At 40.5% G+C, this 72,089-nt stretch overlaps 1 non-coding gene across 1 annotated transcript; it reads left to right on the plus strand.

Moving 5' to 3' along the window:
- Nucleotides 1-45,058: 45,058 nt before the first annotated feature.
- Nucleotides 45,059-45,138, plus strand: Trnaa-agc. The gene has a single exon. It is a non-coding gene; the product is annotated as a tRNA-Ala (tRNA).
- The last annotated feature ends 26,951 nt before the right edge of the window (nucleotides 45,139-72,089 follow it).

Raw genomic sequence — 72,089 nt, forward strand, 5'->3', positions numbered from 1 at the left:
GGTATTTAAGAATGACACAACACAAATACACCATTCTGATTGGATACAACAATTTGCTTTTGAATTTTCGCCGGCATTGCCTGTAACGCAGAAACTAAAATTTATTTGCAGCGCGTATGTGACGTCAGGGGATTCATTACACTTCGATGAATATGTGCTGTAGTGTGCACAGGGCCCCGAGCCATAGTAGTGCCATTTCTTCTTTAGTTTTCTGCACTGCTGCGTATTCCTTTACTATCCTTTATACCTATCAAAACAGATCTTCAACTATCGATCTATCTAGGATTAAGAATGAGTAAAGAATACCTGATATGACAAGTTTTACCGAAAGTGACAATTTTCATTAGACACTCCCGAAATGACAAGAACTACCAGCATCGTTTTAATAAGTGACAAAATTTTAATCATCAGTATCGTCAAATTTTCAGCAATAGCATTTTGGTAACAATAGAGGCATTTCCCTACAACAGCAACAAAACTAGCCGGTTAGCATACCTAACTAACAATGTAATGTATAAGGTCAACCAAGCTATAATGTTTCGCCGCCTACACATATAGCGTCGGCCCCACAAAATAGTAACGCACGGCAAACAAGGAAATCACTACGTACTGAAAACACATCATTTCAACTGCTATCGCAATGCGCCATATAGTAATGACTATCATGACAGAAATAAAACTAATGAGCACGTGAAGAAACCTTCAACGAATGTAACAAAGAGAATATTTATCCTACGTTACCATTAGGCAAAACTGAAGTAGAAGGAGCAGTATCTAGTGAAGGAGTAGATGTAAAATTGCAGACACACTTATCATTTTGTATTGCAGGTCATACGTTCCACTCAAATTTTTGGATCGTTCCCTTATTTAAAACAGACGTTATTTTAGGTACGAATTTTTTGGTACAACACGACGCAGTTATTGACTTTCAAAATTCCTGTTTAATGTTAAAGGATGAAAATGTACAACTGGCATTAGAATTTCAGCACTCTTTATCTGGAGAAGAACAAACAATTAATCGGACAGAGGTCATTTCTGCATCACGTAACATAGACTGTCATTCCACATTATTCGCAGATAGTTATGTTCACAACTACAGTACACCAGACGAAGCCGACTATGACGTTATGCAAATGATTTCTGAGAAGGTAAAACAGAACAGTGCAAATACTGATGACGAACGTACTCAACTACGCAAAAGTCTTTTACAGCAAGCACCGGTTTTTGACAACGTCCCTGGTACTATGCCCGGTTTTATGTATGAATTTGAAGTTAAACAGCATGACAAATTTAAAGCTAAACATTATCCTATTCGCTATATCCGCACACAAGATATTGAAGCAGACGCACTATCCCGTTCTCTCAGCAACAATCAGCAAGATATCACAACCAACTTTGCCAAGCAAATTTTAGCGTCATGTATATTCAACAAGTTACATTCGAAAATTTCATTTCGTCGTCATTACGAGACATAGCACAAGAGCAGAGCAAAGAAAACGTATGGGAAGAAATTAAACACCTTTGGCAAGATAGGAATAACATTACCATTAGAAACCATTACACTGTACGCAATAATATTCTGTTTCGCCGCTCTCACCCTGACAGCAACAACTGGTTATTACGTATACCTGACGAACTTGTTAACAAGTTAATTTGGTATACTCATTTAATTTACGCACATTATGGAGCCAGAAAATGTTTTCTTATACTGAGACAGAACTGTTATTTTGCCAACATGGAGAAACGAATTCGATGAGTTTTAGCGTCATGTAAAATCTGCCAGAAAGATAAATCAGACACGACTTCACATATTCCTCCGTTACATCCTATTGTACCGATTAAATTGAGACATATGGCCGCTGTAGATATTTTTCGTCCGATTCCCAGATCTAGTTGAGGTTTTTGTTACATCTTCGTCGCTGTTGAACTCACTTCGAAATTTGTTACCTTCACTCCGTTACGCAAAGCTACTGCTAACTCTATTTCTAATGCATTTGTAAAAGATTTTTTATTTCATGTAGGGCATGTATTGAAAGTAATTTCCGACAATGGACCACAATTTCGATCTGCTATATAGACACGTATGATACGAGCAAGAAACATCTGTCCGATCTATATATCCAGGTACCACGCTTCTTCGAATCCTTCTGAACGACTAATGAAAGAAATTGGTAAACTGTGTAGAATATAGTGGCATAAAAGACATATTGATTGGGATACACACATACTCTCATTCCAGGATGTAATTAACTTCATACCAAGTGAATCTACTATGCTATCTCCGACTGTTTTATTGAAAAATGCTGAACCACCTAACAAAATTAAAGAATTAGTATCCTTTCCTACATTTCGTCGACTACGCCACCATGAAATAATTGACATTGCACTCAACAACATCAAACGTGCCGCAGAGCGCCGGAGAAGACAGCAAAAACAGGTTTGTCCAAGCCGTGAATTTCACATAGGACAGAAGATATTAGTGCGCACACACTATTTATCCAACAAAGGAAAGAGTAGATGCAGTAAATTTGAGCTTCTATACGCAGGTCCATATAGAAATTGCAGCATTCCTCACCCTAGGCCGGCCGAAGTGGCCGAGCGGTTCTAGGCGCTACAGTCTGGAACCGCGCGACCGCTACCGTCGCAGGTTCGAATCCTGCCTCGAACATGGATGTGTGTGATGTCCTTAGGTTAGTTAGGTTTAAGTAGTTCTAAGTTCTAGGGGACTGATGACCTCAGAAGTTAAGTCCCATAGTGCTCAGAGACATTTGAACCATTTTTTGAATCTCACCCTAATATAGTGCACGTCGAAACTTTGAGAACCAGAAAACGCAAGGGCAATCACCATATTTCCAATATTACACCCCTTATTGAATGAACATACTTTATGATTTGTCGCACTGTAATGCCATTTGCAGATATTTATATAAACACTTACTGATGATTATCATATTTTTTCCTGGCAAGTGCCCGGCAAGGTAAGGTTAGCATGTCGCTTTTCTTGTCGTCATATATTAGACCGTGCACAATTTCCATTTTTTGTGTATCTACGATTGTTTTCCTTTCGAAAGTAGAATTTTTCTCTGTATGCACTACGAAATCTTTAAGTTGTAACAAACACCAGTTCACTTTGACATTTTTCCTTATGATATCTCAATATCTTGACTATTCTACATATTTTGCTACTACATTATGATACTGTGTGTACATTTTTTGCAGTTGAAAGCGACATAATGCGTTTTCTGTCATGCTATGCTGTATGCTTAGTTATACCACTAGAAACAAGTTTTTATTTAATGGGTATATGAATTAAATGCACGATATTAATCCATATTCATCATTTTCAGAAAGCAGTAACGTGTAAAAGAAATAAGTTAAACAAACCACAGTGGTTTACTATGAAATGGAAATTTCACCATCGGAATGAACGAAAGAAAATGCAAGACTGTGTCATGAAGAGTAAATGGATCAGAATTAACAAGCATTAACAGGAATATACTATACACACTGTATAATAGCAGTCTTAACTAATTATTTTTCTTTCAGAATACGAGGCGATTGATGCAAGCTGTCAGACAGAACTAAACGTGTTAATTTTAGTGATGAAATATGCTAGAAGTAAGAAACACTATACTATATGAAGCAATGAACGATAGTGAATAGTTGTATGAAGTAAATGGTAATATGAATATGAATAATGAAGTGTCTATTTTTTTGCAGATGATAATAAATGGTGATGAATACTTATATGATGTATATGGTAATATGAATAATGAAGTTTTTCTTTGCAGACGATGATAATGATGAAGTTATGGTAATATGAATAATGAAGCTTTTCTTTGCAGATAATGATAATGATGAAGTTTATATATTTTCTCTTAGTTAAGAAATGATATGTAGCTATTTAAGTATTTGTTGCATTTCCTTTTGACAGTATGTCTTATGTCGCATAGTATAATGAGTGAATGTTTTTCGAAAGACAACTAGAGTACATACATATTAAGTACACGTTTCATTATCTGTTAATTCGAAGTTTATTACTTTTCAGCATAATATGAATACATTTCTTCTTTCAGCTCAATAATCCATTTTGTATTTTTTCCAGGAGAAGCTTTTCATGTTATTAATATGCTATAAGCAGTTAGTTATTAAACCCTTTCTAGTTCTTGCATTTTTTTACCCAGTTGTGTCTATCATTTATGATTGTGATCACATATCCTGTACTTGTTTCATAACCTCGCTACAGCTGACTCATGACGAATGGCGTTATTAATCCTTATTTCCAGCAATAAGTCAAAAACAAATATTTTCATCCCCCAGCTATTTATTAATTATCGATCCCAGCGCAATGCATTGCTAGCACAAAATTTTTTTATTACCAGTCCCAACTGTTACCAGTATACAACTAAATAATGCTACCAGTTTAAGATATATTTCTAGTCCTAAATAAAATGCAAATTTTTCTGATATATTGATTCCCTTATGTCTATGTGTTGTTTGGCTACAGACCTTGAGTAATAGTTACAATGTGTTACATTTTAAATATGTCTTATGTCACTTGAATGATATCATATATAAACACTAACAATTTGATGCTACACGCAATAACTCTTGTTTTGAATGATGACTTCTAAGTAATACTGATGATGTTTTGTAATAATGCATAAATGCTATGCCAATAATTATTGTAATGAGATATGAATGATGTTTTGCTATACTCTATAAATGTTATGCCAATGATTACTGTAACAAGGTGTCTTATGCATAAATGCTATGCCAATAATTACTGTAATGAGATGACTTATGATGCCAATGATTACTGTAATATGATGACTTATGCATAAATGCTATGCCAATAATTTCTGTACACAATATTTTGTTATACTCTATAAATGCTATGCCAATAATTATTGTAATTAAATGATTTGTGCATAAATGCTATGCTGATGATTACTGTAATGAGATGACTTATGAATAGTGTTCTGTAATACTCTATATATATACTACTTAAATGCTGTGTAAATAGCTAATGAATGCCAATAATTATTCAGATCGGTTGATACACTAGTGTAATTCTGAATGATGACTAGCATAAGACTTAATGTATCCTTCACCTTCCGACCCAATTACCAGCAATTACTGCAATATCTATATGTCCTGTCCACCTCCTCATGATCATGGAGCACTATATTTGGTTTTTGAACTAATTCTACATTGATGTAAGAGTATGGATTCTACAAGAATGTGGTGCTGACATACCAAGCTGCCCACCACCTTGAACGATGGAGATTTTGTTATGGTCCTACTGTTTGGTGTAATTAATGTACTACCAAAATGATAACATACAATATTAATACAACATTTCAGTGTCCTGGCTACACTGATAAATACTTCAGGGACGAGAACTTCAGATTGTCTCACTTGGTGTTGTGCTTCTGTAGAAAGATATGGACTTTCAGTGCAGCTGCATGCAACCCACTGTGCTACAACCATGATGCTATCCTTTCCATTGCTTTCCTAGTTCTTGTAAAAATGCTAAAGACTTTTACAGTGTGTGTGCACTTTATTTCATTTCTTAATGTATTCAGTCCTTGTAAAAAATGCTAAAAACGTTTGTAGTGTGGGTGCACTTATTTCATTTGTTAATATGATCAGTTCTCCTAAATATGCTAAACACTTACACAGTGCGTGTGCACTTTATTTCACTCCTTCATATGTCTAATTCATGTAAAAATGCTAAAGAGTTTTACAGTGCGTGTGCACTTTACGTCATTTGTTAATATATTCTGTACTCATTGCGTATGCATTTTGTTATTTCTTAATATGTTCTGAAGTCAGTGCATGTGCACTCTAATTAATTTATTAGTATGTTCTGCACTTATCAATAATGTATATACTCTGTGACTGTAGACTTAGTAACTAAATAGATTATAAAAAAATTTGTTGCCCATGGCAAGTCCAATTGACTCACCACTGCTGTCAAATTTTTGCACCCCCCAGTGGAGGGTTATGTAAGAGGTCCATGATTAAGCAATTTGTTGCTAGCGCACTCAACCAGATGTAATTTCGATAGATTGCTCACGCGCTGCCTGCGATATGTATGCTATAAGAGAATCTCAGACCAGAGAGCAGTGTTGTATGCAGTAAGAGCAGTGTCAGTAGCAGTAGGAGTTAGTTGCTAGCTAGCAGTCTGGTATATGGAGTTGGCTGGGCCGGTCATGTGGAGCGATGGAGGAGCCTGAGCACTGTAGTATAAGGTAAAAGCAGCCTTGCACTTATGTAGTATTGTTATATCAAGTCCCATGTAAATGTTAAAAAAAATCTCTCAATAATAATCTTTCTTATAAAAAAAACTTTTGACAATCATTCATCTCAATTTAAAGAATTTACTTATTTCTCCAATCCATGGTCATCCTGATTATTGTAAAGAAAAATCAGTTGTTTCCTTTTGTACACGATAAATCTATCGACCAGCATTGCACTGGGCTGTGCCAGAAAAATTTATTATAAGAGCAGATATATATGCGTCAACCGGCGACTTCATTGAGGTAAGAATTTTCAATTTATTCAGTATATTCTTTCAGGGCCATGAGGCAGCACTGCTGATGTCCAAAATTTACCAGTTTAAATTCACAGTCAATTACTGAAAGGTTTTCTATAAGTCACATTTTTTTTGTTAGGAGATTAGTCACATTTTATTGTTCCGAGGTTATGGAATTTATCTGTTGGGAGGTTACAATATGTATGAGGTGATCGATTCCAACTGCGTCTCACTGATGTTGTAGAAGTAGGATTTTGCTTCATGAAGTGGAAAACGTTATATTTAGGAACAACCGAAGTAAGTTAATAGTCTCTGAATTTTAGATTTGACTCAGTATTTGGCTGCATTTTTAAAACTATACTTCGATGTATGTAACTATACAACCTGCGGGAAGCCTGTATCTATTCATAATACCGTCTCCAAGGTCATTGGTATACAACGTGAACAACATAGGTCCCAAAGCACTTTCCTGAGGCGGACAGTAAGTTAATTCCACATTTGTCACTGATTCTGAATCCAATGTAACGTTTGGCGTCCTCCCTACAAAGAAAGCCTCAGCCCAGTCAAAAACTTCGCTTGACGCCCCTACAATGGTACTTTTGATACTAAATAAGTGGAAGCGAGTTAAATGCTTTTCGAAAATCGAGAAGTACTGTTCCTACCTCAAAGCGTTGATCTATGGCTTTCAGGACTCATGTGAGAAAAGCTCGTATTGGGTTTCACATGATCGATGATTTCGGAATCGGTATTGGCTGGCATGGATGAGGTCGTTCTGTTTCAGACGTCTTAATAGAGTTCAGCTCAGAATAAGATCTTAAGATTCAGAAACAAATGGATGTAAAAGATTTTTCTGTTAGTTTATGAAAATATGTTTTTAACTGATGCAATAGTTAGTTACTTTGGACTATAGATTACCTCACAGGATGTAACAAAAATATACGGCAGAAATTGCAGGACACATACCTCACACGTAGCCGAAGAAACTATGTTATGTGAATATGGGTCTGAAAACTCTGTGCTTCCCTGTTGCAACTCATTTCTTCAACTCATTAATCAGGGGAAACAGACACAAACCGAACGTCCCAGCATCCGACATGCAACTTTTTCTCACAGCAGGTGTTCAATACGCCCTCCGTGGCCATTGATACGTGCATCAACCGACCGTCGGAATGAATCTCTGATGAGCTGATGTATCCCTTGAGTATAGCACAGCCTTCCATAACACGGGCACGGAAACTTTCAACGGTTTGACTGGAGTTCCATACACAAGAGTTCATGTTAAAATGGCTCTGAGCGCTATGGGACTTAACATTTGAGGTCATCAGTCCCCTAGAACTTACAACTACTTAAACCTAACTAACCTAACTAACATCACACACATCCATGCCCTAGGCAAGATTCGAACCTGCGACCGTAGCAGTCGCGCGATTCCTGACTGAAGCGCCTAGAATCGCTCGGCCACATAGCCCGTCAAGATTTTATGTCAGGAGAGAGTGGCGGCCAGGCAATTTTGCCCATCCCTGCCTATCCCTCTGTCACCGAACCTGTCATTTACAAGTCGACGGATATTAACAATATAATGAGGAGATACTCCATGGTGCATGAAGTACATGTTTTCTCGCAAACCTGAAGGCAGATCTGCTAACAAATACGGTAGAACTATCTCCACTAATTATGATGGCTTTGTCCATTGAGCTAAGGCGGAAGAAAGTGAGGCCCTACCGAACAGCCACCAACAATGCTGGCCCAAACATTGACAGAAAATGTTTGTTGACGACTTGCTTCGACAGTTCCGTTAAGACTGACGTTTTCCTATATATGTCGAGTGTGAAAATTTAAAATCTGATCTCGTTGAAACGACGCCTCATCCGTGAACAGCATCGTTGCACTAAAATTGTAGTTAACACTTTGTTGAATAAACTATTCGTAGAAAAGTATCTGTGCAGGAAAATCAGCCTGCACACGCTGTAACTGGTATGGATACAGCTAGCCCTCCTGTACCACTCACTGGACAGTGTTACAGCTACAGGTATTGTACTGACACTAGAGTAGGCATCAACTGCATGAAGAAAAGCCGCCTCCCGCTGCGGTGTACTCGTCCTGCTAGGCCTCGCCCGGTCGCGAGTATCATGCTCGAATGCTCCATGTTTCGTAAGTCGACGATCAGTGGCTTAAAAAGTTTTCCTGTCGCGGCACCTTCCTCCTGGAAATATCTTCCGCCACAAACTTTGAACCTGAATGTCAATGCTAATCCATACATGAAATGTGCATCTGCCATCTCTGCAATTGTGAACACTGCCGTTGCGTGAGCCAAGTCTGTGATTAAGTCTACGTGGTAACTCATGTGCTTGCAGTGATCGTACTGATGGCTGGAACAGACGATGTTACCAGTAAACAAGCAACGGCATACGTCGCATGATGACAGGGACATGTAAAACAAAATGCTGGCGGTGCACAACGTAACCAGATGTCACCAAGAGAGCATGTTCCCCCATGATTATTAAGTTCTGTTCTTGTGTGTTTCCCATGATTAATGAGTTAGAGGAAGTGATTTGTAATATGTAAACAAAGCGTTTCCAGTCCCATGTCCATATAACATAATTTCTTCGTTTACTTACGAGGAATGTGTCCTGCAATATGTGCAGTTCATTTGTGTTACACCGTGAATAAAGATATTTTCAGTTGTTGGAATAGGCGCGCTTCGAATGGTATAACTCTGTACTCTGCACTCGTCTGATCATCAGGGCTTGTCTGTCGACTAGTGTGCTGCAATATCTACTATAATAGCTAACCAGTAAGGTAAGATGCTGCTATAACATATAAGTTATTTATGTCAGTCACTGATTGTTTTTGTTTCAAACCATTAATTCATAATAAACTGAAGCAGGATGAAAAGCTATAAAAAATGAATTTCAAAACTCTGTACAGAAATTGTTCGATGACAGACTATTTCAAAAAGCAGGAATGACACATCAGTTATTCTTCTTCACATTAAAGGCGACAGAACAGTCAAACACTAGAGACTTGTCAACGTTCTGTCCGTGATGTATAAGATATTCTCCAAAATTATCACCAGCTGCCTAGAGAAAGCATTACATCTAATCTTAATTAGGCAAAGTAACCAGGATTTAGCATTTTAATTCGCCCAAAGACAAATTTGTTACGTTTTGGAAGTAGTTCAGGGCGGAAAAATAAATACAAGCTTCTCTTTGAGAGCGATATAAAGATTTTTAAAAAGATATGGACTGAGTTTATACAGAATGTGGACTGTCAGCCCTTGAATGGCAAGATGTAACTCAGTCCATGTTATTATACTGAAGAATTTCTACGTTTTTGCCACAGCGTTGACTAGACTTAATCAGGACTTAGAGCAATTCAGAAAAGAGAGAAGAGCTAGGCAAGGACCAGATCAACAAAACTATTCTCAGCAGCTAGAATGAAATTTTCACTTTGTAGCGGACTGTGCGTTGATATGAAACATCTAGGCAGATGAAAACAATGTGCCGCACCCAGACTCGAGGCTTTCGCCTTTCGTGGGCAAGCACTCTACCGACTGAACTATTACTAAAATGTAGACTTTCACGGCCGGAAATATCATGTCCATTATAATTATCCGGGCTGTTATGCCGTGGTAGGTTGATGAATTCTGCGGTGATTCCCAACGTTTCGTCTCCGACTGCGGGAGACATCTTCAAAGGGGTCCGTAGCTCGATGGAACGTCCAACACACACACTGGCTCGCTACTGACCTTCCATCGAGCTACGGACCCCCTTGAATATGTCTCCCGCAGTCGGAGACGAAACGTTGGGAATCACCACAGAATTCATCAACCGACCACGGCATAACAGCCCGGATAATTATAATGGACACTACTGAACTATCCAAACACGACTCAGAACCCATCCTGACAGCTTTACTTCTGCGAGTACATTTTCTACCTTCCAAACTTCACAATTCTCGCACGGAACTTGCAGTATTAGCATTCCTGGAAGAATGGATATTGCGGAGATATCTCTTAGCCACAGCCTGGGGATGTTTTATTGTCAGCAGTCCTTTAGAAAGACTTGAGGTCTTTAAGCTGGCAAAAGGTAGAATAAATACATACCGGAGCTACTTTTGCATCCTGCTGACACTTTACTCTTTACCCTTACTGCTAACACAGAACAGAACATTAGGTCAAGTCTGAAAGTTGGTCCGAAAATTAATAACGCTGCGAATGAAGTAATGTATGATAAATAAATTGAAAATAGAATGGAGACATTACCAATCAGACCACGGACCCAGTGTTTATGTTTATGTATTTAAGACAGTTGAATACAATAATTGGATGATCAGGAAAACAAAAACAGAGTAAAAATGTCCTGAAGTACTTTAGAGAATCTAAATTGAGTTTTCAAAACTATGTTGGATGTGCCAGAAGATGAAAATGTTTTGGCTTACGATAGTGAAACATGGAGCTTGCTAGTGCCCATGTGTTTTGAAATTCAGAGTATTTAAAGAATGTCTACAGCAAATCGCCATAGTTAGAACGAACTCTTATAATCTGTGACTCAAGAAAAACTTGATTTAACGATCTCTGACTTTATTTTAAAAACAAATTAACACTGGCATTGCTTAGTTTGTGCAACGGTTAATCTGTGGGTTTAAATGAATATTTAAATACACCTTCACGATCTAGTTTCTTATCAACGAATTCTTGCAAATGTATTGATGTATTGTGATGATGCATAAACGAAGCATCTGATATCGAGCAAGCTTGGCTCACAATTGTGACTCAAACACGTTTTTACACAAGGAACGAATAGCGTATTTTCTGCTGCGAAGATCTCGATGCTGACTTAGCTTCGACAGCCTAACAGAACCATACGAAAACTGTGCTTGTAATCTTATGCTGAATAATTGTGTGCCGACTATACAAGCAACTATTAGCGTATAAATAAGTTTGTTAGAGAAATACAAGATCATTTCCCCAGCGAAGGCGCGGCACTTAATTTGAAGACACTACACACGCCCGTACTGAAGGCAAATAATTGTGGTGGAATAAAAACTACCATATAATTTATGAAGTTGAGACGCACATGGCCTATTTAACAGAATTTTTGAATGAATGCTATCAATTTGATAACGGGTTCGGAGAGGTTGTATATGAACTACTATTTCAACTCACAACGCAGCTCATAATATGTGGGAGTGCGAAGTGGCATTACACAACACTGCAGAACTAAAAATGTGCTCACGAAGTATCTAAGAAGCCAATGAAAATACCAAGAAACATTAGATGAATTATGAACGGATTTGTATATCGCCTACGACTCAGATGAGCAAGTAGAGATAACGAACCCTTGACCCTGTGAGTCGACACTTTTGACTTACAGGACAAAACATGTTGAATAGTATCATTCGTAATGGTTCAGTTTCTTTGTTTTGTTTGTCTGAGACATCAGTCTTCTTCTGACTGGTTTGATACGACCAGCCACGAATTTTTCTCCTGTGATGACCTCTTCATCTCAGAGTAGCACCTCCAACCTACATAATCAATTATATGGTCGACGTATTGCAATCTCTGTCTTCCTCTACAGTTTTTGCCCTCTGCAGCTCTCTCAAGTACCATGGAAGTTATTCCTGATGTCGTAACAGATGTTCTATAAAATGTCCCTTCTCCTTGTCAGTGTTTTTCACATCTTCCTTTCGTCTCCGATTCTGCGCAGAACCTCCTCATACCTTACTTTATCAGTCTCCACCTAATTTTCAACATTCTTCTGTAACACCACACCTCATATGCTTCGATTCCCTTCTTTTCTGGTATTTCCACAGTGTGTGTGTTTCACTACCATACAATGACGTGCTTCAAACGTGCATACACAGAAATTTCTTCCTCAAATTAAGATCTATGTTTGATATAGCAGACTTTTCTTGGCCATGAATGCCTTCTTTGCCGGTGCTAGTCTGCTTTTTACGTCCTCCTTGTCTAGGTCATCTTGTATCAACATAAAGTCACTTATCTCCAACATATTCCTGTACACCACAGCATCACCAGCTGCCAGATCATTTATGTACATAAAAAATAGCAACGGTTGTATCACACTTCCCTGGGACACACCTGATGTAACCACTGTCTCTGATAAACACTCGCCGTCGAGGTCAGCAAACTGGGTTCTATTACTTAAGAAGATTTCGGGGCATTCATATATCTGGAGCCTATTTCTTACGCACGTGATTTCGTTAACACTGTACAGTGGGGTGATGTGTCGAAGACTTTTCGGAAATCTAGAAATATGGAATCTGCCTGTTGTTCTTCATCCGTAGTTCATAGCATATCATGCGAGGAAAGATGAAGCTTGGTTTTACAAGAGAGATTCTTTCTAAAGCCGTGCTGATTCGTTTGTAATTTTTGCGGGTCCTTCTTTTACTATTATTATATACAGGAGTCACCTGCGTTTTATTCCAATCGCTTGGCTCTTTGCGCTGGTCGAGAGATTCATGATAAATGCAAACCAAGTAAGTTCCCAATAAGGTAGAGAACTCTTCGTAATGCCGAATTGGAACTCCATCCGGATCTGGCGACTTTTTGTTTTCGACTGCTTCAATTGTTTCTCCTTGCCAGAAATGCTTATTACTATGTCATCCATGTCCGATGGTCAAACGACGGTAAGTTTTTACGATTGACCTGCATGAACTATTGCTTAAATGTGGAATGTAAAACTTCGGCCTTCCTTTTGCTGTCTTCTACTGACAAACGAGTAACTCGATGGAAGCCTTAGACCCGTTTGAGATTTTTCGCAGGACCAAACTTTTTCGGGTTCTCCGCCAGATCTTTTGCAAAGGTGTGACGGTGGTGGCTGCTGTATGCTTCGCGCATAGATTTTCACAAACGCACGAATCTCTACTAATCTTTGCCTGTCGTCAAGTGAGATGCTAATAACTGGTTATCTGCTCTTCCTAGCAGACACACACTCCTCATTTATTAACTTACGTAACCATAATCGCTATGGTGACATCATGATCACTAATCCCCGTCTCTACTCTGATGCCTTCGATAAGGTCCGGTGTGTTTGTAGCTGCACCTTCCACGAGTGTTCCTGCTGGTCAAGACAGTTTTCGGAAAACGTGTTCAAAAGTGTTTCACAAGACAGCCTGTCCATATCCCTTGCAGTGATTACATACACGTCCCAGGCGATCTGGGTAGTTATGCACAACTGACCATAGGCTTCCTGGAATGACTCTAGAACCGCCACAGTGAAGTCGGGTGGTAGATCTGTTATGCGTAAACAGATAACTTCACTATCAGACTCAATTTCAACTTCAGTAGAGACAATACTTCTGTCAACTGCAATGAACAGTACCCCTCCTCCGACGTATAATCTGTCTTTCCGATAAACATTCCAAGACTTGCTAAATTTCCTGGAAGACTGTAAATTCGGGAACTTCGTTACGAATACTCCGACAGTTTACGGGTAGGATTTTTACAGTCGTACTGTCTTTATTCTGAATTGGGATTCTATCCGGATCTGGCGAATTTTTGTTTTCGGTTCCTTCAATTGTTTCTCCTTGCGAGAAATGCTTATTATTATGTCATCTATACTGGACTCTGTGCGATGGTCAAACAACAATACGTTTATACGATTCTTCTGCGTGAACTATCGCTTAAATGTGAGATGTAAAACTTCGGCCTTCCTTTTGCTGTCTTCTACTTCCAAACGAGTAACTGGATGGTTCAAATGGTTCAAATGGCTCTGAGCACTATGGGATTCAACTGCTGTGGTCATAAGTCCCCTAGAACTTAGAACTACTTAAACCTAACTAACCTAAGGACAGCACACAACACCCAGCCATCACGAGGCAGAGAAAATCCCTGACCCCGCCGGGAATCGAACCCGGGAACCCGGGCGTGGGAAGCGAGAACGCTACCGCACGACCACGAGATGCGGGCAGTAACTGGATGGAAGCCTTAATTTCCCTATATGCGCATCGAATGGCGAGTGTTCATGAGACTACCCCAAACTACCGCCTAGCTTCAGAAACCCACATTTCGCTCGGCAAGTATTCTGTTACCCGAATATCTGCTTCCTTTATGTAGTGCAGCCCTGAACGATCAAGAGGAGTCGTACAAATCCCGAACCGATAACGCAGGTCCAGAAATTTATAGCCAAGACCGTCACAGTGAAGACGAAACCTTTGGTTGGGATCTTACACTCGGCTCCAAATCAAAGGACCCCGATCAATTCTGGGAGTGATGCTGTAAATTGCAAGCTCTGCTTGCAGGATGCCTGCGAGGCCATCAGTCTTCACCACCTCCGCCAGCAACCTGTACGAACTGAGGGTGGTCTCAGAACCCACAAAACAGGCGTCGTTGGTGCCGACTGGAGCCACAATTTGTAGACGACTGTACCCTGCACGCTCGATAGCCACGGGCAAGGCCGCTTCCACATCTGGGATGAGGCGCCCTGGCAGGCATACTGAATGCACATTGGCCCTCTTTCCAGCCCTGCGTGTATTCTTCCTAAGGGGCTCCATCAATCGCCTAACATTGTAGCTCCGAAAACAAGCATTCTGCCCAGCTGTTCCTGTTCAGACCAAGCTGAAGAAACAGCCACCTGTTCACTCACAGGGTGAAGAGGAGAGTCCATACGGCTAGGCTCTACACTGGCCCTCTGTCTCGAGCGATGCGAACACTTTGCCATCCGTCATTCACCCTGCCGGTCCACCGTGCGGGTACACTAGAAGGTACCGCAGCAATACAGCCCTTGGGCAAAGCAAAGCGCCACATGAGGTGTCCCATGCGGCGCTCCAGAATCTTTGTCACCGCTACGTCGCGAGGCGGTAGCCTGAAGGCGTCCGACCGCAGCCAAAACTACATTGAACTGCTCGCAAAATGCAGCCAACCGCTCCAGCAGTCTCACACAGCAGGCAGATATCCTACCCATCCTAGCAAGATAAACTGAAGACCAAACAGTAAAAGCTGGCAGAAACCTAAGCAAGCAATTTGTTACCCTCCTAACGTGTAACCAAGGGACACTGATCCCTCAGTGAACTACATAGCTACCTATTCAGAAGAAATAACAAGTGAGCTACAGACTGCCTCAGTTTACGGTAGCAGCTAACAAAAAGGAAGCGAGACTACACTTCCTAAACAGCAAAACATGCAGCAATGCCCTGGAGATGTCTCACAGGCGATAGCCGACACAGAACTGAGCGGCTAATTACGCTGATTACAACCGTCACTAGTCTAAAAATAAACATCTGAGTAACTAGTGCGCTATCGACTAACTGAATATACACGTACAAAACACGAAATTAATCGCTGAGATTCTGAGGCTGGAGATCTACTAAATATTTACTGTTCGCAAGAGTCGTAGAAATAAGTGAATAAAGTGGCACTAGCGGCATCTACGGCGGAAAACGAAACCAGAAAGTACATTCACTCAAGACAAAAGATCGAAAAATATATAGCACTACTGAAAACAGTTACATAATCAGCTACTGTTCACTTCTGCTCAGAAGTTAGAGTAGAGCTAAAATAAAAGACACAAACAAACTGCGTAAAACCGACAAGCTGCTGCTGACCTTCGCTCTTCTCTGAAGCTAGAGGTTTGTCAGAGACCGCAAAGGACTTGGAAGACCAGTTGAAAGGAGTACCTTGAAAAGTATTATAATACACATACTAATAAAAGCATAACGTAGACAATGGAATTTGGTCAAATTGATTTAGGCAATGCTGAAGAAATTAGATCAAAATGAGACACTAAAAGTGGGAGATGAGTGATACTATTTTGGCTGCGTAATAAGTGACATTGGTAGAAGTGGAGTGCATATAAAATACAGACTGAGAGTAATAAGAAAAGCATTCCTAGATAACAGATATTAACTAGCAGCGATAATTAATGAATATGTTAGAAACTCTTTTCTGCTGTTATATGGAGTGTATCCTGGTACAGAAATGAGATGTGGACAGTAAGCAGTTTATACAAAAGGAGATTAGAATATTTTCAAACGTGGTGCTGTAGAATGCTTAAGATTAGATGAATACTTGGAATAAGAGGTAATGAAATGAACTGGGGGAGAAAACAGGAATTGTATTGGAACCGACTGACATGACATGCTGAGGTGTCAGTGGTTAGTCGATATGGTAATGGAGTGACGGGACCGGAAGGAGGGGGGGGGGGGGGTTGCACGGGTTGGGGTGGACTAAAAACAAGTCTGCGCGGCCGTACGGCCGTAAACAGGCTGAAATCAATGCATTCTGCAATAGTTAATAGTTACCCGGCGACGAAGAAGCTGCCACAGGGTACATACATTGTAGCAGCAACACCACAAGACGTTTGATGCACTGGGTGACTCTTATTTATGTTTAAAATCCCAAGAAGCGACATAGAAGCCGCTGAAACCATTAACTTAAATATAATACTCACGGGGTCTCAAATGCCGGAAATACTCCAAAAATTGAGAGATGTTGTACATGTGACGTCACAAGATGATGTACCTCGCTGCAAGAGGGAAGGTATGATTGACCGACGTAATACTGACGTTCGAACAAAGGCTGCAAACTTTTATGTGATTTGTTGTAAACGAAGGACTTACAAAGTTATTCTCCTCACAGTAACCATGTAGAAGCTATTGTTATAACAAACTTTGGCTGTGCAGGCTTTTATGTGATTAGTTGTAAACGAAGAACTTACAAAGTTATTCTCCTCACTGTAACCATGTAAAAGCTGTTGTTATACTAAGTGTCTTTCCTTTTCCCTGTTCTTTTGTTGTTTAGTAAAGAAAACATAAGTAATTTACTGGTAAAGAAGCAGTTCGGAAGCTTACACTAATTTACTGGTCACGCAATACGGTACGCTTTTGTTGCACTTTAACTTGCAATAAACCAGGGGAAGACCGGTAAATAAAACAGTAAATCTTACCTCAATGTAAAGACACAACTGTTTAACGCAATGAAAAGTATTCTGTCAGTTACACGCAAGACTCGAACCCTAAGCCCCACGTGTTAATTTCGCGCCCGTGGGCCCAGAGGCACACCGACAGGTATATTTGACTTCAATTGGGATGATCAAGTGCGACAGGCCGGTAGGTTCACCCGCTGTATGTATGACATGTGGTGACGTCACTTGTTCAACATACATTTTTGTTTGTTTGTCTATTTGTACCATGCGCAATTATAGCTTTCTGTAATACTACAGCCGGTAGTTGTGACCGAGCGGTTCTAGGCGCTTCAGTCCGGAACCACGCGGCTTCGAATTCTGCCTCGTGCATGGATGTGTGTGATGTCTTTAGGTTAGTTAGGTTTCCTTAGTTCTAAGTCTAGGGGACTGATGACGTCAGATGTTAAGTCCCAAGGTGCTTAGAGCCATTTGAACCATTTTATAATACTACAAGTATGATTTGTGTATCCGTGTGGAATGTAGTGTAATGTTTGTGTTACATGACGATGATGAGAGAAGCGATGGCGTGAAACGCCATACCGGCACATAGCCTATTCCTTGGCAACATCACCGAGGAGCCCGCCAAGCTCAACTTTCTCATCCGACGTACGGATCACCATCAGCAGAGTCACATGCCCTCACTTCATGAGACACTACGGACAGGTTTGGTATTTAAACCAGGTCATTGGCTCCAAGTCTTGTGCTTACGCCACCACCTCGGCCAAATACTGGCAGTGAAAATTTTTTTCCACCACCAGGAATGTACAACATTCGTCATCTGTTTTTGAGATTTTACTAAGACTTGCGACCCCATGTGTCTTACAATAAATTAACTGTCCCGGCGTCGCTTAGGGTTTTTTTGAACATTAATAAAAATCAGCCTCTACAGGGCGGTCCATTGATCGTGACCGGGCTAAATATGTCACGAAATAAGCGTGAGACGAAAAAACTATAAAGAACGAAACTTTTCTAGCTAGAAGGGGGAAACCAGATGGCGCTATGGTTGGCCAGCTAGATGGCGCTGCCATAGGTGAAACGGATATCGACTGCGTTTTTTCTAAATACGAAATTTTTTATTACATATTGGTGTAGTACGTAAAGAAATATGAATGTTTTAGTTGGACCACTTTTTTCGCTTTGTGATAGATGGAGCTGCAATAGTCACAAACATATGGCTCACAATTTTAGACCAACAGTTGGTAACAAGTATTTTTTTGTAAATGAAAATACAGAACGTAGATACGTTTGAACATTTTAGTTCGGTTGTTCCAATTTGATTCACGTACTTTTGTGAACATATCATTTCTGAGACAGCATGCTGTTACAGCGTGATTACCTGTAAATACCACAATAATGCAATAAATGGTTAAAATGATGTCCGTCAACCTCGATGCATGTGGCAATACGTGTAACGACATTCATCTCAACAGCGTGTGGTTCGGCTTCCGTAATGTCCGCGCATGCATTGAGAATCCGCTGACGCATGTTGTCAGGCGTTGTCGGTGGATCACGCTGGAAAATATCCGTCAACTTTCCCCACAGAAAGAAATCCGGGGACGTCAGATCCGGTGGTATGGTGCTTCGACGACCAATCCACCTGTCATGACATATGCTATTCAGTACCGCTTCAACCGCACGCGAGCTATGTGCCGGACATCCATCATGTTGGAAGTACATTGCCATTCTGTCATGCAGTGAAACATCTTGTAGTAACATCGGTAGAACATTACGTAGGAAATCAGCATACACTGCACCATTTAGATTGCCATCGATATAATGGGGCTGGGTGTTGTGTGATGTCCTTAGGTTAGTTAGGTTTAAGTAGTTCTGAGTTCTAGGGGACTGATGACCATAGCTGTTAAGTCCCATAGTGCTCAGAGCCATTTGAACCATTTGATAAAATGGGGGCCAATTATCCTTCCTCCCATAATGCCTCACCATACATTAACCCGACAAGGTCGCTGATGTTCCACTTGTCGCAGCCACCGTGGATTTTCCGTTGCCCAATAGTGCATATTATGCCGGTTTACGTTAGGCGCTCTTGGTGAATGACGCTTCGTCGTTAAATAGAACACGTGCAAAAAATCTGTCGTCGTCCCGTAATTTCTCTTGTGCCCAGTGGCAGAACTGCACACGAGGTTCAGAGTCGTCGTCATTCAATTCCCGGTGCATAGAAATATGGTACAAGTGCAGTCGATGTTGATGTAGCACTCTCAACACCGACGTTTTTGAGATTCCCGATTCTCGCGAATTTGTCTGCTACTGCTGTGCAGGATTAGCCGCGACAGCAGGTAAAACACCAACTTGTGCATCATCATTTGTTGCAGGTCGTGGTTGACGTTTCACATGTGGCTGAACACTTCCTGTTTCCTTAAATAACCGTAACTATCCGGCGAACGGTCCGGACACTTGGATGATGTGGTCGAGGATACCGAGCAGCATACATAGCACACGCCTGTTGGGCATTTTGATCACAATAGCCATCCATCAACACGATATAGACCTTTTCCGCAATTGCTAGACGGTCCTTTTTAACACGGGTAATGTATCCCGGAGCAAATACTGTCTGCACTGGCGGAATGTTACGTTATACCATGTACTTATACGTTTGTGACTATTATAGCGCCATCAATCACAAAGCGAAAAAAGTGATCCAACTAAGGCATTCATATTTCTTTACGTACTACACGAACATGTAATAAAAATATGGGTTCCTATTTAAAGAAAACGCTGTTGATTTCCGTTTGACCTATGGAAGCGCCATCTAGCGGGCCAACCGTAGCGCCATCTGGTTTCCTCCTTCAAGCTAGACAAGTTTCGTTCTTTGTAGTTTTTTCGCTTGATGCTTATTTCGTGAGATATTTGGCCCGGTCACTATTAGAGGACCACCATGTATACAGGGTGGAAAGTATTTAAACCGACAAACTCTGGGAGGTTTTAGGGGACATAAAAAAAATATTTTTACCTGATGTCATTTTTCCCTATGAGGATTATTTAAACCTGTGGTGGCTGTATTACGCTCTTCTGTTGTTAGAGGCCGTACTACGATCTAGTTGTTAGATGGCATATTACGCTCTTCAGCTGTAGGCAACTGCTGTCCACCAGTGTAGTAGTCCATTGTCTGTTTACTAATGGAGCGATACACCTGGAGTGAGTACACTGATGCGGTTGGTGCGTACTACGTAGCGTACCACAACGGACGAGCCGCACAGCGGATTGATCAACAACAAGTGCGGTTCTTTGTTAATGTGTGAGTCGGTGTTGTTGGGGACTGTCGAATTGGGCCGTATCTGCTACCTGGACCATTAAATGGCAGGCACTATTACAATTTTCTCGCCAGAGCATTTCCAGTCTTGCTGGAAGGCGTCCCGCTCCCTACAAGACAACGCATGTGGTTCCAACATGACGGGGCGCCAGCACATTTCAGTCGTCGTGTGCGTCGATTCTTGGACCGACGGTTCCAAAAAACGTGGATTGGCAGAGGTGGTCCTGTACCGTGGCCTGCTCGATCCCCAGATATGTCCCCTCTGGACTTTTTGTGTGGGGAGAGATGCGCAACCTTATTTACACAACTCTTGTTGCATCAGAAGAGGATCTGGTAGCCCGGATAGTAGCAGCAGCAGGAACAATTCAAGATACTCGTGAGGTTATTGCCCGTGTCAGACAGAACATGATCCGACGGCGTAAACTTTTTTACACGTCAATGGAGGCATTTTTGAAAATCTACTGTAATTCAAATTTAGGTTGTGTTAATGTGTTGTCTCTTGGTCATAAAAAAAAATGGAAAAGTACTTGTTGGTTTAATTAATTTGCCGCCAGAGAAATCTTCCTCTACCGGTTTAAATACTCCTCATAAGAAAAAATGACATTAGGGAAAAATATTTGCTTCGATGTCCCCAACAACCTCCCAGAGTTTGTCGGTTTAAATACTTTTCACCCTGTATAGGAGCAAAGTGTGTGCTTGTTGCTGGAGACAGTGAAGCGCAGAAAAGATTAGAGGAGGACTTTCTACAGAAGTAGGTGTGAAATGATTTGAGGATGGTGATGATTCAGTTTATGATCTCGTACGAGCAGTACCACTGTTACCCTTAAGCTTTAAATCGGCATGTATATCGGAGAGTCTGCAGAACGGCAAATATTTGCCACCAGCCTTTACAGGCGTCGCCCGGCCTTTTCCGAAGCGGCACCGTAGCACGCACCGGGCTGTGTACGCCCAAAGCTGCTAATGGTGTGTGAGGGCACGTACGCGCTTCACGCACGGCCGCGCCGCGCCGCCTGCGCTAACAAGCGGACACCGGCTCGGTCGCTGATCCTTCAGGGTCGCCGCAAGAAGCGGACGAGGCGGTGGCTGCCGCTGCCGGCTGCCGGCTGTTCGCTCCCGCTGCCGCGGCTGGCCTTGTGGGGAAACGCCTCTTCGTCGCCGTAACTCAGCCCGATACGGATCTCTGCCGCCCGGTACCGTTCGACACCAGTGCACTTCGGAAATAACGCAATCATTCTACTTTCAAACGAGCAATTTATTTATTTATTTTTTGTACGTTTTCCTCCTTCCCTTTCACATACCAAGGCGTGCGTGTCAGAAAGCTACCCTGACAAGGAGACATTTTTACAAAGCCATCTGCACTCCAGCCGCGTGTACGAGAATGGTCTCCCCATTCTACGTCACAAACATATATAAATTTATTGATATTTCAGGGAACCAATAACCAGCCAGGATAGCAGAGAGCGCTAATGCGCTGCTTCCTGGACACGGGTAGGCGCGCCGGCCCCGGATCGAATCCGCCCGGCAGATTACCGACGACGACCGGTGTGGCTGCCAGCCTGGATGTGGTTTTAGGCGGTTTTCCACATCCTACTAGGTGAATACCGGGCTGTTCCCGCATCAGTTACACGACTCGCAGAGATCTGAAACTCATTCACACTATTTCCGGATTTACACTAGACGCAGACAGTTGGGGTTCACTAATTCCGTCCCAGGGGGTATGTGGCGGCGGCAGGAAGGGCATCCGGCCACCCCTTACAATTAATCATGCCAACTTCGTACTTAACCCTGCTGACCCTGCGCACAATGCGGAATAAAGGCAGTAGCAAATGAAAGAAAGAGAGAAAGAAAGATTTCAGGGAACCAATAATCTTTCATAGAAGAACAGAATCAACGGCCTCAAGTCAAGGTATGTAAACAATGGGCGCCGATAATAATCCTGATTTGGTCCATCACTCTTCATCCGAACTGGTTACAAGTGGTGTCCCGTAGTGCCCCATAATTTTATTTTATTTTATTTATTTATTTATTTTTTTTTTTTTTTTCGTCATCAGTCTACTGACTGGTTTGATGCGGCCCGCCACGAATTCCTTTCCTGTGCTAACCTCTTCATCTCAGAGTAGCAGTTGCAACCTACGTCCTCAATTATTTGCTTGACGTATTCCAATCTCTGTCTTCCTCTACAGTTTTTGCCCTCTACAGCTCCCTCTAGTACCATGGAAGTCATTACCTCACGTCTTAGCAGATGTTCTATCATCCTGTCCCTTCTCCTTATCAGTGTTTTCCACATATTCCTTTCCTCTCCGATTCTGCGTAGAACCTCCTCATTCCTTACCTTATCAGTCCACCTAATTTTCAACATTCGTCTATAGCACCACATCTCAAATGCTTCGATTCTCTTCTGTTCCGGTTTTCCCACAGTCCATGTTTCACTACCATACAATGCTGTACTCCAGACGTACATACTCAGAAATTTCTTCCTCAAATTAAGGCCGGTATTTGATGTTAGTAGACTTCTCTTGGCCAGAAATGCCTTTTTTGCCATAGCGAGTCTGCTTTTGATGCCCTCCTTGCTCTGTCCGTCATTGGTTATTTTACTGCCTAGGTAGCAGAATTCCTTAACTTCATTGACTTCCTGGCCATCAATCCTGATGTTAAGTTTCTCGCTGTTCTCATTTCTACTACTTCTCATTACCTTCATCTTTCTCCGACTTACTCTCAAACCATACTGTGTACTCATTAGACTATTCATTCCGTTCAGCAGATCATTTAATTCTTCTTCACTTTCACTCAGGATAGCAATGTCATCAGCGAATCGTATCATTGATATGCTTTCACCTTGTATTTTAATTCCATTCCTGAACTCTTTTATTTCCATCATTGCTTCCTCGATGTACAGATTGAAGAGTAGGGGCGAAAATCTACAGCCTTGTCTTACACCCTTCTTAATACGAGCACTTCGTTCTTGATCGTCCACTCTTATTATTCCCCCTTGGTTGTTGTACATATTATGTATGACCCGTCTCTCCCTATAGTTTACCCCTACTTTTTTCAGAATCTCGAACAGTTTGCACCATTTTATATTGTCGAACGCTTTTTCCAGGTCGACAAATCCTATGAAAGTGTTTTGATTATAAATCAAAGACGCTACCCCTAGACCACAGGTACCTCATAGCCCCATCATAGAGCCCTTATATTTGTGCGTGTATTCATTACCTATCAATCATAAGTTTATCAGTTGCTATGATGATGTTGTCTGCTGATGATAGAAACATTACGATAAATAGTAAATCAAGTACAGTTTTAAAAATAACTGAATTTTTAGTATACATTAACAAACTGTTTGCACCGAATTCATTGTCAATTAAAAAAACGTACTGTGTCCATTTCACATTCAGCAAGCGGTTTTCATCCTACACACGAAACAAATATGACGAAATGCAGACATAAGAATCTGACAGTGCTTGGTTATTGGAATGTTCAGGGTGTTTGCTTTAACTTCAGACAAGTAAATATCTCGGAAACGACGCATCATTCGAAAAACAAAAGTTCTAGGTGAAACGTTAGCCTTAGTGACGGAGATATCTACCCGTGTTGCAACTGGCCACCACCCAACCACCTCTCCTGCGTGGGCGGGGTCAACAACGCGTTTTAAAATCGGAACCGCACATTCGTTTTTGTGTAGTCGGATTCTGCGTAAAAAATGTATACGAGTTACTCAAACCATTGTTTTCAATTCGTAAAAGATGACACTGTTATCGAAAAATATCAAGTGTGCCTGTTTATGTAATTAACAACTGACACATTTGATTCGACATTTAATTTACGATGTAAAGGTAAACTTTTGTATTTTAATTTTTATGTTCGAATTTCATTGTGGAGTACAATATGGTTAGCTGTTTCAGGTTTTATTTAATCGTATGGCAAGGGCCCCCCGTCGGGCAGACCGTTCGCCGGGTACCTGTCTTTCAATTTGACGCCACTTCAGCGACCTTCAGTTGATGAGAATGATGATGAGGACAGCACAACACCCATTCCCTGGGCAGAGAAAATACCCCGACCTAGCTGGGAATCGAACCCGGGCCCAGAAGATTGACAATCCTTCACGCTGACCATTTTTTTTTTAATACCGTAGCGGTCTCCCGGTTCCAGACTGCAGCGCCTTTAACCGCACGGCCACTTTTTTTTTTTACATTCGGTGGAACAATAACAAACATAAACTGCTTCTAGCACTTTTTCTTTAAATATATAAGACGATGACTTTATAAAATAAAATATTTCTGGGAAACGTAAATAAGTGGACTTTTTTTTACGTAATAGTGAAAAAAATAAAATAAAATATCTTGCTTCTGTCAGTACAAAACAATAACGTTCAACGTTCCACTTTTAGGCGCGTACCTCGCTAATCCCGTCATACCTCACGTTGGTGTCGGGTACGTCTTCACGTGTGTTTGTGGATCCTCTCCACTGTCCTGGTCCTTTCCTGTTCTGATACTTATAGACAATAATTACATTCTCCTACCCGGGACACCCCAACTGGGTGGGGGATCAAGCAAGGCACTCCCTAAAAAATTTGCGTAATATGTTCGATATCTCGGATGTCTCATAAGCTGTGAGTGATGTTCCTGTAGTAAGGCCCAAAAGTCAAGCACATTCTTACTGCCGTCTCGGAAAAGATAACGCACAGTCAAACCTCGAATCCAAGTCACTGCGTTTGTCTTCGTTCGGGGATAATATGTCCTATCTGGGAGAAGTAGTGTGCGTGGTTCTATTGTTTGCGGCCCCACCCGAAGGAGGAAGGCGATCATTTTTTTGACCAAACACCATACGTCCGCCGAAGGACCGCATATCAGGCGATGCTCCTCAGTGTCTATAACATTGCACTGCGGACACAGTGGCTCGTCCGCCATATGAATTGTATGCAACCTGGAACGAGTCACGTATTTCCCATTTACCACCAGATACCACAGTGCGCGCGTTCCCGTATCAAGGTGTGGGTGGTGCACTGTACGCCATACCACTGACCACGTAACCGTTGGTTGGCGGCGCTCTACGGCATTAATCGGCCGTCGTCGAGTAAAGATGTGATATATATCACGTGCCGCTGCCATCCTGGTAGTCGGTAGTTCCATATGTACACAACTGTGTTCCACAAAGAAGGTTCGCATATGGGCAAGCGATGGTGAGATGTGAGACACCGCTACCGGAGCCGAACGAGAAGGTGGAGCGAGTTCGTCTATCAAGCTGCCTGTCAGACTTGTCTGTTGTCGTGTCCACATCTTTATCATCGTGGTTACATAAATAGCCACTGCTCGGTCGCGTACGTGGACTAGTCCAAGACCTCCACGACTACGAGGAAGGGTGAGGGTTTCGTATCCTTCCTTAAAAAGCAGACCTGTGCTCACAAAATATCCTATTGCCGCCAGGATTCGGCGGGCCAACACCACCGGCATAGGAAGAACTTGTACCAGGTGGGGGATGCGAGAGGCTAGATAAGTGTTGGCAAAGGTGACCCGTTGTATCATATCCAGTGCCCTTAACCTGTGACTTCGGACACTCGCACGAACTGTTTGCAGCAGATGTCTGTAACTCAGTGCCGTCGTGCGTCGAACGTCTGTAGTGAAGATAATTCCTAGGCATTTCATCTTGGTGATCGGCTGTAATGGTGCTACACTTCCTGTCGGGAGTCCTCTCCCGATGTTCATCGCTCCCGACTTTGCCATGTTCAGGCTACTTCCCGTAGCCATACAATACAAATTAATCCAATGCAGGGCCGCTCTTTCCTCGTCGCCTGACCGTGCTAAAAACACTAGGTCATCTGCGTATGTTCGGCATATAAACTTGTTGTGCTTTATCGTCATTCCTTGGAGTCGATTCCGGAGCCCGCAAAGCAGCGGCTCGACAGCGATGGCATACAATATCGTTGACAGCGGGCACCCTTGTCTGACCGATCGTGAGATGTTGATGGGCCCCACCAAGCGTCCATTGATGAGCACTTTGGATGCGGCTCCGTGGAGTAGTCTCATGACGACGGTGACAAAACTTTCCGGAAACTTCATTTTCGTCATCACGTCCGTGAGATAAGCATGACTCAGCCTGTCAAATGCGCGATCGAAGTCTATCGATACGAATACACCCCGGAGATGACATGTTGAAGCCAGTGCGATAACATCGCGGTAGTCGCTGAGTGCCGTTTGTATATTGCTAGCTCCTCCTAGCTGGGTTTGGTCGAGTGAAATCACTTGGCGTATCACGCGTTTAAAGCGTGCTGCAAGTATTCTGGCGTAGATCTTGTAGTCGCAATTAAGAAGGGTCAGCGGCCGGTAGGCCTGTATCCCTGTGCCGCCAGATGGTTTGTGGATGGGGATGATCATTCCTTCCACGAAGGTGGGTGGAAGAGGCACGTTGGGAGACATCAATTCACAGTACATGGCAGTCCATCGTGGAATCATGAGATCTTTAAATGTACGATAGAACTCTAACGGAAACCCGTCGGGCCCCGGCGATTTGTGCGACGCTCCCTTATCAATCGCTTCCATTACGTCGTCAACTGTGATTTCACTTGTTAACTCCAGGTTGGCCGACTCGTCGAGACACGCGGAGAGCGTTCGTCGGACCTCATGAAAGGCGGCCTGATCGTGTTCCGCTTCTTCATAGAGATGACCGTAGTGTTCCACGAAAGCGTTGGCAATGTCTTTTTGATTTGTCATGCGGCGACCATCTGGCAGTACGACCGTCTGTATTAGGGTTCTGCGGCTACGTTGTTTTTCTCTGATAACGTGATACATCGACGGGGATTCTCCACGGACTCGTTCAAAGGCCCTTGCACGGACTGCGACACCCTCCAGTCGGCTGCGCGTTATGGAAATTATTTGGGCCTGTGCTCGTTTTATACCGGCACGACGCTCCTGTGAAGGTGCTTGTACAGAAAGTTCGCGGAGCATCGTGAAATAAAATTCCGTCGTGTATCGGCTCCACATCATCTGCTCCCTTCCGTATGCAATTAACGCTCGGCGCAATGCAGGCTTAACGCATTCCAGCCACCACTGCAGCGTCGTCGGATATGTCGGGAGGCGTCGTTCACACACATTCAAAGTGTCTTCGACTAAGCGTTTGCACTCAGGTTCCCTAAGGTGTGCTGTATTCAGTTTACAAACACTGCGACTCCTCCACACTTGTTGACGACTCAAGGAGACCGTGCATATATATGCTATGTGATCTGAAAGGGCGACAGGCCACAATTCCGCATCGAGGATCGCAGGTTCGAGACGACGTGTTACGTAAATGCGATCGAGACGACTTGCAGAGTGACTCGTGACGTAGGTGTATCCACGTCTGTCGCCATGTATCTTCTCCCATGTATCAATGAGATTCATGTCCTGTATGAGTTGCCGCAGCTCCAGGCACGAAGTATAACGTGGGTGTTGATCTTTTGGTGCGAGCACGCAGTTGAAGTCGCCTCCAAATAAGACATGTTCATACCGACCTAAGAATAGTGTTGCAATCTCCTCTGCGTAAAATCGGGATCGGTCGCGCCGTCTGTCTGACCCCGACGGTGCGTAAATGTTAACTACCCGTACTCCCAGCACCGTGAGCGCCAGTCCTTGCGCTGACGGCAGGTACACCACGTCCTCGGCTACTATGCCGCTACGTAGAAGTATCGCTGTTCCGCTGCCGCCGTCGGTAGTAGGTGTAATGTACGTATCGTACTCATAGAGGTCGGGGAAGCTCTCAACACATACTTCCTGCAGCAGAACGATGTCGACGTCTGACGCATGCAACATGTCTCGTAATAATTGCAATTTGACAGACGTTCTGATCGTATTAATATTAATAGAGGCTGTTCGATATGCCTGCCACTGTTCCTCAGTGTGTAAAGCGCACATGAACGCTTATGTTAATATTTGTGCTTCTGCCCGGTGACATGCTGTCTGTGCGTCAGTCTGCATCTTCTGCGTGGTTAACATCCGGTGGACACAGCACTCGCCATGGCGGGGGCGTCGTCGGTGTGGGGGTCAGTATCGGATTCGTCGGCCCAGTTCCTGTGCTGGAGGTCCAGCTCCCGTCGTGTCTCTCCTGCCGGGCTGACCGAAGGCGGTGGCTGGCGATGCTGCGGTGGGTGGAGGGACTCCTTCCGTCGGCTTTCCGTCCGGTGTGTCTGTATTCAACCCCTGTGTAGCATGATTCGTGTCGTACTACTGTGTGAGAGGTATAACCTCCCGTTGCGCATAAGGATGCACTGTATCGGCGTCACACCCAGTTCCGTCTGACGTGGACTCCAGTAAGCAGGTATCCGACGGCGCTAGTAGTCGTTTCTTGTGGCGCTTCGGCGATCGTTGTTTGCGCGTGTGCGCCTCCGTATCCGAGTGCCGAAGTGACTCCCGGTGCTCAGGGACGAAAGCAGCTGTCGGCAAAACAGCAGGATCAATTTCCATTTCTCCTACCGATCCTGTCCGCTCGGTTAAGTGCGTCGTCGGCGCCGGAGCGGCAGAGGTGTGCGTCGTTTCGTCACTGGAGGCGGTCTCCGCCGCATTCGGTTGCCGTAAACTGTCAGGATTCTGTAGCTGGTCATTTTTCGGGATGGGATCCGTTCGAAATGCGTCCGCATACGTTAGTGGCAGCGGCGTTAACGTGGATGCAGGTACGGGTTCGCCGTTTGGAACTTGCACTATCCTCCGCTGCATACATTCGGAACGGACGTGGCCCTCTTTCCCGCAGCCTGGGCATGTTTTGGGCTGTCCATCATATATGACTATAGCTCTGCATCCGCCGATGAACAAGTATGAGGGTACATGTTGTGTCAGTTCTATTCTGATTTGACGCACCCCATTGAGAACGGGGTAAGTCGTGAAGTTGGACCATTTTTCCTCAACGTGGCTAAGCACTCTTCCATATGGGTGTAAGGTGTCAACGACCAAGTCAGACGGAACCTCGAAGGGAAGTTCGAAAATACGTAGGTTTCGTAAGCCCAGTCCTGCATGATCAATAGTTACTTCACCAACATGTCCATCAGAATGACGAAATTTGAGTCCATGTTTAGTATCTCGGATGATTCTGTCACATACTGCATCGTTAATCAGCTTGACGTAAACAACACTGCTCACTATGGAGAGGTGGATGCCGATAAGTTCGTTGTAGTCAAGTTTAACTTCGTCTCGCAGGAAAAATGGCGCTGAGCACTATGGGACTTAACTGCTGTGGTCATCAGTCCCCTAGAACGTAGAACTACTTAAACCTAACTAACCTAAGGACATCACACACATCCATGCCCGAGGCAGGATTCGAACCTGCGACCGTAGCGGTCGCGCGGTTCCAGACTGTAGCGCCTAGAACCGCTCGGCCACTCCTGCCGGCTATCTCGCAGGAACCTTTCTATTTCGTAGGCTTTCGGTCTCGCATATTCATTCGAAAAACTAATCTTGAGAGGCGACTTTCGGTATGCATGTGCCATTCTATATCGAGTCGTCTAAACGTACGAGTACGCCGAAGAGGTAAACAACTGCGCGAGCGCGAACTTCTCCGGCAGGGACGTAAACAGACGTCCGTGCCGTAGCACCGCCGAAGGCAGACTGGCCATTCAGCTACTGGGGGCGTCTGGCTAGAAACCCCTTCAGTCCTTCCACCGACTGTATCCAACAGATAAGGTCGTTCGGAATACCTGGGACACCCTCCTCCAAGACACTTGGGTACTGCGGGGAACGAAATGGCGGGTATAGCAACCTAGGAGGCCTGTCTTCGTGATCCTCATTTCGATGTGCCATTCTCCAACATTCTATGGCCTCGCTCTTGAGGTACAAAGGCACTCGCCAAAAAGAGAATGAGTGGCTGGAGTGAAAGGCAATACGCTCCGTCTAGTAAAGAAAACTGAGAATGTGTGATCAATATGCCATTAGGAATGGTAAAGGCACCAGAAATGCAATTATGACGCTACGGTTGGTAAAGGAAGCTAAAACTAAAGAGAAATCAAGACAAGTTCATAGAATTTGTCGACCTGGGAAAAGCGTTCGACGATGTAAAGCGGTGGAAGACGTTCGAAATTATTAGAAAAATAGGGGTAAGTTATAGGGAGAGACGGGTAATAACCAGTACGTACAAGAACCAACAGGGAACAATAAGAGTGGACGACAAAGAAAGAAATGCTCGGATTAAAAAGGGTGTAAGACAGGGATGTACCCTTTCGCCCCTACTGTTCAATCTGTACATCGAAGTAGCAATGATGGAAATAAAAGAAACGTTTCGGAGTGTAATTAAAATTCAAGGTGAAAGGATATCAATGACACGATGACATTGCTATCATGACTGAAAGTGAAGAAGAATTACGTGGCCTTCTGAATGGAGTGAACAGTCTAAGAGTACAGAATATGAATGGAGAGTAAATCGAAGAAAAACGAAAGTAATAATAAGCAGCACAAATGAGAACAGATAGGAAGTTAATTGTTTGTCACGAAGTAGATTTTTAGGGAATTATACTACTTGGGCAGCACAATAAGCAGTGGCGGACGGCGGCAAGGAGGACATCAAGAACAGTCTAGCGCTGGAAAAAAGATATTCCTGGCCAAGAGAAGTCTACTAGCATTAAACATAGACCTTAATTTGAGGAAGAAATTCCTGAGAATGCACGTTCGGAGCACAGCTTGGTAGTGAAACATGGGCTAGAAAAACCGGAACAGAAGATACTGGAAGCATTTGAGATGTGGTGCTACAGACGAATGTTGAGAATTAGGTGGACTGGTCGGTAAGGAATGTCGAGGTTCTAAGAGGAATCGAAGAGGAGGGGAGTATTTGGAAAACACTGACAAGGAGATGGGTCAGGATGATAGGACTTCTGTTGAAACATCAGGGAATGAGATCCATAATGCTAGACGGAGAGTAGAGGGCAAAAACTGTAAAGGAAGACAGAGACTGGAATACACGCAGCAAATGATTGAGGTCGTAGGTTGCAAGTGCGACTCTCAGATGAAGAGATTATCACAGGCGAGGAATTTGAGGCGGTCCGCATCAAAACAGTCAGAAGACTAAGAAAAAAAGGCTCACAACGTGGCTGTGGCGTATTTCTTTCCAGCCACGGAACAAGGCGTACAGATCACTTTGCGCCACATTTCATTAGACTGCGTTTTATTTTCAGATCAGAGGGCAGCGGTAGATTTGCCAACAGATCTGCCCTCCATTTAAATTTTAAGTGACTTTTAAACTAACGTGGCTACAGTTTTGAAGTGTTGTGAATTTTCCAAGAAGTTTCCTGATATTTTAGGGAGATGGTCTTAATGTGTTAATAGGGTGACTCGCTAACCCATATTTTTGTAAGTGGTCAGACGGTCATATTCCCCTGGGCCGTTGTTTTAGCTCCTCTGTAGTTTTACTTAGGTTTTAATACCAGGTATTGCACCTTTCACCCTTTCTCCGCTGTCTTAACGAGTTGAGATAGAGTGATCGTATGGATCAAAGCGAGTGAGTGGTACAGGATGCATGAGTGTGTGTGAATTCCTAAGGAACCAAACTGCTGAGATCATAGGTCCTTAGACTGTACTTAAACTAACTTACGCTAAGAACAACAAACACACCCATGCCCGAGGGAGGACTCGAACCTTCGGCGGGAGGGACCGCGCTATTCGTGACATGGCGTTTCTAACCGTGTGTCCCCTGCGCGCGGCGAGTGCATGAGTTTCGTTTTGTAAGTTTCATCCTCACTGTGTGCGAGGTAGCTGATAACTTTGCCGTTGAGCGCCCGTATACTCGAAAAACACACACACATACACACACCAACTTGTTCCGGCGGTAGCCGAGTAGCGACCGGAGAGAAATACGGTGGTTGGACGGAAACACACATTAAAATCTGTCACCCTGATTGTGTGTGGGACTCAAGGGTGGCCACCGAAATTAAGTATTCTTATGGGTTGGGGACTCACCACGATCAACCGTATAGAGAACAGAAACCTACCTTACCAAGCAAGTTGCTTATTTACCAGAAATGTCAATGTCTAGCCATATTATTAGTACTGTACGTACAATCAGACTTGCAACACTCGAGCAGCGCTTGAACATTAGTATCAACCTTTAGAACGCAAACGTTTACATTTACAAGTAAATGAAATATTGTAGGAAATGCGTAGGTTTTTAATTGCAAAAACACACACTTGATATTTGGCGATGACAGCCTCATCTACAATTATGGGAAACACTGAATGTCCGTAGTTTTGAGGAGAATCTGAATAATCAGTAAAAATATGGAGTTCCCATTTGAAAAAACAAAATTGATCCCTCCTACGCAGGATAGATAATTTTCCAGTTGCAGCACTTCGCACGATGCGTCGTTTTCGAGATATTTAGTAGTCTCTTGTTAAAACAGACACCCTGTATACACTGATGAGCCAAACGTTATGACCACCTGCTTAATGGCTTGTTTGCCCATCTATGGAATAAAATACGTCAGTGATCCTGCGTATCTGGGATCCGACAGGTTATTGGTAGGTATGTGGAGGTATGTCACATTAGGTGTCTACGCACAGGTCATGTAATTTGTATAAATAATGGGCCGCTGATTTGCGTACGCTGTGATAGCATACAATAGGGACCCAGATGGGTTCCATAGCATTTACATAAATTTGGTAGTTGAGGTGTCAACGTGAGTTCACTATAATGCTCCTCGAACCACTGTAGTGCGGTTCTGGCTCCGAGACACAGACAGTTCTACTACTGAAAGATGACATCCGCGTCGTAGTAGATAACAAGCATGTAGGGATGTAGGTCGTTCGCAGTTGTCAGTGTGTTTTCGATTACTACCTCAGGTCCCATGCAAGCACAGGAGCATATCTCCCATAGCATAATACTGCTCCTTCCAGCCTGTGTCCGTGGTGCTCTGTATGTTTCGAGCCGCCGTTCACTTCGATGACGGTCTTCGTTGAGACGACCAGCGACCTAGTGTAGTGAAAACGTGATTCACCCGAAGAGGCGACACGTTTCCATTCATCGATGGTCGGATCCCGATGGTGCCGTCCCCACTGCAGTCGTAACTGCCGATGTCATTGAAATGTGCAACACGTAGGGGTGGTCCGCTGCGGCGCTCCATGTTTAACAACGTACGATGAACAGTGTGCTCCGAAACACTTGTGCGTGCACCAGAATTGTGGTCTTTCGGCAGAGATGTCACAGATCGCCATCTATCCTACTTTACAGAGCAGACAAGCCTCCGAACCCCATTTTCTGTGAAGAGTCGTGGACGTCCAACCATTCAGCGCCTAATGGTAGTTGCAAAGTCCTCACTCTTTCCGTAGGTGCCCACGGCAGTAGCACGTAAATATTCGACTCGCTTTGCCGTTTCGATATGCTCGTTTACAGGCTTCTGCGTAATAACAATAAATTGCCCTGTTTCAGAGTCGCTTTTCTCAATGGATTTCCCCTTTTCCAGCCCATATATTCGCTATGGTGGTCCCCCGTCCGTGTCTGTTCCGCTTACGTACTTTTGATATCGCTTCACGTGCCCGCAAAGCCATCAGACGGCATCCAGCGTCTCGATGAGTAGTGGTCATAATGCTTTGGCTGTTCAGTGTATTTGATTCAGTCTGCAGGAGGATACCAAAGAACTGTGAAAACGACCAAGCAAATATTTTGCTTGCAAAACGAATATTATTTGGCTTTGTTTTTGTGATCTTTTGTCTGTAGACTGCTTTCTGCAGCTCTCCTGGTAGTGTATCATGCGCAAATCTTTTTATTTCATCATAAATACCGCAGCTTGCATCGGTCTGAACCTGCTTACGGTATTTAGGCTTTCTACGTCTACACGTATATCTACATCTACACTCCACAAGCCACCCTGCGATGTGTGGAAGAGGTTACATAGCTTACTACTGTCAGTTCGCCCCTTTCCTGTTCCAGTCGCGAATATTCACCCGGAGAACTATTGTCAATAAGCTTTCGTGTGGGCTCCAAGCCCTCTAACTTTATCTTTATTGTATTTTGGCAAGAAATACGGAAAAAAAGCAATCTGGGAAAATTCTTAACAGTAATCCACAAGGTGATGCCGGACCCCTGTCTTGCAGCGTCTGCCACTCGAGGTCTTTGATTATGCCCATGACGATTTCGTGCTTACTAAATGAATCTGTAACGAAACACCCTTCTTAGGATCTTCTCCATCCAGTATGGATCCTATACTGACGAGCAATATTCAAGTATTTTTTGAACGAGTTTTTTGTATGCTACCTCTTTGTTGGCGGACTGCGTTTCTTGAGGAGTCTTTCAATTAATCTCAGTGTGGCATGTGGCCTTCCTGCGATTAATTTTATGTGGTTGTTCCACTTTAAATCGCTTCGTACGCATACTCTGGATCACGGGGTCCCAGGTTCGATTCCCGGCCGGGTTGGAGATTTTCTCTGGGGACTGAGAGTTCGTGTTGTCCTCATAATTTCCTCATCATCATCATCATTCGTGACAGTGGCTAGATTGTACTGTGTAAAAATTGGACTGTGTAAAAACTGGAACTTCGTACGGTCGCTGATGACCGCATAGCTGGGCGTCCACAAGCCAAACATTATCATCATCATCATCATCATCATCCTAGACAAGGAGGGGACAAAAATATGAAAACATCAAAAACACAACATTTTACCACGCCTAGTACAGAGTAAATAAAAGCTTCCAGATGTCTCGGAAGGGAATAATAAAGACCCTTTATTGTTTTCAGGGGAAGCGTATATCTTTATTCCTATATAATAGTGGCCGCTCAGGTAGTGATGATGGCGACGGCCAGCGATCACGCCCTCTTCTCTTCAAAGAACACCACAAGGGCACCATAACAGATATGGTGACACTGTAGGCCAGGGGTGACGCGAGAGTTCATCGCCGTGCTCACAAAACCATTTTTGACGATGCGATCTGTGTGAACAGACCCTTGTCTTGGAACAGAGCATCACCGTTGGTGAGCAAATATGGAACCATATGATGAACCTGATCAGCCACAATGGCCACATAACGCTTGGCTGTTACTGGATCTTGCGGAGTAACCAGTGGGCCCATGGAATAACACGGTATGGCTGCCCAAAACCTCATCAAACCCCTACCACGTTTCAGCCAGAAGTTTGAAACAGTGTGCAACAGAAGTCACTCGACCAAATGACTTTCTCTCTTTGCCCCATGGTACAGGCTCAATTGCTTCGGCACACCGTTTTCCTGTAAGCGGCATTTGCATACATGAAGCACTGATTTGAAATTCCAGCTAGCCCTGCAGTTCCTATGTATAGAAATCCCTTCGAGCTTTTTGCTGATTACAACTTTCGCAAGTGCTACGTTCAGTTCTGCAATGTCTTTTGCAGCTGTTTTAGTTTTTCGTCTTATTATTCAACACACTCTTCTGACCACGTTGTGACTTAGTGAATGTCAATTGCTTCTTTATCTAATGGTCACCTATTCCGATATCACCCATTTTTGTGTTTGTGCGACGATTTAAAAGAAGTTCTACAGTGCGATCTTACTCTGAGAAACAAGTTTGGAAAAAAGGAGTTTAGCAATTCGGTCTTTGGTCAATGTCTACAATTTTTATCCCACATACATCGTTCTATTTCCAAAGTGACAACGGCTTGATGTCTCAAGATGAATCTTATCAACAGACACCATCTTCTAGCCACGTTACCCCAGTTCGGTTTAGTAACCCCAATTAATCTTCGGCATTATTTTGTGGCACCACATTTCAAAAGCTATCTTCTTCTAGTCTGAACTGGGTATCGTCCATGTTTCACTACTGCACAAGGCTGAACTCCAGACAATGATGATGTTAAGATTAATAAAACTTGGTATTTTTTTTTACTTTGTTTCCACATGTCATGACGATCATATTTTAGGACTACTCATCATGTCAAAGTGACGTTGGGAGTATAGTTGACAGTGTGGATTACTTTGTAGTGTAATTTCAAGATTCTCTTTCAGATCTTTCTTGTAGAAAGAAATATAGAAACTCATACTTCTCTGTAAAGTTATTCATTAATGAAATTCGTCCTAAATAAAATGCGTCCCACTGGAACTAACAGACCAGTTCACGGAATCAGTACGAGAATAAATATCACAGTGACAAGGCCACTCACTTTGGCACAGGAAATTGTCTGTCATTCGGGATTACCCTTCTTCAATCATAAAACGTTTAACTTCAAATAAAGTAAGATAAAGGTGGACATGAAGAACTTATTGGTAGGTAACTCCCATAATGCTGATGACTCTCTTAGGAAAACAAACTGATGCACTTATTACTTAACTATATAACAGAACACGAATGCTTCCTAATATCTCCCTTGGTCACAGCTTCATATAATAATATAACATGGTTAAAAAGTCCCAATATTCTGCTGACGACGCTTGGTTACAGTAGCAAAGGACTGGTATTCAGTATGAACACATCAATGTTCGTACTAAGTTTCTTCATTAATGTTTAGATAGAAAACGAAAATAAATTTTGCTCTTCTCGGTGCCCTTAAGTACCATTTCATTTAGGATCTGTGAAAAGAACACCAGCAGGTAAATTCCTATGTAAATATGTATTACGTACTTTCGTTTTTGTACCACGTTATACATCCCAGGCCCTTTTACCTGTGGATCAATGGAAAAAAATGTGTATCTAATCTAATGTGATACAAAATAATACTATTATAAATTTTTGTAGTCAGTGTATGAATATGGTTTACGGTTGTGAAATATGGCATTTCTCAAATCTGTGTGAAATCTTATGGGACTTAACATCTCAGGTCATCAGTCCCTAAGCTTACACACTACTTAACCTAAATTATCCTAAGGACAAACACACACACCCATGCCCGTGGGAGGACTCGAACCTCTGCCGGGACTAGCCGCACAGTCCACGACTGCAGCGCCCTTGAACGCTCGGCTAATCCCGCGCGGCTATGGCATTTGCACCAACATCAAGGAGAGGCAGTCTCGCTGCTGCTGTTCAGACTGTACTAAAGCATAGGAGACATGGTTACATACTCTCTTACCATGTAGCCCCACGTCATCTCACAGTGTCGTCGGCTGTTCGGCAATATATTTCGACGTGGCAAACAGAGGATGAAGAGAGAGAGAGTGTGCATGAGGATACGGAATTGATAAAAGGAGACGATGATATAATAATCATGGAGAACTGGAGCGCTGTAGTAGGGGAAGGAGTAGAAGAAAGAATTGCTGGAGAATATGTGCTTCGTAGTAGGAATGAGAGAGGAGAAAGACCAGTTGAGTTCTGTAATAAATTTCAGCCTGTAATGGCGAATACGGCGTTCATAAACCACCAGAGAGGAAGGAGATATACTTGGAAAAGTCCGGGAGGTACGACAAGATTCTAGATGGATTACATCAATGTCACACAGAGATTACCAAATCAGATACTTGTTTGTGAAGCGTACCCAGCAGCAAATACAGACTCGGATCACAAATTAATAGTGATAAAGTGTTGGCTGAAGTTTAAGATTCACCTGGAAGAGTCAATGTCCAAAGAAGTAGGGTACTGAAATACAGAGGAATGATCAGATGCGATTGAAGTTCTCTGAGGTTATATCTAGTGCGGTGATGTATACTACGGTATGCAGTTCAATCCATGAGGGATTGGCGTCTCTAAAAAAGGGACACAAGCAAGATTACAAGGAAGGTATTTGCGAAGAAATCTCGCTTAATAGAGGAAATACTTCAACTGATCGACAGAAGGAAATCCAGGTATACGGAAATATAAGTCACTTAGGAAAGAATAGGCCTACACAGGAAGTGCTGGGAAGCCAAAGAAATTAGCTGCCAAAACGAAGTTTAAAAAATCGAGAAAGAAATGGCTTTCGGGAGGACTGGTTCAGCATAAAGTCAAAGCAACTTACAGTGAAAATAAAATATCATTAAAAGTGCAGCGAGATTCTGCTCATATCGCAGCGAAGAGAGTTGATAAGTGGAAGAAAGGGAAGACTTTTCTAATGACGTGATTGAGGAAGAAATTGAGATCGATACGGAAAACGTAGGGGACTCAGCGTAAGCGTCAGAGTTTAATAGAGCTATGAAAGATTTGCAATCAAATAAAGCGGAAGGGATAGATTACATTCTTTTGTGATTGTTTTTGCTTTGGAAACAAATAATACTGGAGAAATAAACATTTGAGCTACTACTCAAACATAAAAATTAAAACGCCCAATCCAACCATGAAACGGTGTAACAGAGAGAAAACTTTAGACAAGTCACAAGTCTGCCCACGTCCCAGAGGTTTTATGAGGAAAACTGCTGTTGACCATGAAATTTCCGATCGAGAAAAATGCTTGAGATGGTAGCACGTGAACTAATAGGACTGTAATCCGATTGTGTTCCTTTTCGACAAGTCTATCATGAAAATGGTAGTAGAGGGAGTCGACCGATTCACGTACAGTTCAAAGTCGTAAACGCCCACATTTTCGAAATCGAAAGTTGTCAACAGCTCGTGTGTCATACGATAGCCCAAGGTCACATAACATCACAACAATGCTTAACTCTGGAGTCTCAAGGTTCTGAATTCAACCCATGGCATGTGTAAATAGCTTGTATTACGTATTTTAATCGAAATTCCACAACAACACTTAAACTCTGGGACCCAAACCACTTGGGTAAGACTCCTTGCAGGTGTTAATAAATTAATTTTTACATAATTTAATCTAAATTTCGCAAAAATGTTTAAGCTCTGGAGCCCTGAGGCCTTGAGTTCAGCCCTCAGCACGTCATTTAAACGAAATTTCACAACATCCAATGTAGAGGTGTAAGTTTCATAATGCATCAATCTCAAGAGCTCCAAGGCTGTGGGACCTGTAATTTCATACATATTTTAAGCCTGTGAGACATTTATAACACAGGTGTTAAGATTTTGCTCACATCTTCAATAAGTCTATTAAATTTAACACCTCAGGCACTAAGTGTTCTGACAGATCAGTAAGTGCAGCGTGGTATATTTCCAATTAAACAATTTAAGAGTAACCATACTTCGTTCTGAAAACCGCATTTCCTAATTAGAATGCGAAGCCATGATGAATTGGATGCAAACAAGAGCATGATATCATGCAAAATGAATCACCGAGAAATCGTTTAATACATGCTTTCAGTTTTTCTGCTAAGCTCTGGAGCGTCAGCAGGTGTAATTTTTAGGCGAATTCACAACAATAAATTGCTATACACTGCTGCTGGAGCACTGCATTTTTGGCAGTTCAATAATACGCCATTCTCGAAGCTCTGAAATTATTAACACGATCTCGTCTGTGTTCTCAACACTTGTCAAAGCCACCAAAAGTCATAAACGATCTACTATGTCATTTGGACCATTGTAACATTTATACTGCGAAGTAGATTCTTCAATTTCATATGCCGAATGTTGGTATTGATGCCACTGTCACATCCACTACTAGGAAATTTTGTCAGCAAAAATCTCTAAGATTTCTTCATCGGTTTACTTCATATTTTTACATGTTAGTCTTCTAAACGCTTAGATGGACATAGATTACAATTTTTTAAGCCTATACTACTACATAAAGACAGTTCGTTCATAACCAGCTTGCTACAAATTTTTACATGATAATCTAATTAAATTGAATGTATTTTAAAGGTGGAAACTTGTCAAGAAAAATTTAGAGATCTATATCATATGACACTGATGGAAAAAAATCCCAACAGCAAGGAAGTGTATGAGGAGAACGAAAACTGGTAGGTGTGTTTCTGTATCTATTAAATTTCGCGCCACTTGCCTAAGAGCGGCGCTAGTAGCGTCACTATGAGGATGTAAATCAGGTTTGCTCTAGATACACGCTGTAACGGTCAAGAGTGTTAGTTACGAGACTGGACGTGATGAGTTCATGTTAGTCAAGGGTGCCCTTAAGGCTACATAGACGCCATAATCAACACCTCACTGAGTTTGAACGAGGCTATGTAATAGGGCTAAGAGAAGCTGGATGTCCCTTCTGATGCACTGCAGAAAAACTTGTCGGGAATGTAGCCATTGTACATGATTGCTAGCAGCGGTGGATACGGGAATATGCGGTTGCAGAAATACCGGGACCCAGACTGCCACATACCACTACCGAGAGGAAAGACAATCATGGTCGGCATATGGCTCTGGCGCATCGCACTGCGTCTGCAGCAGGAATTTTAGCAGCAGTTGGCATCGCAGTGATACAACTAACCGTTACAAATCGGTTACTTCAAGGATAGCTCCGAGTCAGACGCCCTGTAGTTTACATTCCACTGAATCCAAACTACCATCATCTTTGACGTCAGTGGTATCAAGCGAGAGCTCACTGGAAGGCAGGGTGGAGGTCTGTTATGTTTTCCGATGAAAGCTGGTTTTGCCTCGGTGACAGTGACGGTTATTTGCTGGTTCGGAGGTCACTCCAGGGGCAGCAACCAACCCGTCTGTGTGCTAGACACACTGGACCTACACCTGGAGTTATGATCTGATTATGGTTTCATGTGACAGTAGGAGCACTCTCGTGGTTATCCCATGCACTCTGACTGCTAGTCTGTACGTCAGTGTGGTGATTCGACCTTCTGTGCTGCCATTCATTAATAGCATTCCATGGGGTGTTTTCCAGCAAGATAAGGCTCGCCCAACTACTGCTGTTGTACCCCAACGTCCTCTACAGGGTCAACATGTTGCCTTGGCCTGCTCGATCACCAGATCTGTATGTAGTCGAGCGCATATAGGATACCATTGGACGGCAACTACAGCATCAATCTCAACCAGAATTAACCGTCGCTGCGTTGACCGACCAAGTGAAACAGGCATGCTGGAGTTGCATCCCATCTGGCACCTGTACAACACAATACATGCAAGTTTGCATGTCTGCATTCAACATTCTGTCGGTTTCACCGGTTATTAATGTACCAGCATCTCTCATTTGCAATGGCTTATCTCGCGCATACATTAACCTGCGATCTTGCAATATTAATCCCTTAAATATGTTACCTACGATCTGGCATAACCGCAAGCGCCGGAACGAAAATGAAGAATGCAAGACCAGAGAAGGCGGTGAGGCGACGTCAGCCAGTAGTGCGCTGACCAGGACGCCATCACGATAGAAGCGGCATCCAGCCGAAGTGAATATAAGCGCCGCTCCTGCCAGCCTCGGCCGGACATTAGTGGACAGTATTCGCAAAGTATTAGCACGGCCTAGCAGAGAGTGCTACGCTATCAGTTATTAGAGCTCCATATGCATAGTATCATCTGCACAAGAAACGAAAGGCTATGTGTAATTGAAAGCATCTATACATATAATTCAAAATCTATTATGGGTTGCAGCTGGTGAGATAAATACCGTTATTAATTATCTTCCACCTCATCCTCTCTTTCTGCTGATCTACGTATGCAACTGAACAACTATTCAAAACGCCGTTGGTCTCGGAAGGCTACGAACTTAAATTCAATCGTATTTAGAATGTAATCATCGTCGTTCTGTCGTTTTGTTTTTTATGGTGGTTCCAAATTCCAAAAAGTACACTGTAAGCGACAGTATTTCGGAACCAGCTATGAGACTAGCCGTGATAGAGGCAAAACAGCGTGAAACATCAGGTATGGAATTCATGGTATGACTGAACAGTGGCTGGCCAGTGTGGCCGAGCGGTTCTAGGCGCTTCAGTCTGGAACCGCGAGACCGCTACGGTCGTAGATTCGAATCCTGCCTCGGGCATGGATGTGTGTGATGTCCTTAGGTTAATTAGGTTTAATTAGTTCTAAGTTCTAGGGGCTGATGACCTCAGATGTTAAGTCCCATAGTGCTCAGAGCCATTTCAACCATTTTTTGAACTGAACAGTGGGTAGCGTCATATCGAACCAAAGAACTGTAAGCTACCTGCTCTCTAGTCAGCTGTGCAAATAGCTACGTTCATGTAGGCATAACTGGATCAAAAATTTATGGCAGTTATCATTACAAAGGAGTCTAAATTAAACACAAGAAAGAGAATGAAAAATTTCATGAAAGGTTAAATAAGCCACAGCAAGTCACTGACAGTGTTTTTTAATGTTAGTCACCAATCCAGCTGATCAGATTCTGAGAAATAATCAGTCGGTTATCATAACAGCTATTACTATGTAACTTATCTTACAAGCATGTGATGATGAAATAGACTGCACATGAAACGAACAGAACAATTTCAAGAGAAAACAAATAAAACCATTAATAACAGTTCCAAATTACTAAAGGAAAGCAAATGTAAATGTTTTAAGAAAATGCAAATAATCATTAGAGATATACCTAAGCCCTAAATTTCCCATATTTTACTCAGTGGTGGATTATTGGCAGTAATGTATACCTATGCAACCAAACACTCATTATATGCTTTCATAAGTATAATAATTATAAAAACTTTGATTGAAATAAAAAGTAATCGAAATTCAACATAGTTTCAATACTGAAATACCAGCCACCAAGCAAACAATGAAAAACACCTTCACAAAATCGATGATTATACAAAAATAAAATACACATGTAAGTTTAGTTTGCTGTATTATTGCATTGAAATTATCTTATTATTACTTTAATAGTACTCTCATTACAATTATAATGATTTATATTGCACTGTAAAAAATTGGTCAAGTAATTGACACATTACAACTCAACATTCTAGATTGTATTCCAACAAAACAAAACATATATACTTCCCGAATTATCTTCATTTCATTGAAAGATTTGATATTCTTTCATTCTGCACTGTTATGATAGAAAAGGTGTAGGCTTCTATTCTAAGTAACAGCGACTGAGACTAATGGCATGATTGGGATGTCAGAATTTGATATAACTGACGCTATTATTCAGTTCGCAATTAAATTCATTTGGTTTGCCTACCGAAAGTTCAAAGGTAATCTGATGTAAACAGCCTTACAGGTTGCAAATACTGCTGAGAAGACGGTATCAGCATTTGTGACAATGCTCCATTTACTCCTGTCATTATGAGAATGGCCCAGTTAACTGAAAACGATTTTGCTGCAGGCTCTTAATGTTTTTGGAGCTTAATTTGTCTGCTTTCATGTATCATCCCCTCTGTGTCTCACAAAATAGGATATTAGCTCAAATTGACTACGATACTGTCTTGCGTGAGATACACACAATCACTGTGTGTCATGACTAGTACTTGAATACTGAGAATGTGTACATGATGTAACAAAGAAATGCCTAGCGACGTAACTACTATTACGGTTTACTCGTGATATGTAGGAAAAGTCGAACATTTCGTAAATTTATGTAAGTCTGCAGGTTTTCGTGGCTAGAACACTAGCAGTAGTGGACACAAAAAGACCCTGAGAAAGATCCCAGCAGAGGGGTCGAAACGTCGAACATTTTAGGAGAAACATGTCACGGCCTAATAACCCAGAAGATTTTAACTTCAGCGATTTCATAAATTTCCCTACAGATATTGATACAATGTAACAATAATAATTTAAATGAAATTTAAAAAGTGTTTTCAAAAGTAGTTTTAAAAGTGCATATTAAATACGAAAAGTTTGTTTTGTTGTTCTCACAAGTTAAATATCGAAGTTACTAAAATCACAGATGTTTCTTGTACAAAATTAGATGATATTTAAGAAAAACACTGGAAAAAAGTTTCTTCTGTGTTATAGTGAATAGGATGCAGAAGGTTGTATGTAATAATTCAGCCAATGTACGGATGGAAAATTGTCTTGACTGAGACAAAAAAGACATTTATCAAGTTTAACTACACACAATCTTAGTCCACATAATATACAAAACAGAATTAGTTATTTTTGCAGTTGACACTAGCTTTTTAATCACTCCAAACATGAATATAACAACAAAACATGCAGTAAATAATGTTATTAAAATTTTTTGGTATAGTTTTCTGCAGATGGTCTCAGTCTCAGTTTCGAAAAGACACCGCTTGTTTGCTTTGCTCTTCTAGAGGTACTATGCTAGTGATAAATATGACATGCATTGAGGAAATAAAATGAGACTACCAGAATGAGATTTTCACTCTGCAGCGGAGTGTGCGCTGATATGAAACTTCCTGGCAGATTAAAACTGTGTGCCTGACCGAGACTCGAACTTTCACGGGCGGCACAGTTTTAATCTGCCAGGAAGTTTTAAAATGAGACTGTCAGAGATTTTACTGGCCTCATACAGTTATTGTTTTATGTACATAGACTGAAGCAGCAATTGAATATTTTTATTTTTTATTATATTGAAACCAGGACTCTTGCATACTAGGCACATGGATTTGACACTAGGCCACCTTGGCACATCAGTTCACACAACTACACACATTACCCTGCCACACCTACCTCCTCAGTCCATATTCTCACCACCACCACAGTCTGCTTTAAAGTAGACTGGGGCAGTAGTGAGAACAGCAGTTGTGTGAACCACTGTGAAATGGTGGCCTAGTGGTTAATGCACCTGCCTAGCAAGCAGGAGACCCAGGTTCGATTCCTGGCCTTGGTACAAATTTTCACTCTCCAGTCTACTTTAAAGCAGACTGTGGTGGTGGTGAGAATATGGACTGAGGAGGCAGGTGTGGCAGGGTAATGTGTGTAGTTGTGTGAACTGATGTGCCAAGGTGGCCTAGTGTCAATCTATATAGATAAACAGTTGTACATAGAATCTTTAAAATTCTTGAAGGGATTTAAGTGAACATATTTTGCTTATTTTCATTTAGTAACATCATATGGAATGATGTTTGTGGTAACTCAACGTTACAAAAGAAAATTTTCTTTACTCAAAAACGTTATGATGGAATAATGTGTTGTGCACACCCAAGATTATCTTAGATCTTTATTTAAGGACTTAATATTATAACTTCTGCTTCACAGCATATTTACTCCCTCGCAATATATGTTGCAATGAATCACTACAGGCCAAAAATAGAAATGTTGTACACAGTTGAAATATAAGAAGGAAAATAGTGGCATCCTTTGTTTCACTTTAAGACTGCCTTAAATACCAAAAGAGGTGCCTAATGTAGCCACCAAAGTTTCTGATCACTTACACAATTACATAACATATCTAACATAGACAAAAGTTAAATTAAAAAGAACTGAAAGAGTTACACCTCAATAACTTCATATCAACTGTGGAATCATTTCTGTTGATGTAAAATGTGAGTGGTGGTGGACAGGAATTACTAATGACAGGGTTTTTAAAAGACGAAATAAAATATCTTGTAAATGGTCAATATGTAGCCGTACTTACATGTGAAAGTGTAATGGAAATGTAAAATGACCCATTCCACATCGTTACAATGAAATTAGCCAGTTAAAGTTATTTAATTAATATATTCTTATTTTCTGTATGTGTATGTCTCTAGCACTGGTTGTAATGGTATTTGTTTTGTTTGTTTAAAGTTGAAGCCATTATGACTATGTTTCGACCGTGACTGTATCAAGAAATATGTAAAGTTTTTTTATAAATGGTCTCGTCATGATGAGCTGCCATGCCAGAAGAACAAAGTGAGTGACCGCTACACAACATTTTCATGCAAACATCAGTTCAGCTTTCAAAGTGACATCGCATCTTAGTAAGTTTCCTCTTCATCCAAAGGATAACCACAGCATTTATGAAAAGACTATGTAACATCAGTATGACCTTATTGTAAATTTGTTTTTGTACTGCCAGTTAGCCTTAAGATGTAGTGTTCCCCCGAAACATGTAGCTAAATAAATAAGTAATACAATAGCTAAAAATGTTTGTGACTGGCAGTGGTAATTTATAAAAAATAAAAAAAAAATCTTTACATATTGATGAAAGTTGTTTTGATGGTGTATACATGTTACTTTAAAAGGTAAGAAAATGCAGCAGCAAGAGTAAATTATCTCTGATAATTTTTATTTATGTGACGCTGAGCCTAACTGTACTGAATTACTTTGTCATATCTTATCACTACAAGTAAAATCGCAATATCTGTTTCATTAATTCAGTGAGTGACATTAAAATGTATGCAACAAATAATTAATATAACACGCCACAACTTCTCCCCATAACGAAACTGAAGTCATAAATATTTTTTTTAAGTCACTGATACACGCACCATGCACAAAAATTATTTCATTTACATATGGTCTATGATTGTTCTATTGAGTGTTATTTTCACTGTTAGAATAGAAAAATAATAAATTCCTGTGGGTTTTGGCCCTTGGAGTTCAAATATCGTAATATCGATCGAGAGAATTGATGTCTGATTATTTCTGCAGTTTGAAATTGCCGCTCCATATGCTCACGTAATGGCGGCAAACAAAACACAGTCTCGATTGGGTATTCTTATCAGCATAATTTTGGTAGAAAATCAATAAAATCAATCTTTCCCTTTATGCTGGATTAAACGTCAGAATCCTACGCCGTTCTGATTGTTCACAATATCGATATTATCCGTCGGTTACCAATAATCAGTATAGTCATATAAGAAGCTAGTGGCAGTTTTCATGTTTGCTGCGGACACAAAACTTAAAACAGTCGTAGTAGGTTACCGAGTTTGAAATAAAAGACTGTACAGTAAAATTCCATTTAGTAAACTGTACGTTATATTCTATACCACTTGCACCTCTCACACACGATTATTTTTGACAATATTTAAACGAAAAGACTTCAGCTTAATCTCTGATGTCAGACACTTCATACATCATAGAGAACAATAGAAGGAAAAAATTCACAGGCGATACAATGCCAAAACATTCTTTTAAAGGTACTACTTTTTGTTAAATGATTATTCTTGGTAGAAAATTGTTTATAAAAATAATAAAACATATAATAATAGAATATAATCACAAGTCTTGTCTTTATCAGTTTTCACATATAGGTTTAAATGTCATTTCTGGAAAAATATTCATCAGTTCATAAATCTCTAGCACTGTCGCATGCAGTGATGACAAAATATTGGGGTTGATATTACACTGCACCTAGGGCTGAAAATAAAAATACATTTGACTATAGACTTTTTTTACAGTGCACTAAGTCAGTGCAACATATCGTTCAATTTTCACTTTAGCTAACGTATTTTTAATTTTGCAAAGTATAGATAGTGGTTAAACAAAACATCAAGTAGTATACTACCGGGTGGTCCATTGATAGTGACCGGGTCAAACATCTCACGAAATAAGCATCAAACGAAAAAAAATTTTTTTTTTTTGGTCATCAGTCTACTAACTGGTTTGATGCGGCCCGCCACGAATTCCTTTCCTATGCTAACCTCTTCATCTCAGAGTAGCACTTGCAACCTACGTCCTCAATTATTTGCTTGACGTATTCCAATCTCTGTCTTCCTCTACAGTTTTTGCCCTCTACAGCTCCCTCTAGTATCATGGAAGTCATTCCCTCATGTCTTAGCAGATGTCCTATCGTCCTGTCCCTTCTCCTTATCAGTGTTTTCCACATATTCCTTTCCTCTCCAATTCTGCGTAGAACCTCCTCATTCCTTACCTCGTCAGTCCACCTAATTTTCAACATTCGTCTATAGCACCACATCTCCAATGCTTCGATTTTCTGTTCCGGTTTGCCCACAGTCCATGTTTCACTACCATACAATGCTGTACTCCAGACGTACATCCTCAGAAATTTCTTCCTCAAATTAAGGCCGGTATTTGATAGTAGTAGACTTCTCTTGGCCAGAAATGCCTTTTTTGCCATAGCGAGTCTGCTTTTGACGTCCACCTTGCTCCGTCCGTCATTGGTTAATTTGCTGCCTAGGTAGCAGAATTCCTTAACTTCATTGACTTCGTGACCATCAATCCTGATGTTAAGTTTCTCGCTGTTCTCATTTCTACTACTTCTCGTTACCTTCGTCTTTCTCCGATTTACTCTCAAACCGTACTGTGTACTCTTTAGACTGTTCATTCCGTTCAGCAGATCATTTAATGCTTCTTCACTTTCACTCAGGATAGCAATGTCATCAGCGAATCGTATCATTGATATCCTTTCACCTTGTATTTTAATTCCACTCCTGAACCTTTCTTTTATTTCCATCATTGCTTCCTCGATGTACAGATTGAAGAGTAGGGGCGAAAGGCTACAGCCTTGTCTTATACCCTTCTTAATACGAGCACTTCGTTCTTGATCGTCCACTCTTATTATTCCCTCTTTGTTGTTGTACATATTATATATGACCCGTCTCTCCCTATAGCTTACCCCTACTTTTTTCAGAATCTCGAACAGCTTGCACCATTTTATATTGTCGACGCTTTTCCCAGGTCGACAAATCCTATGAGAGTGTCTTGATTTTTCTTTAGCCTTGCTTCCATTATTAGCCGTAACGTCAGAATTACCTCTCTCGTCCCTTTACTTTTTCTAAAGCCAAACTGATCGTCACCTAGCGCATTCTCAATTTTCTTTTCCATTCCTCTGTATATTATTCTTGTAAGCAGCTTCGATGCATGAGCTGTTAAGGTGATTGTGGGATAATTCTCTCACTTGCCAGCTCTTGCCGTCTTCGGAATTGTGTGGATGATGCTTTTCCGGAAGTCAGATGGTATATAGCCAGACTCATATATTCCACACACCAATGTGAATAGTCGTTTTGTTGCCACTTCCCCCAATGATTTTAGAAATTCTGATCGAATGTTATCTATCCCTTCTGCCTTATTTGACCGTACGTCCTCCAAAGCTCTTTCAAATTCCGATTCTAATACTGGATCCCCTATCTCTTCTAAATCGACTCCTGTTTCTTCTTCTATCACATCAGACAAATCTTCACCCTCATAGAGGCTTTCAATGTATTCTTTTCACCTATCTGCTCTCTCCTCTGCATTTAACAGTGGAATTCCTGTTGCACTCTTAATGTTACCACCGTTGCTTTTAATGTCACCAAAGGTTGTTTTGACTTTCCTGTATGCTGAGTCTGTCCCTCCGACAATCATATCTTCTTCGATGTCTTCACATTTTTCCTGCAGCCATTTCCCTGCACTTCCTATTTATTTCATTCCTCGGAGACTTGTATTTCTGTATTCCTGATTTTCCCGGTACATGTTTGTACTTCCTCCTTTCATCAATCAACTGAAGTATTTCTTCTGTTACCCATGGTTTCTTCGCGGCTACCTTCTTTGTACCTATGTTTTCCTTCCCAACTTCTGTGATGGCCCTTTTTAGAGATGTCCATTCCTCTTCAACTGTACTGCCTACTGCGCTATTCCTTATTGCTGTATTTATAGTGTTAGAGAACTTCAAACGTTTCTCGTCGTTCCTTAGTACTTCCGTATCCCACTTCTTTGCGTATTGATTCTTCCTGACTAATGTTTTGAACTTCAGCCTACTCTTCATCACTACTATATTGTGATCTGAGTCTATATCTGCTCCTGGGTACGCCTTACAATCCAGTATCTGATTTCGGAATCCCGGTCTGACCATGATGTAATCTAATTGAAATCTTCCCGTATCTCCCGGCCCTTTCCAAGTATACCTCCTCCTCTTGTGATTCTTGAACAGGGTATTCGCTATTACTAGCTGAAACTTGTTACAGAACTCATTTAGTCTTTCTCCTCTTCCATTCCTTGTCCCAAGCCCATATTCTCCTGTAACCTTTTCATCTTCTCCTTCCCTTACAACTGCATTCCAGTCGCCCATGACTATTAGATTTTCGTCCCCCTTTACATAATGCATTACCCTTTCAATATCCTCATACACTTTCTCTATCCGTTCATCTTCAGCTTGCGACGTCGGCATGTATACCTGAACTATCGTTGTCGGTGTTGGTCTGCTGTCGATTCTGATTAGAACAACCCGGTCACTGAACCGTTCACAGTAACACACCCTCTGCCCTACCTTCCTATTCATAACGAATCCTACACCTGTTATACCATTGTCTGCTGCTGTTCATATTACCCGATACTCATCTGACCAGAAATCCTTGCCTTCCTTCCACTTCACTTCACTGACCCCTACTATATCTAGATGGAGCCTTTGCATTTCCCTTTTCAGATTTTCTAATTTCCTTACCACGTTCAAGCTTCTGACATTCCACGCCCCGACTCGTAGAACGTTATACTTTCGTAGATTATTCAATCTTTTTCTCATGGTAACCTCCCATTTGGCAGTCCCCTCCCGGAGATCAGAATCTTTTGCCAATGGAGAGATCATCATGACACTTCTTCAATTACAGGCCACATGTCCTGTGGATACACGTTACGTGTCTTTAATGCAGTGATTTCCATTGCCTTCTGCATCCTCATGTCGTTGATCATTGCTGATTCTTCCGCCTTTAGGGGCAATTTCCCACCCCTAGGACAAGAGAGTGCCCTGAACCACTATGCGCTCCTCCGCCCTCTTTGACAAGGCCGTTGGCAAAATGAGGCTGACTTTTTATGCCGGAAGTCTTCGGCCGCCAATGCTGATTATTTATCAAAATTTAGGCAGTAGCAGGGATCGAACCCGGGACCGAAGACGTTTTGATTATGAATCAAAGACTCTACCCCTTGACCACGGGGACGGGTCTAGGTGTACCTAGAATGCTTTGCACACCGATCCACGGGACATTTCGTTGTTGCCAAATGTACCATGAAGTTCAGTCAATATTTTTATTTTCCAAACTTAGTGCAAAGGGTATAAGGAGTTATCAGAACCTAAAATATCTGTCAAAAGGTTAAACCAACAAACAAAAACTCGATCCAGCAACAATATAACTCACCAGGTCGAAATTCGCCAAACGAAATTCGACAAGAACTTTAGCAGTAAACCAAAGCACCCAGTCGACGAAGTAGTATCACTTAGAACGCTTCTTAAGCCATCGTTGATTGAGAAGAAAAGTACAAGTGCCATCTACTATATGTAGGGCATTTCAAGATGGTTTCAATTCCTCATGACGGTTGCTATTTCCTGCAAGATGTCAATACTGAAGGGGGCTCTATTGTCACAGGGACCTTAAGAAAAATTTACAATAAGAGCCACAGTGCACTGATTGCAAGTAAGAAAATATATTCAGTACACAAACACCATTATAAAATATTAAATAGTAGTTACTGGGTAGTTTTATTGTAAATTCTTTTACTCATGTGTCTTAGTTTACAATGGTTTTTTTCTGGCCATGTATGACTAGCTGATTTGTTTAGCTGGTCAAATCTAAGTTCCCAGAAGGGAACTATTTAAGAATTTAAGGCCTTGAAGTTTCAATACTGAAAGTTCATTAACTAAATTCTTTTTAAACGGTTAGAGTAAAAGTTTTAATGTAAATGTGATATTCTGATTTTTTTCTACCTAGGTTATATTAGGGTTACTATGTATGTGCTTTAAGTATATCATGCATCTATGAATGTGGATGATTCATGAATGTCCTTTACGTTGGTTTATGTAGTACGCACACACACGACCAGATATTAGTTTAGCGCTAGAGCCCGTATTTGCTTACTTCCGATTTGACTCTGTTTGGAGCATTTGCGTTCTTGCATACCATTTTGGGTACTTTTAACTTACGGGTTTTGCATTGCCATTAGCCGTTTGACCTACGTACTAGCAGGTGTACCGAATATTGGCACCTGTTCCAAAATACTAATTATTAGATACAACCAAATGTGAATGAATGAGAATAAATGACAATAAACAAATACAACATACCAGCTTATGGAAATGTACTGAAATGTACATGGTCCGAAAGTGATCTATAGATCAAGAAAAATTTAGAAGAATCTGCCAGTAAATTTTTTATGTGATATTCAATACAGAATATGATTTTTGTCTTCATGTTTCGACATATCAAATGTAGACACGAACAAATATCATTGCTGTGTAAGTGTAAAGTGATATGAAGATTGTCTATCGTGTGGAACTATGAGCTCCAGAAGTTATCAATATATGTGCTAAGTGTCTTACGAGAACTTCAGAAATCAAATGGATACACAAAAACTGTGTTTTTCATTTTAAAACTGTGTTAATCAGTGATAAATCACTCAAATCAGCGATAATATGAAGGCTCTTCAAGTACATATGTTAGCAGCAATGATTGGACGTTGGTAAACTGTTAACAAACTTTAAAGTAAAAAAAAAATGAACAGACCTTATACTTTTAATATAACGAGATAAACTCACGAGTATAAATTCTTGAAACAGACTGTACTGCCAGCATCGCGCCAACAATGTGAGTGCAACACCGGCTCCGTTGCGTCATGCGCAAACATTTACGTACCGTGAGAAATAAACAACGCACACAAAAAAGTGCAGTGTCATACACGTACGATTCTTTTAAACGACCTGTGAATCTCTACATTAACCAGAACGGTGTATACACACAGAACATCCTCTGTAAATAAAATGAGTGAATCCGTGTAAATGTAGAAACTTGCTTCTTCAACATGATCAAATAAATAATTTATTTGTCACTGATTCCAACTTTCGATCTTGCATGTACCCATATTGAACGAGAGGAACGTGGAAAATGGCAGCAAGACCTGTTCCAGAAATAATAGATCGAGTACCGAGTGCAGTTTACAGCAACCGGTATTCCATCGACGTGCTCGGGGCGAACCAGAGGCAGCATCGACTAGCAGCGGCCTCCACCTGCCTCAGATCTCCGATCCAGCAACTTGAAACAGGGTTGGGTATTCAACGTCGCCAGGAACTTCATGCAAATTTTCTTTCAATTGAAATGAACTTTTAAATTTTTGACGACCTCTTTTGACCTCAACAACAGATAAAATATTTTTTATAATGAAAATGTCAAGCCTGACACTTAAATTAGGTAACAGTACTTCTTCGAAGCCCGTTCGATGGTTTTGTTCTCAGTTTTCCGGTTCCAGTAAACCCGGATGTGCCGGGATAAGCAACTCCGGGAAGTCTCCACAGCCTTTTCCGAAACTGTAGAGTTGCTGAAGCCATTTAAAACTATCACATCCACACTTTTTTCTAAATACGAAATTCATTATTACATATTGGTGTAGAGCGTAAAGAAACATGAATATTTTAGTTGGACCACTTTTTTCACTTTATGACAGATGGCGCTGTAATAGTCACAAACATATGGCTCACAATTTTATACGAACAGTTGCTAACAGGTAGGTTTTTTAAATTTAAATTCAGAAGTTAGGTACGTTTGAACATTTTATTTCGGTTGTTCCAGTGTGATACATGTACCTGTGTAAACTTATCATTTCTGAGAAACCATGCTGTTACAGAATGATTACCTGTAAATACCACATTAACGCAACAAATGCTCAAAATAATGTCCGTCAACCTCAATGCATTTGGCAATACGTGTAACGACATTCCTCTCAACAGCGAGTAGTTCACCTTCCGTAATGTTCGCACATGCATTGACAATGCGCTGATGCATGTTGTCAGGCGTTGTCGGTGGATCACGATAGCAAATATCCTTAACTTTCCCCACAAAAAGAAATCCTGGGACGTCAGATCCAGTAAACGCTCAGGCCATAGTATGGCGCTTCGACATATGCTGTTCAGTACCGCTTCAACTGCACGCGAGCTATGTGCCGGACATCCATCATGCTGGAAGTACATCGCAATTCTGTCTTGTAGCGAAACATCGATAGAACATTACGTAGGAAATCACCATACATAGCACCATTTAGATTGCCATCGATAAAATGGGGGCCAATTATCCTTCCTCCCATAATGCCGCACCATACATTAACCCACCAAGGTCGCTGATGTTCGACTTGTCACAGCCATCGTGGATTTTCCGTTGCCCAATAGTGCATATTATGCTGGTTCACGTTACCGCTGTTGGTGAATGACGCTTCGTCGCTAAATAGAGCGCGTACAAAAATCTGTCATCGTCCTGTAATTTCTCTTGTACCCAGTGGCAGAACTGTACACGACGCTCAAAGTCGTCGACATGCAATTCTTGTTGCATAGAAATATGGTACGGATGCAATCGTGATTGATGTAGCATTCTCACCACCGACGTTTTTGAGATTCCCGATTCTTTCGCAATTTGTCTGCTACTGATGTGCGGACTAGCGGCGACAGCAGCTAAAACACCTACTTGGGCATCATCATTTGTTGCAGGTCGTGGTTGACGTTTCACATGTGGCTGAACACTTCGTAAGAGGTATGTGCTGCCTGCGATATGTAAGCTATAAGAGAATCTGAGACCAAAGAGCAGTGTTTACTGCAGTACGAACTGTGTAGCAGTAGCAGTAAGTTGTTGCTAGCGAGCAGTCGCCTGTCTGCGCTTGTCAGTCGAGTCTGCTGTATCGTGTTAGCTGGGCCGGTCGCGGTGCAGCGATGCCGGAGCCTGAGTATTATTGTATAAGGTAAAAAAAGCAGCCTCGCGCATATCTAGTAATTGTATGTAAACTCACATGTAAATCTTTTAAAAATGTCCTAATAATAATCTTTGTCTAATTTATAACAAGCATTCATTTCAATTTAAAGAATTTAATAATTTTTTTAATGCATGATCATTCCGATTGTTACAAAAGAAAAATCATTTGCTTTCTTTCATAAATAACAAATGTATAGGCCAGCATTGCACAGAGCTGTGCCGGAAAAGAGCTATAGTAAGAGCAGATAGTTGCCGACTTCATCGAGGTGAGAATTTTTGCTTTTTATTCTGAATGATCTTACAGGGCCATGACGCAGCACTGCTGTCATCCAAATTTTACCAGGTTACTGAATTTATTTTTTTATTACGGGGTTCAGGAATTTTTCTGTTTCGAGCTTATATTAAATGAGAAAAGAATTTTGTGGGTACATTAAACGGGAACCAATTTTGTTCAGAGGTTACACAAAAAAATAGAATCATTTTATTATTATTATTAATTAAGCTTTTTTGTGAGGTTACACAAAAATTAGAATCATTAACCAAATAATATTTAAAATTATTTCGTGTGGAGAGGTTACGCTTGGCGACAACCAGCCAGGATCGGATTTCCTTTGTGAATTTCTGAGAAGTAGTCATATATCTGCTCTTATTTACTTAAATGTAGTTTGCATGTGGCTCAACGCATTTACTAATTCGTCACTTTTTCTTTCACAGATCATCGGCAATTTATTGCTCTTTGTTGTACTTGTGTTTGTTCTATTTTTGCTTTGTCTTTGTTTCATTTTTGTGCGTAATTTTGATTTGTGAAAAATGCCGTGAAAAACTGTTAGCAGTACATCGCGATGTGCAATGAGTGAAACAGCCGACTCGAATAATTTGACCGATAATACTAGCGACACTCAGTGTAATAGTGATAATCCCCTATTTGCAGACAATCAGTGTGTGCCGATCACTAGTAATGATTTTAATCCTAATAATCAGCAAACAAATTCAATTGCGTCCACTGTTAATTTAGCGACAATTGATGACGCCGCACGTTCTGTTACAATGAACGCTGCCCAGTTTAACACACCTGATTTGCAAAATTTACACAGTGCACAGATAATTATTTCTAACGAAGGTGAACAATGTACTCAAAATATGTCAGATTTGTTTGATTCCGATTTAGTGACCAATACTGCACATCCGATTAGCAAACATTTTCAAGAATCACAGAATGACCTAATGGTTACACAAAGCGTGACAAGTGCACATACACCATCACACAGCACAGAGAATACAGCGGATAATTTTGACATGGATCAAGTTATGGCATTATGGCTACAATTTGGTGAGAATCTGAAACAACAAATTAATGAATGTTTCAAACAGCGGAATGAAATACTAGACAACCATTTCAAACAACTTACTGAATCGCGCAAACAGTTTAATGAAAGTTTCAAACAGTCGAACGAAAAACACGACAACCTTAACGAACCGAACAAACAACTTAGTAAACAGATTACAGCCGTTTCTGTGCAACGTTATGATAGTAAAGAACAATTACGTGAGGAAATTGAGGCTTATGCTAGGGACAGTAGTGAAGAAATTAGATCTGTTGCACAAGAATTAAATAATACACATGCAGCCACAACAGAATCACTTAAAGATGAAATTAATTCAGTCACTGAACAATGTTCAGAAAACGCAACACAGATACGCGACGAGTTTAAATTAATGTCAGCAGAAGTTTCACGCACTCTGGATACGGAAGTCGATAAGAAATTTGAACAACAGATCAGCCAAATTGACGAACGTATGAAAGTGACAGAAATGAAAAATGTTTCAGTCACTAACACGTCAGAGCATACGCCACGTTCCGAAAATTTGTCACACTCACACAGCCAGTGTAACTTAGGTAATTTACAGAGACTACGCGACTTAGAATCCGAACAGGCACAGGCAAACAGATTCTCATGCAATCCTGAACCTGTTCACACATTCAGAGACGACAACGTTGATTATAAGCAATTTTTATCCGTAAAAAAATTTAAGGTACTTAATAATGACAGAACACAGATTCACGCTTTGGAGAGGATACGACAATTTGCTTTTATATTTTTATCAGCTTGGGCTGCAACACAGAAACTAGAACTGGATTGGATACAACAACTTGCTTTTGAATTTTCACCGGCATTGCCTGTAACACAAAAACTAAAATTTATTTGCAGCGCGTAATTGACCTCAGGGGATTTATTACACTTCGATGAATATGTTCCGTAGCGTGCACAGGGCCCCGAGCCATAGTAGTGCTATTTCATCTTTAGTTTTCTGCTTTGCTGCCTTCTCTTCTACTATCCTTTATATCTATCAAAACAGCTCTTCAACTATCGATCTATCTAGGATTAAGAAGGAGTAACAAAAAAAAAAAACCTGATACGACAAGTTTTACCGAAAGTGACAGCTTTTCTTAGACACTCCCGAAATGACAACTACCGGCGTAATTTTAATAACAAACAAAATTTTAATCATCAGTATCATCTAAATTATCAGCAACGGAACCACATTTTGGTAACAATAGAGGTTTTTCCCAACAACAGCAACAAAACCAACCGGTTAGCATACCTAACCAACAGTGTAATGTGCGAGGTCAACCAAGTTTTAATGTTTCGCCGCCTACACATATAGCGTCGGCCACACCAAATAGCAACGCACAGCAATAAGGAAATCAGTACGTACAGAAAACACACCATTTCAACTCATTTCGCATTGCACCGTATAGCAATGATTATTATGACAGACATAATAGTAATGAGCACAGTTTTCAGCGTAACAGTCGGTCTTACCAGCAACAAAATCTCCCGCAATAACATATTATCATGAATGAACCAGACAGTAGATATCATCCCGAACGTAATACGTCAGGAAGAAATAACAGAACAGTACAAATAGTCGAAATGCCACAGCATCCTCCCGCAAATAATAGCACGTCAGAATATGACTAGATACAGTACAGATTGCATCTTCCAGCAACGCAAACAATACTTTTGACACAAAGAGTCTTGCTCACGAAAATGTTATTAGTTTTGACAGCATCCGATACACACTTTTGCATGAAAGACAGAACCACAACGTATGTAGACGACATTCTTATTGCAGAAGCTAACTGGTCTGAACACAATCTGATTCTTGAAATACTGTTACGAACTTTACGTGCACAAGGACTCACAGTTAAACATAGCAAATCGCACTTTGGTAAAACTTCTATAAAATTTCTTGGACATGTAATTTCAGCAGAAGGCATTGCGCCTGACCCGGAAAAACTTCAAGCTTTACGTGACATTACTGTTCCTATGACTAAGAAACAACTACGCAGCTTTTTGGGTTTAATTAACTTTTTTCGTAAATTTATTCATTACTCTGCTTTAGACATCCCTAGATTATGTCAATTGACGGGTAAAAACACTATTTGGTCCTGGGACAGCCAAGCACGTTCTGAATTTGTGAATCTGAATGAAGGTTTGTTGAATGCACCACTTTTATCACATCCAGATCTTACTAGAAATTTTTCCATTGCTACCGACAGTTCTAACACCGCTTTAGGCGTACACATTTTTCAGGAAATTGAAGAAGATGGTACTACAGTAATTAAAACATCGCCTTTGCGAGTCACATTCTGTCACCTGCTGAATGCAATTATTCTGTCACAGAACTTGATACATTATATGTCGTATGGGCATTTACGAGATTTCGGCATTTTCTTTATGGAAGACACACTACCGTTTACACAGATCATAGTGTTATACAGTGTTTACTTTCCACTAAATTTACACACGACAGAGTGAGCAGATGGAAACTTCATTTACAGGAATTTAATTTTACAATTGTTCACATTCCCGGTACACAAAATATTGTAGCAGACGCACTATCCCGTTCTCTCAGCAACAATCAGAAGACATCGCAACCAACTTCTGCAAAGCAAATTTCAGCGTCATGTATATTCAACAAGTTGCATTTGAAAATTTCATTTCATCGTCATTACGAGACATAGCACAAGAGCGGAGTAAAGACAACGTATGGAAAGAAATAAAACACCTTTGGCAAGATAGGAATAATGTTACCATTAGAAACCATTACACTGTACGCAATAATATTCTGTTTCGCCGCTCTCACCCTGACAGCAACAACTGGTTACTATGCATTCCTGACGAGCTTGTTGACAATTTAATTTGGTATACTCATTTAAATTACGCACATTATGGAGCCAGAAAATGTTTTCTAATACTGAGACAGAACTGTTATTTTATCAACATGGAGAAACGTATTCGACGAGTTTTAGCGTCATGTAAAATCTGCCAGAAAGCTAAATCAGACACGACTTCACATATTCCTCCGTTACATCCCATTGTACCTGTTAAATTGAGACACATGGCGGCTGTAGACATTTTTGGTCCGATTCCCAGAACTAATAGAGGTTTTTGCTACATCTTTGTCGCTGTTGAACTCACTTCAAAATTTGTTACCTTCACTCTGTTACGCAAAGCTACTGCTAAATCTGTTTCGAAAGCATTTGTAAACATTTTTTATTTCATGTAGGACATCTATTGAAAGTAATTTCCGGCAATGGACCACAATTTCGATCTGCTATATGGACATGTATGTTACGAACAAGAAACATTTCTCCGATCTATATATCCAAGTATCATGCTTCTTCGAAGCCTTGTGAACGATTAATGAGAGACATTGGTAAACTGTGTAGAATATATTGCCATAAAAGACATATTGATTGGGACACACAAATGCTCTCATTCCAGGATGTAATTAATTCCATACCAAATGAATCTACTACGCTATCTTCGACTGTTATACTGAAAAATGTTGAACCACCTAACAAAATTAAAGAATTAGTATCCTTTCCTACATCTCGTCGACTACGACACCGTGAAATAATTGACATTGCGCTGAACAACATCAAATGTGCCGCAGAGCGCCGGAGAAGACAGCAAAAACAGGTTTGTACACGCCGTGACTTTGACATTGGACAGAAGATATTAGTGTGTACACACTATTTATCTAACAGAGGAAAGAGTAGATGTAGTAAAAATACGCAGGTCCATATAGAATTCGCAGCATTCCTCACCCCAATGTAGTACACGCCGAAACTCTGAGAACCAGAAAAAGTAAAGGCAATCATCATGTCTCCAATATTAAACCCTTTATTGAATGAACATACTTTATGATTTATCACACTGAAATGTCATTTCCTGATTTTTATATGACCACTTATACAAATATATTTATGTGATTTCTCACTGATGATTACTATATCTTTTTTTTGGCAAGTGCCCGGCAAGGTAAGGTTAGCAGGTCGCTTTTCTTGTCGTTACCCATCAGACTGTGCACATTTATCCAGATAAACTTACACATTTTATGACCACTTATGCAATTATATCTATGTGATTACTTACTGATGATTATTATATTTTTTCTTGCCAAGTGCCCGGCAAGGTAAGGTAGCAGGTCGCTTTTCTTGTCGTTACACATCAGACCGTGCACATTTATCCAGATAAACTTACACATTTTATGACCACTTATGCAATTATATCTATGTGATTACTTACTGATGATTATTATATTTTTTCTTGCCAAGTGCCCGGCAAGGTAAGGTAGCAGGTCGCTTTTCTTGTCGTTACACATAAGACCGTGCACATTTATCCAGATAAACTTACACATATTATGACCACTTATGCAATTATATCTATGTGATTACTTACTGATGATTGTTATGTTTTTTCTTGGCAAGTGCCCGGCAAGGTAAGGTTAGCAAGTCGCTTTTCTTGTCGTTACACATCAGACCGTGCACATTTATCCAGATAAACTTACACATTTTATGACCACAAATGCGATTATATCTATGTGATTACTTACTGATGATTATTATGTTTTTTCTTGGCAAGTGCCCGGCAAGGTAAGGTTAGCAGGTCGCTTTTCTTGTCGTTACACATAAGACCGTGCACATTTTTCCAGATAAACTTACATATTTTATGAACAATTATACAATTCTATCTAGTGACATATTAATTTTATCAAATTCTCTCTCCATTAAAGTCTTCAACTCTTGCCTCTATCAACTACACAACATATAAGCTGAACACAAAGAAAGTCATTTCTTGTCGTTATATATCAGACCGTGCACATTTTCCATTTTTTATGTATGTATGATTGTTTTCCTGTTTCTTTGTATGCACTATGAAATCTTTAAGATATAACAAACACCAGTTGACTTTGACATATTTGCCTTATGATATCTCAACATCGTGACTATTTTACATTTTTTTTGCTACGACATTATGATACTCTGTGTACATTTTTGCACCTGCACACTGTCTGTGTTTTTGACATATTACGTTTTCCGTCATGCTATGCTGTATGCTTAATTATATCACTAGAAACCAGTTTTTATTTAATGGGTATATGATTTAAATGCAAGACATTAATCATTGTTCATCATTTTCAGAAAACAATAACGTGCAAAAGAAATAAATGAAACAAACCACAGTGGATTACTATGAAATGGGAATTTCACCTTCGGAATGAACGAAAGAAGATGCAATACCTCGTCACGAAGAGCGACTGGATCAGAATTAACAAACATTAACATGAATATACTATATACATCGTATGATAGCAGTCTTAACCAATTTTTTCTTTCAGAATACGAGGCGATTGATGCAGGCTGTCAGACACATCTTAGTTTTAGTGATGAAATATGCTTGAAATAAGAAATTCTATACTATGAATAGTTGTATGAAGTAAATGGTAATATGAATAATGAATAATGAAGTGTCTTTTTGCAGATGATAATGAATGATGATGAATAGTGATGAATATGGTAATATGAATAATGAAGTTTTTCTTTGCAGGTGATGATAATAATGAAGTTATGGTGATATGAATAATGAAGTTTTTGTTTACAGGTGACGACAGTGATAAATTTTATATGGCCACTAAACGCACCACTTTTAAGTTTTTATTTGCAGATGAGAATAATGATGAAGTTTATATATTTACTGTTAGTTAAGAAATGCTATGTAGTTGTTTAAGTATTTGTTGCAGTTCGTTTTGACAGTATGTCTTATGTTCCATGGTATAATGACTGAAGGTTTCGGAAAGGACAGCTAGAGTACATATATATATATATATATATTGAATACACATTTCATTACCTGTTAATTCGAAGTTCACGACTTTTCAGCATAATATGCGTTTCTTCTTTCAGGTTAATAATCCATTTTGTATTTTTTCTAGGAGAAGCTATTCACGAAATTAATATACTATAAGCAGTTAATCATTAAACCTGTTCTAGTACTTGCATTTTTTTTACCCATTTGTGTGTGTCATTCATGAATGTGATCACATATACTCTACTTGTTTCATAGCCTTGCTACAGCTGACTCATGACGAATGACGTTACCTATCGTCATTTGCAGCAATAAGTCAAAAGCAAATATTTTCATGCCCCAGCAATTAATTATCGATCCCAACGCAATGCACTGCTAGCAAAAAAAAAAAATGTATTACCAGTCCCAAATAATGCTACCAGTTTAAGAGAATTCTGAGTAATACTGAATTATGTTTTCTAGTCACAGACCTTGAATAATAGACAGTGTGTTACATTTTCAGTATGTCCTATGTCACTTGAATGATGAGTCCTAAGTAATACTGAATGATGCTTTGTAATAATGCATAAACACTATGCCAATAAATTCTGTAAACAATATTTTTGTTATACTCTATAAATGCTATGCCGATAATTAATTCTCATTTTCGATGACAACTTCTGAATAATACTGAATAAGGTTTTATAAAAATATAAGAATACTTTGTAACTGGCCAATGAGTGCCAATAATTATTTAAAATATGTCGTATGTCACTTGAATGATGAAAATGTTTTGTACTATTCAATACTTGCTATATCTTTAGTAGCTGGCCAATGAATGCCCTGTTTCTTATTTTAATTTTGTATTATGTCACCTACATGCTATTATATATGAATACCAGTAGCTTGATGCTACACTCATTAGCTCCTGTTTTGAATGATGACTTCTGATGGTTTGTAACTGGCCAATGAGTGCCAACAATTATTTTAAATATGTTGCACGTCACTTGAATGATGAAAAATGTTTTGTACTATTCAGTACTTGCTGTATGTTTAGTGACTGGCCAATGAATGCCCTGTTTCTTATTTTAATTTTGTATTATGTCACCTACATGCTATTATATATGAATACCAGTAGCTTGATGCTACACTCATTAGCTCCTGTTTTGAATGATGACTTCTGATGGTTTGTAACTGGCCAATGAGTGCCAATGATTACTATAACTAGGTCAATTGTTTTGAATGATGACTTTTGATGGTTTGTAACTGGCCAATGAGTGCCAATGATTACTATAACTAGGTGAATTATGTTAATACTATGCCATTCATTAGCTCCTGTTTTGAATGATGACTTCTGATGGTTTGTAACTGGCCAATGAGTGCCAATGATTACTATAACTAGGTGAATTATGTTAATACTATGCCATTCATTAGCTCCTGTTTTGAATGATGACTTCTGATGGTTTGTAACTGGCCAATGAGTGCCAATGATTACTATAACTAGGTGAATTATGTTAATACCATGCCATAATTAGCTCCTGTTTTGAATGATGACTTCTGATGGTTTGTAACTGGCCAATGAGTGCCAATGATTATTATAACTAGGTAAATTATGTTAATACTATGCCATTCATTAGCTTCTGTTTTGAATGATGACTTCTGATGGTTTGTAACTGGCCAATGAGTGCCAATGATTACTATAACCAAGTGAATTATGTTAATACTAAATAATGTATAAAAATGGTTTGTCACTGGCCAATGAGTGCCAATGTTCACTATAATCAGAAGATTTATGAACATTATGCTGTAATAATTCATACATAGTACAGAAGTGTTCAGTAAATAGGCGATGAGTGCCAACAATTAGTCAAATCGGTTGATAGACTAGTGTAATTCTCAATGATGACTAGCATGAGACTTAATGTCCTTCACCTTCTGACCTAATTACCAAAAATTAGTGCAATATACGTTTCTCCTGTCTATCCTTATGAACATGGCACACTATATTTGGTTTCTGCACTAATTCTACGTTGGTGAATGAATGTGGTGTTGACACATCATGGTGTCCACTACCTTGAACAATGGAGATGTTACTATGGTTCCACTGTTTGGTGTACCTAATGCACTACCAAAATGATAACATGGCATATTAATACGACATTTCAGTGTCTTGGCTATACTGATTAATACTTCAGGGAGGAGAACTTCAGATTGTCTCACTTGGTGTTGTGCTTCTGTAGAAAGATATGGACTTTCAGTGCAGCTACGTGCAACCTAATGTGCTACAACCATGATGCAATCCTTCCCTTTCCTATCCTAGTTCTAGTAAAATGGTAACTTAAAAATACTATAGTGCGTTTGCACTTTATGTCATTTTTTAATATGTTGTCTGCTCATTGCGTATACATTTTTGTCATTGCTTGATATGTTCTGTACTACAGTGTGTATGCCCTTTATGTCGTTTGTTAATATGATTTGTACTCGTTGCGAATACATTTTGTCATTGCTTGATATGTTCTGTACTCAGTGCATGTGCACTATATTTCATTTCATGTTATGCACTTATATATATGTGTATACTCTGTGACTGTAAACTTAGTTAATTAAGAAAAATTGCGTATATATTCTGTGATTTCTTGATATGTTCTGCACTCAGTGCATGTGCACTCTATTTCATTTTATGTTCTGTACTTATATATATATATATATATATATATATATATATATATATATATATATATATATATATATATATATATATATATATATACATATACTCTGTGATTGTCAACTTAGTTAATTAAGTAGATTTTGAAAATATTTGTTGCTCATGGCAAGTCCAATTGACTCACCATCACTGCCAAATTTTTGCCCCCCCAGTGGAGGGTTATGTAAGAGATATGTGCTGCCTGCGATATGTAAGCTATAAGAGAATCTGAGACCAAAGAGCAGTGTTGACTGCAGTACGAACTGTGTATCAGTAGCAGTAAGTTGTTGCTAGCGAGCAGTCGCCTGTCTGCGCTTGTCAGTCCCGTCTGGTGTATCATGTTGGCTGGGCCGGTCGCGGTGCAGCGATGCCGGAGCCTGAGTATTATTGTATAAGGTAAAAAAAGCAGCCTCGCGCATATCTAGTAATAGTATGTAAACTCACATGTAAATCTTTTAAAAATGTCCTAATAATAATCTTTGTCTAATTTATAACAAGCATTCATTTCAATTTAAAGAATTTAATATTTTTTTTAATGCATGATCATTCCGATTGTTACAAAAGAAAAATCATTTGCTTCCTTTCATAAACAACAAATGAATAGGCCAGCATTGCACAGAGCTGTGCCGGAAAAGAGCTATTGTAAGAGCAGATAGTTGCCGACTTTATCGAGGTGAGAATTTTTGCTTTTTATTCTGAATGATCTTACAGGGCCATGACGCAGCACTGCTGTCATCCAAATTTTACCAGGTTACTGAATTTATTTTTTTATTACGAGGTTTAGGAATTTTTCTGTTTCGAGCTTATATTAAATGAGAAAAGAATTTCGTGGGTACATTAAATGGGAACCAATTTTGTTCAGTGGTTACACAAAAAATAGAATCATTTTATTATTACTATTAATTAAGTTTTTTGTGAGGTTACAAAAAAATTAGAATCATTAATCAAATAATATTTGAAATTATTTCGTTTGGGGAGGTTGCAACTCCCAGTTTCCTTAAATAACGTAACTATCCGGCGAAGGGTCCGGACACTTGGATGGTGTCCTCCAGGATACCGAGCAGCATATATAGCACACGCCCGTTGGGCATTTTGATCACGTTAGCCCTACATCAACACGATATCGTCCTTTTCTGCAATTGGTAAACGGTCCATTTTAACACGGGTAATGTATCACGAAGCAAATACCGTCCACACGGGCGGAATGTTACGTGATACCACGTTCTTATACGTTTGTCACTAAGCGAAAAAAGTGGTCCCACTAAAACATTAATATTTTTTTACGTATTACCCGAATATGTAATAAAACATGGGGGTTCCAATTTAAAAAAACGTAGTTGATATCCGTTTGACCTATGGCAGCGCCATCTAACGGGCCAACCATAGCGCCATCTGGTTTCCCCCTTCAAACTAGACAAGTTTCTTTCTTTGTAGTTTTTTAGTTTTACGCTTCGGCCAATTGAGAGCTACGAGAATTGTCACACTCCACGAGGGAGCGGATATCGTCCCCTTAAAGACGACCATACGCAACAACGCGAGGCGGCTCTATGAGAAAGTGGGTGCCTTGCGGGACACTGTCCATGGGTTACGCCACGTTGGGAAGGCACTTCCACGCCGCTGGCATCGACATCCGGTTCCCCTAACCATCCTAGAGGAATCGGATTCCGACCATGGCTAATGATAGGCCTGGCACGCCCACTACGGACGCATCCTTTGGCGGGACTAGCCCCCATTCTACGTCCAATACTTTCCAAGTATACCTGCCCTCGTTAGGCTAAATTTTTCTACCTGACTCATGTAGTACTGTCACCGTCAGAGGGTGGTAAAAGTGAGTTGCAGTGACGCAGTCACTGCCCTGTGGATAAATTTACTGCCTCACCAACACAGTTAGACCACAATAGACCGGTGATGCTGTATTGTAACATACCACAGAAAAGAAAAAAAAATCCTGGTGTGCGGTTAAAATTTTTCTCGCCGCCGATCAGCTGTTTGAAGTAGTACGTGCTTTCGCTCCTGCCTTTAGTGGACAGCGTATGTTATTGATGAAACGTTTTCTGCTCACCGATTTCAAATTCACGGATAAGGTTGTACAGCTATGGATAGGATTGTATGGCTCAAGTCTGTCTGCATGACTGCCATTACGGTAACTTGCTCATTCTCAGTTGGTACATGAAAAGGCAGACATTACAAGTATTAACACTTTACAGTGACTATCTACATACAAAATGAAATACACTGATTGCAATAAATACGATTACAATACTTGTACTCTGGCCCCGAGTTTGGAGCCAATGTGATGGGTTTTGTTCTATTTGTTTAAAGTTGATGTGTGGTGTGTACGTGTTTTTGTAAAACGTATGAACACGCAGAAGCAAGAATAACAGTATTATTTAAAAGAAATAAATTATCTCTGATAATTTTTATTTATGTGTTGCTGAGCCCAACTGTAATGAATTATTTTGTCATACATTATCACTACAAGTATTAATTGAATTGCTGTTTCCTTAATTCAGTAAGTGACGTTAAAATGTATGCACCAAATAATTAATATAAAATACCACAACCATAACCCATAACAACACTGGTGTGGTAAATATTTTTAAAGCCACTGATAAATTACTCTTAGACAAATTAATCTTACGCACCAGTCACAAAAATTTTTTCCTGTACGTAAAGTCTAAGATTGTTCTACTAAATGTTATTTTCACTGTTAGAATAGAAAAATAATAAATTCCTGTGGGTTCTAGTCCTCGGAGTTCAAATATTGGAATAACGATCGAAAGAATTAGTGTCTGATTATTTCTGCAGTTTGAAGTTGCCGCTCCATACGCTCACGTAATGGCGGCAGACAAAACACTGACTGAATTGGGTGTTCTTATCAACGTAATTTTCGTAGAAAATCAATAACATCAAACTTTCCCTTTATGCTGGATTAAACGTTCTGACTGTTCAGAAGCCAATATTATCCATCAGTTATCAATAATTTAGTATCAATGTACCAGGCACTATTAGCCGCTTTCACGTTTGAGCAGGCACACAACTTAAAACATTCATAGTAGGTTACCACGTTGCAAATAAAAGTCCATACACTACAATTCCTTTTAGTAACTTGTACGTTATATTCTAGACCGCCTGCACCTCACTTCATACATCGTAGAGAACAATAGAAGGAAAAAATTTCACAGACAATGCAATGCCAATACAGTCTTTCAGCCGTACGATCTTTTGTTACATCATTATTCTTTGTAGAAAACTGTTTATAAAAACATATGATAATATAATGTAATAACAAGTCTTTTCAGATTTCGCATATAGGCTTAGAAGTCACTTCTGCAAAAATATTCAGCCCTTCATGAATCTCTAGCACTGTCGCATACACTGGTAACACAATATATCGCCGTTGGCACTACATGGTACATATCTCCACCATATCAGAGACTGTGTCGATTCGGTTTAGCTCCTCTGATGGAGTGAATGGGCTTGTGATACGGGATTTCAAGTTGTACAAGCAGTGGGAAAAGTTTTTCTTCAAAGAAACAGAAACTTTTTTACAAAAATATATGGTAATTAAAGATTTGTGACTATTCTTGTTGTTACATGCTTAATAATATCTAACATCGAAAATAATTTTTATTCAGACCAGGTACCTAGATGCAATGGATTGCTCTTCAGTCCACAATTTCGTCATTCATGATCTAATCTGAAAAAATGAAGTTACCTGTAATTTCACCTTTGTGTTGTATCATTAACGGAATCATCTAATCAGCTGAGTAGATAACTTTCTTTTGAGCATACTGCATGTAAAAACGACTTTTTAATCGTTCTCACTATGTCGCATGAATTCCACAGCCGTAAATGAGTTGTAGCAAGCTATTGTTCAATTTCGAAATTTTTTCTTGATGTGTGGAAAGAAAGAGGATAGACAACGTATGTTTCTTAGAGGAAAAGCATCCAATGTAAGAAATTTTCGTTTTTGTGACAGTTAAAAGACCTGTCGTTTCAAGCAAACTTAATAGGTAGGACACAAAAGACTGAGGATTCTGTAAGGGCAGTTGGAAACATTTTTCGAGGAAAATTTTCTCTTCATTCGAAGGGAAAGCCGTTTATGTCTGAAGCATGTAGTACCTTTTCTGTGTTTTACATTTCGATATGAGAATAAAGGGTAGTATCAACGTTTCAGTGCACAATTAATTTTGTAGCTGTACGTAAAACGGGAACGAAACGTGTTATGAGAGTTACAGCTCGGGAGCGCGAGTAAATAGGGAATAAGAAATGTGTGCCATTCTCTCGGAACAAATTTAATTGCCTGTCTTCTGTACTACCGCTACCGTAAATAACTAGGGAAGTTAATTGGTGCTCTTTTAAGTTGAACAGCCCTCACATTAATGGAGCGCAGTAGCATTTTACGCAGAGCTACATTCCTGTTTGCCATTTGTACGGAGTTCGCTTCAGAGAGAATTTGTTCTCGCCTGAGTGGCCGCTTTATAAGATAAACATATTTTCCCGTCTCCCTCGAGTTCTTCCGTCCACAGCGAATTTCATCCACCCTAACTTGGGTTCTACAGCTGACGCAAAACTCTGAATTTATTTTCATTTACTAACATTATTTATCGGTTTCGGTCGACTGTGCTCTTACTGTCTGCTGAGAAAAGGCGATTTAATCGTATAGAGGTTGTTGACTAGAAAAGCTGTTTTCACAGTCCCGTTTTATGACAGCAAATTAGTGATGCAATGAAGGCAGATGTTTCCTGTAAGTGACTAGGAGATGGAAAGGCTGTGAAAGAAACGCCAAGCGAAAAATTTGGCCCTGGTCTGTCTAAATGTATGGAACATTTTTGTCATTCCGACATACACGAGAAGTTTATACAAATTAAAGAAAACTCTTAATAAAGACGATGCTGTGTTCAGGCTGGGTTGCTATCCATGCTAGTCTGTTCCGCGCAAGTCTCTTCATCTCTGTTTAACTGCTGAACCTGCATCCATATGAACCTATTTACTTTATTCAATACCCAGTTGGCATCCACAATTTTTAGGCCCTGCATTTTCTTCCATTACCAAACTAAACTGACAATTCCTTCATGCCTCGGGATGTGTTCTATAAATAAATTATTTTTTCCCTCCCAATTCGAGTTAGTACCCCCTCATTTCTCGTTCGAAATACCCATCTATTCCTCAGCATTCTTCGATAGCACCAATAAATGTACATGTTTCTATTCATTTTTCGTCTGAAGTGCTAATTGCGCACTTTTCCCTTCCACAAAAGCTACACTGTGAATGAATTACTTCAAAAAAGACTTGGAAAGTTACTTGTTATACTGCAGTTTAATTTTTGCTGAATTTTTCTTTTTGTTTTTACTTTAAGAAATCGCGAAATAATCACTGCTATATTCTGAAAGGACGTCCAGCTGTCAGCTTCGATTAGTAGCTCAAAATATTTGAGTTATACCTCCAGGCTGTGGCTAAGTCATGTCTCCGCAATATCCTTGCTTCCAGGAGTGCTGGTTCTGCAAGGTTCTCGGGAGAGCTTCTGTGAAGTTTGTAGGTAGGAGACGAGGTACTGGCGGAATTAAAGATGTGAGGACGGGGCGTGAGTCGTGCTTGGGTAGCTCAGTTGGTAGGCAAAGGTCCTGAGTTCGAGTCTTGGTGCGGCACACAGTTTTAATCTGCCAGGAAGTTTCATATCAGCGCACACTCCGCTGTAGAGTGAAAATTTCATTTTAAAAGTTTTATCTTTGAGTTATGTCTTGTGGCACCGCGGAAGCATGTTTGCATCTTTGGAGTTCTGCTGGGGCTTAGCCAATAACAAACGATGGTAGTTGTCAGGGTCACGAGGATGAGTGGATTTGAAAAGGGCATTGCATTGCGCTTTGTGTTCTGGAGTGTCTGTGAGGAGATCTGGACGTCTGCGGTGTTGAAGATATTTCGAGTCACTTTGCCATGGTGGTTAATAGTCAGTGTGCAGGTCATTTCATTTGTGTAACGTAAATATTCGCACAGTTACTTTGCTATCATTTCACGTACATAGCTTGCTGTTTGTTGTGACACGAAATGTTATGCAGGTGCATGACATCACAAAGATTCCGATCGTTCGTTTTCCATAAGTTGAAAGCTGTTTTTCGGATCGAGTATCAGCTATTCAGTCTGTTTCATTACGTAGTCAGTCCTATAATCCTCTCCTGCATTATGAATAAGTTTCTTTCTAGAAGACGAATCTATCGAATATGCATTTTCATGCTATTTACTAGAAGTCCAGTTGATAACACTTATTCAGAGAATAATGCGGACTTTGTTTGGGAACGATATAACAACTATAGTAAGCATTCTTGTTAATTAATTTGCTGTTCCCAAGCCATTCTTTTATTCTTGAACGTAAGATAGGTACATGCCATTGTGAACCCATCTTGTGACACCTTTTATAAACTGTCTGTGCCTATAGTGATAAATCAGTGTGCAGATAACCAAATAGCGGTACTTCAGTCGTGTCAGCTATTTTGGTTCATTAATAGTAAATATCTCCCTCTGTGCATGAGTAAGTTGCAGATGTATCAAGGGAAGTTTCAGAAGCTCTTGTTGGAAACTATGCAGTGTCTTTCCTCATAAAATAGTGAGATATTTTATGGTGTTTTATGTCATGATCCTATCGATTTGACCTGACAAAGTATTTCAGTCATAAATCTTGTCAACTATGTCCAACTTCAGCAACTGCAGTCGCGAGGAAACTTTCGACTGTAAGCTCAATGTACCGATGTTACATGATTTTCCGGTAGGACTTTATATGTATTTCCATAGAATTACGCTCAGGTACACAGCTATACAAATTCATTTACCACCATGCTCTCATCTGTGGTCATATTGCGTTTACAACCGAATAAATAGGCATGAAGATTCATATTTATGAGCATAGCTTCGTAGATTAGGACATTATCCAACTTCTCATTGAGGTAGATCAGTTTATAATCACAGCACACACCTCACATTTGGTGGCACCTGCTTTAATATACAGCATCGATGTTTCTGATTGTCTTACATTTATTTTCATTTTTGTCAGTCAAGAAAATCAGTGTCTTGCACTATTTATCAGTATCCTATATAGTTTCCTCATTTTTTGGTATCGCAAACTGTGCAGATGACACATAATATTTTATACCAGTATTTGTGAGCCACATTGTAAAGTATTCTGTTGCTCGTTATTCACTTGTACACATTATTTTGTTCAGTACACATTACAGCAAGTCATTTTCTTACCTGTGACTAAGTGGTACTGCACTATTATATGTTAAATATATTCGTTTATGGCTTTCAAGAAATCACTTTCCTTAATTTAAGGAGACTCATAATTTGTGTGTGAAGGTAG

Source organism: Schistocerca piceifrons, chromosome 5 (genome assembly GCF_021461385.2).
Source record: "Schistocerca piceifrons isolate TAMUIC-IGC-003096 chromosome 5, iqSchPice1.1, whole genome shotgun sequence".
Taxonomy (NCBI): domain Eukaryota; kingdom Metazoa; phylum Arthropoda; class Insecta; order Orthoptera; family Acrididae; genus Schistocerca; species Schistocerca piceifrons.